This window comes from Trachinotus anak, unplaced genomic scaffold (assembly GCF_046630095.1).
Source record: "Trachinotus anak isolate AG129_WGS33_773 ecotype Australia unplaced genomic scaffold, CSIRO_AGI_Tana_v1 ptg000005l, whole genome shotgun sequence".
NCBI lineage: Eukaryota > Metazoa > Chordata > Actinopteri > Carangiformes > Carangidae > Trachinotus > Trachinotus anak.
Genome location: NW_027273856.1, coordinates 1,889,550 through 1,961,336, shown reverse-complemented (window position 1 = coordinate 1,961,336; position 71,787 = coordinate 1,889,550). Strand labels below are relative to the sequence as shown.

The 71,787-nt window shown below is 40.1% G+C and overlaps 4 protein-coding genes across 10 annotated transcripts in view; 2 read left to right on the top strand and 2 right to left on the bottom strand.

Annotated features, from left to right (window-relative positions):
* etnppl (ethanolamine-phosphate phospho-lyase) overlaps nt 1-939 on the top strand; it is a 10,576-nt gene extending 9,637 nt beyond the window's left edge. The window contains exons 12-13 of the mRNA XM_071477647.1: nt 154-224; nt 437-939. Of these exons, the coding sequence (XP_071333748.1) occupies nt 154-224; nt 437-538 (173 nt within the window). The 3' untranslated portion in view covers nt 539-939. The remainder of the gene's footprint in view (nt 1-153; nt 225-436) is intronic.
* A 2,083-nt stretch (nt 940-3,022) lies between these two features.
* ostc (oligosaccharyltransferase complex subunit) lies at nt 3,023-4,813 on the bottom strand. Its single transcript, XM_071477648.1, has 4 exons — nt 4,586-4,813; nt 4,093-4,186; nt 3,768-3,965; nt 3,023-3,677 (listed from the first exon to the last, which is right to left on the bottom strand). Exons 1-4 carry the CDS (start codon nt 4,722-4,724, stop codon nt 3,659-3,661), a joined length of 450 nt encoding a protein of 149 aa, XP_071333749.1. The 5' UTR covers nt 4,725-4,813; the 3' UTR covers nt 3,023-3,658.
* A 1,738-nt stretch (nt 4,814-6,551) lies between these two features.
* Nucleotides 6,552-9,329, bottom strand: rpl34 (ribosomal protein L34). The gene is made up of 5 exons (XM_071477649.1): nt 9,261-9,329; nt 8,737-8,808; nt 8,514-8,613; nt 6,890-6,993; nt 6,552-6,681 (listed from the first exon to the last, which is right to left on the bottom strand). Exons 2-5 carry the CDS (start codon nt 8,799-8,801, stop codon nt 6,597-6,599), a joined length of 354 nt encoding a protein of 117 aa, XP_071333750.1. The 5' UTR covers nt 8,802-8,808; nt 9,261-9,329; the 3' UTR covers nt 6,552-6,596.
* Nucleotides 9,330-17,685: 8,356 nt separating this feature from the next.
* LOC139621298 (sodium/potassium/calcium exchanger 2-like) lies at nt 17,686-63,365 on the top strand. 7 transcript variants are annotated; one of them, XM_071477641.1, is made up of 12 exons: nt 17,686-18,265; nt 19,072-20,148; nt 37,650-37,688; nt 38,798-38,906; nt 42,707-42,721; nt 47,389-47,439; nt 51,184-51,282; nt 52,589-52,671; nt 58,025-58,159; nt 58,245-58,334; nt 58,688-58,854; nt 59,619-63,365. In XM_071477641.1, the coding sequence occupies exons 2-12, from the start codon at nt 19,246-19,248 to the stop codon at nt 59,866-59,868; spliced, it is 1,941 nt and encodes a 646-aa protein (XP_071333742.1). In that variant the 5' UTR covers nt 17,686-18,265; nt 19,072-19,245; the 3' UTR covers nt 59,869-63,365. The 7 variants fall into 7 exon arrangements, with proteins under 7 accessions (XP_071333742.1, XP_071333741.1, XP_071333745.1 ...); XM_071477640.1 differs by having other exon boundaries at nt 19,069-20,148; XM_071477643.1 differs by lacking the exon at nt 17,686-18,265 and adding an exon at nt 18,302-18,619.
* The last annotated feature ends 8,422 nt before the right edge of the window (nt 63,366-71,787 follow it).

The following is a 71,787-nucleotide window of genomic DNA, read 5'->3' as shown; positions in this document are numbered from 1 at the left end:
TTTTTTTTTTTCTGTGTGGTGTTGTCTAGGCTGGTGCTGCTGAACATTTCGTCATCTTTCTGGCATGTGCATTATTTCAAAAGATTGAGGTGTGTAATCGTAGCCTACTGTAACTGAAAGAGATCTCAGTCATGTTATTGTGTCTGTTTGCAGAACTTGAGGAAGCATTAGGCTTGAAGTTGTCCAACACAGTGAATCCAGAGAATGAATGCAGTAAAAGAAAAGTAAGTGTCGAAACATTCTCTTTCTTTCCTGTCCCAAAGGTTGCCTACGCTTTTTTTTTTCGATCAAAACATCATGTGTTATCACATCTTTGCAGACAGAACATAAGTGGTGTTTTTCTACAAAACATTCAAAGGAGCTCTCAAAATTTTCCACATTTTTCAGCGTCATTGATTTTAATTTCAACTTTATCTGTTCACGATTGTATCTCAAGGTGCCGACTGATGAAAATGGACACCAGTATCACAGTGGTTTAACACACAGCAGAGGAAGCAGTCAAGGAGTTCCTCAACAAACCAAACGCCTCAAGACATAAAGCTTCTTGTGAACTGAACAATTACATAGTTAAAGAACTGATAACAGACATCATAAATTTTGGAGGTAACACAAAAAAGTGCCTTAGCAGTTAATGATGATGATGATGATGATTATAATAATAATAATGTACCGTATGTCTATGAGATTGCAATGTCTCCTCTGGTGTTATTTTTAATTACACAAAGGAATGAAGCCATCTATTGAGCATAGCACGTCTAATATAGTTTTACTTTAGTGCAAAAACCTTAATTGTGGAAATTATCATGCTATGTGACGTGTATTTGTATGTATTTTTATTTTGGTTTTTGCCAACATTCACTTGTCTATGATTATCAGGGAATCGTGATTTTAATAAATCAAAATGTGTATATGTATATAAAACACATGGTGGTGTCTCAATGTGTCTCAACACTGATTGCTGTTTTTAAAAGTCTGGAATCCCTGTATATACATTACACTTTTAGTGGTGAATCAATCTCACTGTATTCAATAAAATACTGTATGTTATACTTCATTGATCCAAAGGGGAGCTTTAACCCTGAGGATCAGCTTGAATCAAGTGCATGTGGAACAAACTTGAAAGTGAAAACTGGCCATTCTGAGTATAGGCCTACGGCATGTCTTATTCTGTCTGCCTCAACCAAACATGGACATTGTTTGACAAGTCTGCGATTATTTACCAAAGTTCCCATGTTCTTTATTAACAGGGATTGGACGTGGGTCCCAAAGCTGAGTTTATTACTTGTATGTTAGTGCTCAGACAGAAACAGGCCCCTTCCCTGCTGCCCAGAGAAAAATAAATGTGATACAGTTCATCTTTAGGGTTCCTAAAAGATGAAGGAGTTCCTCAGTCTCAGGAGACTCAGAGTTGGCTAAAGTCTCAGGCTATTGTCCATGATGTGGAGAGGAGCTGACAAGAGGCACTCAACACATACAGTGGGGAGGAAATGCCACCCCACCATGCGAGCAGGCAGCCCAGAGCAAAGCTGAAAACATCCCAAAACACCCAATATTTTATTTGGATAATTTTGTCTCCCAGGTTATTTTCCTTTTTTTTCATTGAGGGTTTGTTCTTACATGAAAAATAAAGGAAGAATAAAGGAAATGGAATACCCTGGAGACAATCTCAAGAGCCTCTGATAGCAATATGTTGAATTAATGATTATTTTCCACTGCAGAAGAGAAGTGCACCTGTGGCACAGCCTCAGTAATGATGAATAGCAGTAGTATTAGACTTTGTCAAACAAAAATTAAATGTATATGCTATTTCGGCTCCATACAGTCTGTGGATTTAAATGTGTACTTTGAAAGGAATGTTATGGACTTGCATGCATCAATGGACTTAATGTATTTGAGGCCTGCAGATACTACACTTTATAATGGCTTCACTGATGGCTGTGTAATATTTCTTTTTCTATATTACTACATCTATATGATGCTATTCACTCACTTCAATTTCCTGTTAGCTTTCTGCATTGCTTAACCCTCAGTTTTTGTGATAAGTTGTGTTTGTGGCACTCCTGCTGAAAAGTATTTGGGTGTACAGCTATAAACTGCATTTCCCATGTCTACTTGAATGGCAGAACGCAGGTGCACAACCACTGGGATTTCCTTTTTGCTTTAATGAGGGTTTAGTGGCCATATTTGGACGTAAACATACAGACTTATTTTTTCTCATACTGGTCTGTTTGGCCCTCAGGAACCATCGCACTGTCATGAGTGGGAGGAACTTTACAGAAGGAATGAGTAATGTCTTCCTTTCAAGCAGTATGTAAAAGTGCCTTGGATGATTTGTAACATTATCTGGAAACTGACCATAATAATAATTCCCAGAGCCTTATCTTATTATGGTATTGAGCTATTTTATATTGTTTTTTATGTGCATCTCAACACAGCTGGAAAACTAAGACTTATCATTCCCTCCCTCCTTGAGAATGCAGGTTTAAGAGGTGCCATGTCCCATTACCTTTTGTCACCAGATGGTATTTTAGCAGATTTAGTATCTTACATTATATGTAATGGTGTGTACTACATGCAGTACTGAGCTGAACCACTGTTCAGTGGACGATAATTTAAAATCAAATCTGCAGACTAGAAAAGCCAAATAATTTCTAATGTGAACTTTGAACAACCCTAAAATCCCTGGCTCAAACTTAAAACACAATACTCATAAGAACCCACTAACTTTTGTACTCAGGACAGAGAACCATGAATAACTGAGATTCTGAGGCTCTCATTAATATCCAATGTTGTCTTGTTGGTGGACTTGGTGGATCAACGACACCACCTCCTGGACAGCAAAATACATTGCTTGTGTGGAATCCACATTTCCGATATTGCAAATGCAGAGGCCATAGAACAGATTAACTATATCCCCAACAACAGCTGGGGTCGTGGTACTCTTTGCCCAGTTTTGTTCTTGTTACATGTATGACCTGCAGTAGAAATGAATGCTGATAAATATACATATGACTACAAAGAGCTCTGAAAAGGAAGATTTATTTCACAACCTCATACAAAAACTGTGGCAGGTTCAACAGGCTTCTTAACAAAAACATACACCCCCCCCCCCTTACATGATTCACACAGTGCTAATTGTGATATCAAAGTAATGGCTCCATCCCAACAGTGTCCAATAACTTCCTTTCCTTTTTCTTCTCCGGTGTCCAAGACATATCTCACCGGCTGCAAAGTACTTGTAGCTTCTCTCACTGAAGAGAAAATTACATACAAAGTCCAGGTTGAGTATACTGCTAAAAGCTGACTTTTTGCATGGTTTTCCTGGTTTTGTCAAGGAAAAACATGAGAAAATTGGTAATGATGATGTGCCAGTACCAGGGGTCCATGTGCCACGGTCTGCTAAAGAGACAAAGCACCTGTTGCACTAATTTGTTTGGAACACTGGAGAGAAGAGGAGGAAAGATAGTCATTGAATACTAATGGACACAACCAGTTTGAGACTGTCAGTGCAACCGGGTTTAATTTCTTCAAGGCCAGTGCTTTCAGTCATTACTGGTTGTTGATTATAATTTTACCATAATTTTGTATGAAATCCAGATGGGCACCCATATAATCTCATCTGTCCGTCCAATTCTGTTCAAGTGTGCTGTCTGTGTCTTTAGCCCATGAGGTATCCTCTGAAAAGACAGAAGACAAATGTAAACACAGTGACAATTTTCTAAGACAAAGTGGTAACTGAATGACAAAGATTTTATGTTCAGACTTACGGCAGCTTCATGCGCATGAAGACTCTGGCCATGAAGAAGCTGAGGAGGACGCTGACAAAACCGATGAAGAGCAACAGGAAGCGGTTGAGCTTGGGGATGTTTGGTGCGTTAGAGCGGTCCAGGATTATAAAGCCAAGACCTCCCATTGTGAAGAGGAAACTGGAGGCCAGTCCTTCCATAATGTACTGACCATTTACCCTGGAAAACAAATGAGGCTGCATGACCTATGCTTTTCTTGTACATCCCATGTTGCTTTATCACTTCTACAGTTTAAGCATGTTGATATTTTAGCTTGCTTAATCCCATGGTGTCATGATTGTCATACCTGTATGCCAGAAAGGCAACTGGCCGCTGGTGTCCATGCTCATCAGTCATTGAACCAACACTTGGTGGCTCTACAATAACATCGTAGATGATACCTAAAGTGTAAACAAAATAATTAGTGTATGAACAAATAAACTACAACACAACTTCCAACTGCACTCCCCGGGAGTTCACTGAATGAAAATGTTTTAACACAACAGAACTACTAAACCTGCTTAGGGAATTGATCTTAACTAAAACTTATAGACAATATTCACTTTTGCGTATCAAGCAAAGATGATTTCAGTTAGTGTCTGCTACTAGCTTAGCCGAAAAGTTAGCCTCCCCTCTCCTACATTTACGTGCAAGCTCATTTGCAAACACAACCACAATATACAGTATGTGACATTATTTCAACAGCACATAAAAGAGCACTGGCATTAAATGATATACTGCTAAATTTTGCTCATAGACCAGCTAGCCGTCTGACACGTTAGCTTAGCAGATTCATTTACCTCCTGTGATGAGAAAGTAGGACACAATCACGACCGCATACACAGTCATAGCCGACGGCATATGCAGCCATGACGGTTTCTTCAGCTTTATATTTGGACATTCAAGCACAGAAAATGGTATGCTATATAAAGTCTCCATGGTTTGAGGAATCTTTTTCCTATCAACCCCGTACAGCTGCAGCCGCTGGCTGAGATCCGTCTGCGCAGCGACTTCGTTGACGTGTCCCGGAAGTACATGTTTTTGTTTTTTTTTGTTTGTTTTTTTCCCCCCTAACGTACCAGTTCTACAAACGGTTTTATTCAAACATTTTTATTTAAAGATTTTAATTTGGAGTTCCATTTAAAGCAAACTATTTCTCTCATATTTAGCCTAACTTTAAAGTTAATGTTTTAATTTTCAGTTTCGGTCCTGAGACTTGGTATGGTCGAACCTGACGCAATATTAAAGAGACAGTAATCACGACTATTAAGCCTGGATGTATTACATGGATGTATTATAACATGTAATGTATAATAAAAGTAAAAGCTGCTTTTTACATCGCGGACGTTCGCTGAGCGTTCCCGGGGGAACCTTCGCGGAACGTTCCTCAAACGTTCCCGGGGAACCTTCGCTGAACGTTCGCCGCGGAACGTTCCCCAAACGTTCCCTGGGGAACATTCGCGGAACGTTCCCCTAACGTTCGCCGCGGAACGTTCCCCAAACGTTCCCGGGGAACCTTCGCTGAACGTTCGCCGCGGAACGTTCCCCAAACGTTTCCGGGGGAACGTTACCGGGTGGGAACCTTCAGAGTATACCAACGAGAATAATCAGTTGCAGTTTGTGGATTTAAATGAATGCTCTCCATCAAGTTATGTTCACTTCTCAGTTTCAACCAGCGCTTCAAACACTTTAGATGCCACAGAAAAAAAAAAACCTCATGACTATAAATTGTGAACCGTTCTGATTTATCTCAGGGCACAGTTACACATTTGCTCACACTTGCCTTTGCCTTTTATTTCTAAAAATAAAAGTAAAATAAAAATTGGGCTTCTCCAAAAATGTACAATATCTTGTTCTCATCCTGACGACGCTAGCAGTAACCTAGCAACCATCCTCGTTCCCGAGACACAGCACGACCGCGGATAGAGTGACGTCACTCAGAGAAAAAAAAAACTTTTCTGCGCTTTGAAAAACTTTTACAAAGATTAAAACCCCATGGCTTAAAAATAAACATTAGATAGATTGATAATTGATAATTCCCATTCCTCCACCCAGCTCGGCGCAAACCGGTCCTGTACTTTTTGCGTACTGCTGCTGACAAACACACACATGGGTGGAAACATAAACTCCTTCACTGAGATAATTAAGTGACCTCGGTTACCTTGTAACTTCAGTCTTCACTTTCTTTTCATTATGGCACTGCAGTTTTTTATGACCACCACATTGTTATGCTCCCAGTTTTACCCAGTTTCATGAATTTTGACTCAGTCCAGTGTAATGGATGTAAATGTCTCATTTCACTGCAGATAGGCCTATTATTTGTCTGTAAAGTTAAAGCAGCCTCTGATCTTCAGCTGCTTAATGAACATCTGACATTTATAACATTTATCCTGCCTTCATGTTGTGTTCTCCCCAGGCTGCTGAGTTTCAGTGAGTAGTTTATCCTATTGCAAATCACTGCATAAAATTATGTGTTATAGGATGGTGCATCAAAGAACCACACTTTAGAAGTCCCCATTACAAAAAAAAAAGCTAATGGTAGCAATCCTTTATGAATTTAATGCGATTCAAAAGCTATATTGTGTTTGCCCTAATGTACAGCTGAATTCAAAGAGTGAGATGATCATTTTGTTACAAACCTACCTACCAACTTGTAGTTTTGGCATTTGTTCAACATATCTGCAATAATCCCAATTTATGTTGTGCAGGACTTTCTGTCCCTCCCCCAGTCATGTACGCCAAGGCATCACAAATCACAGCAGGAAATGTATTTGTTTGTCATTTTTTATTGTGGCAATACAAATACACATTTTACTTAGATTTCTGGCTCTGTGCCTGTGCCTTGAGCACCTTGACGACGATCTTCTGCTCCTCAATCAAGAAAGCACGCTTGATCCTGAGAATAAAAGCAAAAGACAATTTAGACAAAGTGCATTAGCCATTCAAAACTTGCATCAACATCATCCATGACTCAATTTTATTCCCTCTTCTGTCTTTTTAATTTGAAATTAAAATAACTCTTCTTCTCACTTTCGTCAAGGAAAACATTAGCATTATTTGAATTTCTCAGCGAGGGTCAGGAGATGAAGGGAAATGCTTCTTACCTGTCACGCACACACTTGGCGCACATGGAGCCTCCGTAGGCCCTGCTGACGTGCTTCTTGGTCTTGGAGAGCCTCATCAGAACCTGAGGTCTAACAGCCCTAATCTGTAAATCAAAGAACACAGCCATGATGAGAACAGAGAAATGTTGTTCCACAAATGTTCCCACCAGTCAAGCAATTTGATAGTCTGCTATGCATACTGTAAAAAGACAGAAAAAAAACAAACAAACTTGGATTGCAGGCTCCTCAATATGAAGGAGAACTGACATATTTCTAACATGCTACTCTGTGCTTGTGTGCAGTGATCACATAGTAATAATCTGTGGAAGCATCCTGGAGAATGTAGATTTAAGCATGCTGCCCTGCCACTGAAAGGAGGCAGGCCAAAAATATGCACCAGTTTTTTTTTTATACAACCATGGCAACGATGTAACATCCATATGACATTTCATACAATTAAGGATGTAACTTCCGTTGCACCACACCGATAAACTTATGTTGGTGCATATACACACTGAACATTTTTTTTAAGTGAAAATTTGAAATGTCTTACTTTGGTGGCATTTTTGCGTTCAGGTATAAAAATCTACCGTGCAACTTAGGGTTTTTCAAAATGGACTTTAATTTCTCATTCTCCCTATATTCTGATTGGACAAGGCAAGGCTTATGCACAAATACTACAAGATAATAAAACTTCATTTTGAGGTGTGAGAACTTGTTCATTAGATTAATTAACAGTTCTCCACTAATCTTCAATTCTGGCCTCAGACCTTCCTTTAGAGCAAAGAGTTTTTCATATGCTAGTTTTTGACAAGAGTGCAAAATACCACATCTGGGTTCCTTCAGCCCCTAGATTTACTTTTTGCAATTAATGTTGCATCTCTTGTGTACCTTTAAATACCAATATCCAAACAAATTCCTCTTATATACTCACATTTAGTAGGTATACATAACTTGAGTTTACAAAAACTCTTGACAGTCCTGGCAAAATGACTGTTTCTATCAAGAACATGTGAACTAGCATTACAACTGGCATTATCATCATTCTCTACAATGATAGATCACAAATGGCCACGATATTAGCAAAGCATGAAGTAGCATCTTAAGATTACTTGGGCTGCTTTGAGTCCCATAGCAGCACAAAAAAAAAACTGAAAAGATGCAGTGCAAAGTTCCCCACTGTGGGATTAATAACTATATCTTAATCCTTATCAACAGAGCATCATTAGACACCACACAGAATCCTTCTACACATGTGGAGGCTTTTGTCTTTAATGTCGTTTGGAGGGTTAAACTCATGCAAATAAAAGCTAAATGGCGACGAATCAGGCGCCATGTGAAAAAGACTAACAGCCCTTGTATATTTTTAGTTAATACTGATACATCTATTTTACATTTTGCTGACAATGAATAACATCTTTCCAGATAAATTACAGGGACTGGGTAGAGACTGGAGCAGAAATTCAAGCAGGAGCCAGTGTTTCTTACAGATGCCAATATTTAAACAGAACACAGAAGAGCCACACAGACATCAAAAACATGCACCAACGCTATAGAGGCCTCACATATACACCACACTGGGCAAAGTAAGGGCCCTTCATCAAAACACAACAACTGTACTTACTCCACGCAGTCTTCCTGGGCAGATGCCACATGCTGACTTGGGGGCTTTGCCAACCTTCTTGGTGTACAGGTACACGATACGGTTACCAGGCGTCCGGGACCTGCGGGACAGGGCGGGAAACACCATATAATGTGATGATTACACACCTGGGCGAGACTTAAAACTTGCAGTGATGCTTCCAGCCTGGTGGCAGTATGTCAGTCGCTGAAGAAAGCTCACTTACAGTCTGGTTTTGTTGGAGGCGGTGTTGTAGGACAACCTACGACGGTAAGTCAGGCGCTGCACCATCTTGAAGCTGCAAAAAGACGAAAGACTTTATTAATTTACAACATGATGCTAGGATGCTAACTCTGATAGCCATGCTACCCATGTTGGCGACACTGACTAGCTTCAGTGTAACTAATCAAAACATTGGCCGAATTCAGTTGACAGACCGTCTTTACTTAGGAGAAACATTTTCTACAACTTAACTAAATTGGAAAACACCAACTATCAACGTAGTTGTAAGCTGCGGCCATTTTACCCGTCAGTTCAGCATTTAGACCCCGGCCTTTTAGGGACCAGGGGACGGCATGTAAAAAATGTCCCACAAAACCCACCAACCACTCAAATTATCACATCAGTGGACGTAAATAGTTGTTATTAGTAGTTACTTTGCTTTAAATTTGCCACATTTGCTTTTACAACATAGGATTGTAGTGGATTATTAAACCATAATGTATCGGAGGAAAGCAGGAGCCGCCATACCTGCTGTCGCCGTAACCGGAAGAGGAAGGAGCCAGGCGGATGACAAAGGTTAAAGTTCCTCCATGCCGGCTCCTGCCTACTCTGCCCCTGCTGGTGTTTGGATCTACTACACACCGATGCTGTGGTAAGGACAAGCTATTATCTATGCGGTATGTTATGGTCACATTCATGAAATGCTCTTTAAATCACCAAGGCCATAAACTTCCTTTTATGTTGAACTGAGAATTTCCTTGCCAGGATTTCAACAAATTAAACTAAGACCACTGATTAACAAAAAAATAAAACTGAATAAGATGGCGCATACCTAATCAAGAATTACCATAATCTCTTTGAGAAAAAAATGAAAATATAGTAGCCTAAATATGTCCAACATGAAATGAAACTACTTCAAAATTTTCCAAAATACAATTTCACTTCATTTAAAATGTCGTGTGTTTATTACAGTCAAGATCAAGATCAAGTCAAGGCCCAGTCACATCCACTGTGATTCAACTGTTTTGAAAATGATAAAAAATTAAAATGCCAATTGGACCTTAACCACATGTTACTCTTTTAACCACTCTTTTTTTTTTTCTTAAAGAATAAAAAAAAATCTTTGGTTTTTCTACCACAATCTTCTGGTATTTTTCTCTGTCAGAGATTTATATTTTCATTTATATAAGCAACATCAGTTTCTACAACTTGAGCGTTGGAACAACCAAAAACAAAAAAATAAACTGACCACCTATCGTTGCCTGTGTTTTATACAAACAGGACAAAACATCCACAGGCAGATCATTACAAGTCCTTGATGTCCCATGAATGGCACTTGGTCATTTAACCTCATTTGTATAAATGTACCTTTGAGATGGACACTTTTATGAGATGAATGGATGCCCTATTGAATCTAAAGTTAGACATGATGTATATCCACCAAATGCTGTTTGTCACAGCATTTTTCTGGTGACCCGTCAGTGAAAATCTTAAGAAAAAAAAAAATCTCACCATATCTTATTCAAATAATGAATGCATCCAACTGAGAACTTGATATGTAGCTGTTTATGCAATGATAAATCTATCTAAAGTTCTGGGAGAAACCAGAAGAAAACAGGTGACCAAATAGACACAAGTGCAGTATCCACCAAAGCCAATCACTATTACAAGCTGTGTCTCTTTAAATACAAGGAGTCTCAGAAATTTCCCAAGAGACATCCTAGACTGAGAGCCTGTCTGCAGGAGCATTTAATTTCAGTATAGGCCCCGTTCACAGTGCATTTAGACATGTCCCAGCAGGAAAAGCACAGATGCAATCAGTTATGTTAACAAAGGCCACCTTGCATTTACATTTATAAGTTCCAGGGTTCTGTTGTACTTGCTGTCCTACTGTAATGCCTCGGCAAGACTAAATGGATCAAAGCTATAATTTATATAATTAGTTGCACCTGTGTTTTTCCTGCCTGACAAGTCAAAATATTTGACAGGAAAAAGGCCTGCTGAGAGTTTAAGCCGCCTCGTCCTCAACTGAGTCCCACCCATTTCTACAAGCAAGGACCAGTAGCAGTGACTCCCTACTGAAACATATGCACTTTTAAAACAATAAATAAGTTGTCCAGTAGATGGCAGCAGTGGTGTATTTGTTACTTGTATATCGCTGACAGGCCACAGGTTGGCAAAGTGAGTATGAATTCTGTTATCAACCTTTAGACCACAGCACAAATGTCAAACTAAGTTACATTAAACAGACCTTTAATGCACATGGCCAAATATCTGTAACTGTAAACATAATTCTCTGTCTTTTATTTTAATTTTATTTTTTTAACTTAGAAGAGAGCTTTGAGCTGTCTGGTAGTTACACATGTGCACACACATACATACTTTCAGCTAAATCCCTTTAACTGACATAGTTTGACAAATCTTACATATTACTAATGTGACAATTATGTGAGTTTTTTTGTTTGTTTGTTAGTTTGTTTGTTTCTATACAGGACAAAGGAGTTGTTTTATGTTCCACAAGAAAACTGTCTTGGCTATGGCACAGTCATTTTCAGTGAGGACTGTACTGTAATTCCATTTACTTTGATACGATTCCTTAAACAAAAATCATGGTCAAATGTTAGCAAGTAATCATGTAGATGAGAAATGTAGCGATATTTCCATATTTATGTTTCACCAAATATGATGTAGAACAACAAAAATATTTTTAGCATTTCTCTAAATCCTTCTGAATTATTGCAAAAATGAATGAATTAATAAATTGACTTTTCAATATTTTCATTTTCCAATATCACAGAATCACCCTAGCTGTGCCCCCCCCCCAGAAAATTATCCATAATTTACCAGTAGTCATCTTAAAAGTGTAAAAAAATAATAATAATAATTCCTATGAATCTACATAGAATGCATCTGTTTATATAAAAAAGGTCCATGCTGACAAACAATATCCAGTTACTAGAATCTGCAGCCTACACACTGAATCTCTAAACATGAAAGCGAAATAGCTAAAAATGTCACCCAATCAAAGAGGTGCTGTGTCACAAACAGACATTTGCCAAGCTCAGCCAACAGATGGTGAGCTTGGCATCCTTTTAGATGAAGCATTTGGCAAAGGCAAAGTTCAGTGACAACACAAGGCTCTGTACAGTGTGTTGGCACATTACACATCCGTTTTAATGGCATGAAACTAACTGTCTGGTTTTATGCTTATCTTAGTCAGAAAACCTTATGGGTTGGATTTGGTTTTGCTCTCACAATAAGAAGTTAATTCTTTTTTGCACAGTGTTTTAGAGATTATTCAGGACACCTGAGTGTTGTTTCATATTTAAACTAACAAATGATACCCCTAAATTTATGAAGAAGCCACTTGTAGGGAGTTCCACAGATCATGGTGGTACCTAATGAGTTTCCTCACAAGTCTTCACAAATCATCACCATACCTGCAACCCACCAGTCTTATTTATTGTTTAACATTTCTGGTGTTGACAGCTTAAAGCACTGACATTTTTTTTTTTTTGTGTCAGTTTGTAACTTATAAATACAAACCTGAACAGCCCTTATACCCACTCACACAAAATGTCAATTTTTAATTTTTTTTTGATTGGAAACTCTTCTTTACTGGTGACCTCTACAGGTTGAATCTTGTTCTAGCCTACATGTTAAGGGATTGTTTTGATTAAGTCCAGATGTGACATGGCCTGGGATTAACCCGTTCTTCATGAGAGGTTTCTTACAAAGGGTGCCAAGGAGATTTGCACCAACTCCAAGGGACACTGAGGCACATACACTCACATCCAAATAATTAGTGCAGGCACATCTGCAGGCACTCTGTCTTAATCTTGTCAAAAGTCATTATTAAGATTATTAAGAACACATCTCGATGTAATGGTAAATTTAGATCTTAATCCAACAAATTATCAATAAATTCATGATGGTTTGAATCTGAAGCGACTTTACCCTTTACATTTTGCGGATACCTCTGATGCTCATGTCCCATCCCTCTCACTCAGTCCTGACTAGTCAAAGATGAACCATATCACCTTAAGTGCACTTGATTATGCAAGCCCCCCCCCCCCAACATCTCCTTGGGCCTTCTGTGTAATCTGCTGAGATTTAAACCTGCTGCTCCTGTTTAATAAATCCACTGCGATTAAAATAGGATTACAGCTCTGCTTTCGCCTTCCTAATGACATCAGAGCATGAAACATTTTTCAACTTTTTTTTTTTTTTTTTCAGTTGTCGGGTTTTTGCTCAAGCTCACTCATTCCTCCCTCCTACTTGTCGTAACCAGACAGGCAGTGATGATTTTCAACTTCTTCCCCCGCCAAAAACTCATCCCTGCAGCCCAGCAGGTCAGCCCATCTGTGTGGCTGTTGACAAGGATTAACCTTATAATGCAGCACGCATCCAGTATCAATGCTGTCCTCCGCCACATCAGACTTCTCAATGACAGATAACAAGCAAAGAAAATATGCTGCAGCGTCAGGTTGTTGTTTGCTTGAACCTTGAAACCTTCACACAAAATCAACTACACCAATCAATCCTCTACTCTTACAGTGTACCGGTCTGATCGTTGCTTTGCGGTTGCATCTCATGGATGTAAAGCCATGAAATATTAAACACCATATTCAGCTACCAAAGGTCATGAGGACACACTGCACATGTTGTCCCTCCTGCTTTTAGTCATGTGAAATGAGGTATGGAGCGTACAGATCAATACAACTCTTTTGTCCTGTCTGCCCTTCCGTTGCATTGTCCTGCAATGGTTAAATGCTGTAAGGTCACAAAAGGAAAAGATTGATTGGATTTTTACTTCAGCTAAGCTCATGACCCTAGCAGAGAAATCTATTTAAGATAATGTATTCTGCTTTAATACTCAATGTAGCTTAACAGCTTTCAGCCAAACGTAAAAGGTTGACGTGAAATGTTCTGTTCTGTGGAGTAGGAGAACGCTGTCACACTTGTAATTGAAATGCTCTATCTGCTAACTGCAGCTACCCTAGTTAAACTATAGAAGACATGACAGAGAGATTATGTCTTCTGTAGTTTCTTCTGGGAGGTCAAACATAGTTTTTAGTCATGCCATTAACATGGCTCTGAGGATGGCAGTGTCGGTTGACTGAAAGGTCTCAACAACCACTGGATGCATTGCCATTCAATTTTGTACAGGCACTCATGATCCTTAGAGGATGAACCCAACAAGCTAAACTAAGATTGTGAACGTGGTAAACACCATACCTGCCAAACATCAGCATGTCAGTGTGCTGGTGTTAGTGTTTAAAGCCTCACAAAGCCTCGAGCATGGTTGGAGACTCTTTTTAAAAGACTAGTTAGAAGACTAGAAGAATAGTCTTGTTAGATAGTGTCCTGAAATTTGCCAATTACTACAGGGTTTCTGGGGTGTTTGGACTTAATAGCTGAGTATTTCTGGCTGCACTATATATTTACATGGACCACCAGAGAAAGCAGGGTCTCACTTTCACACTGTGTGCTCATACCCAATCAGCTCCAGCACTTAGTGATCAGTCCTGCCTGTGGATTATCAATTCATTAATCTCTTTAGAGCTGCTACTGCTAAAATGATTATTCCCATCCACCCTCTGTTTTTAGCCGAAACGGCCTCCCCCATGTTACCTTTGAACAGTCTTGCTTTTCTGTTGTAACTGTGAGACAGACTGTTTGTCTTTTGCGATACATTTACTCAGCCTTTTTAAGAGCCTCATTGATTCACTATTTACTATCTGAGCATCCCATTGGTGCCTGTGCCCTGTTTGTTTTGCTGACCACATTTTCCTAAGGGGCAGGTGGTCTGTCCAAGCCTCTTTGTGCAGACTTGTGGTGGTGGGGGGGTTGTTAATATGAGGCTTTGAACATGTAATCCGGAGCGCAAGTCTCTTAGAAAAGTCTCTTATCTTGGGACTCTCCAATTTCACTGCTTTCCTTATCTACAGCACCTAAAACCTTTTGCAGTTTAATACAGTCAAAATTACTTGTTCAATAGAGCTAATTCACTACATTGCTTCAGTCAATTGTCTTTCCCTCTTCACCGGAAAAACTTGCTTGGTTATCATCACCCTGTCTATCCCCCACTGCCCCTGCCCCATTGCTGACAAATCCATACAACTATGTGGGACACAAAGGCTTGGATTTAGCTGCTGGGTCAAAGCGAGGGTGGGCCGGGTGGGGGGCAGGGCCAGCATGGAAATTTCTGTTGTTTTTGTCAGAGCACAGATTTCAGACAAATCAAAACAACTGCCTCCATCACCCCTCCAAACCCCCTTCTTCCACACCACAACCCACATGACCAGTGACCAGTCATCACTTTTATGCAGGAAATGTTGCCAGATCAGGAGCGGCCAGTGCGGCGGTGTGGAGGGGAGGCTTGCGTATGCACCGGGGGCCATTGTTGAAAAAGAGCTGACAATCTGGATTGCATCTCATTTGATAGGCAAAAATATTGACAGATCTAATTTGAAGAGCTGGGGCTTCAGAGTGCACTTCATGATGATGATGTGTACTGATCAGCTGCATGTACTCATGCATGCATTTCAAACAAATGGGTCAGCTATTGCGACAGCCCTTGTGTACTGTACAGTCACCAACTTTTTTGATTTACTATTACATTACAATGCCGGCAGGCTTGTTGCAGAGGTACAAAATACTGAAATTAATCCAAAATATGATTTCATGCAGTCTTTTCCATCACTCAAATAAGACACAAGAATATTTTGTGTTTTTTTTATTTAAGTAAGTACGTCAAAATGTGATTTGCTTAAACTTTAAAATTCAGGTGACTATTGTGTGAGTATACTGCAGCTAGTGTTCAATATCGAAGCAGCAGAAGCTGAAATAACTTCATGCTAGGTCATGCTACAAAAATTCTGGATCCACACACTGCAGCTCAACAGTACCTGTAAGTCCTCTTAAAGCCCCCAGTTTGTGATGAAGGCTTTCAGTTAAACTCATGACATCATCAAGGTTATTTTATCAAACTTCAAAAAGCTCCCTCACTTAATTCTTCAAAATGACAGAAGGGTCAGCGGCCAAACCCCTGTCCCACCTGATCAACACTCGTCATGTGTTCATTCACCAAACCCCAGCTTGACGGTGGCCACAAGTATGTTCTAGTGGAAAAACTTGGGACTGGTTGGCAAGGAAAGCCCAGTGGTGATACCTCCAGTAGAGATTTATGGAAGCAGAGAGGCAATCAAACTCAATCACTTCACAAAAGAATGAATAGTCTTCTGGGCTTGTGGGTATGACAGCACTCTCACTTAGAGGCATTTTGGTCCTTGAGAGGGAAACATGAGTGACATTACATGAAGGAGTTTAAGTCTTAGTGGTTAAACGGATAGTTTGACATTTTGGGGATTATGCTTATTCACTTCTTTGTCAAGAGTTAAATGAGAACATTGATACCACTCTCATCTCTGTCTGGTAAATATGAAGTTGGAGCAAGCAGCCAGTAAGCTGAGCTGGTAGAAGTGACTGCTCCCGGCCTAGACATAGTCTGGTACATAAACCCTCACAAAGCCACAACTTGTCTTTTCAACAAACCACAATTTATATTTTCAACACTTCAGATTGATAGAAACTCTTGAAAATCTTGTACAGACAAAGCTGTTTTCCCCATTTCCAGTGTGTAGGCTAAACTAAGCTAACAGCTGCTGGCTATAGCCTTATATTTAAATGTGAGAGTGGGAACAATCTTGTTATCTAGTAAATAGTAAATACAAAACAGAATATGCTTATTCCCTAAAATGCCAAAAATACTGCTTTATGGATTTTTTTTTTATCTTCATGATAGATTCAGACATACAAGCTGTTATTATTCCTCTCAGTTAATATATGACTAAAAGACAAGTTTTATGGACGAAACCTTGTTACTATGACGTCAGTGGCAAAGACATAGCAACCAAATCAGCTGATTTAGCACAATGGATAGTAGTCACAAAACATCTGACTATTGATAATCTGAAGTAACTCAAGTTAATGCTGTCAGCCTCTTTGTTTTTTAACAAGAGACAGCTTCAGTGGGGAGGAGAGGAGAGCAGAGGGGGAAATCAATGAGGTCAGTGAATCGTGGTTTATTATACAGCACCAGGCCATTTGTGTCACACATACTTTGTCGCAATGTCCGTCTCAGTCTGACAGGGTTTTACCTGTAATGCTAAATTGTTGCGAGCTTTATTTGACATTTGTGGAAACCTTTCGACCTGGGGGCTGTAAGGATGATGACTGTTTCAGGTGAGGGCTTGGTATTGATGGCATATTCAAAACGAAGCAAAGGGATGGCCTTTTAATGTTTACTAATCCATTGGTTCTTTTAAAATACCAAAAATGTAAAGAAATAGATATTAATATTGCATGAATTGTTCAACAAATTGCTTTGTAATAGATATGAAGATATGAAGCCAGCAGCTGGTTAGCTTGGCACTGAGTTTGGAGACCGGGGCAGCAGCTCTGCTTGGCTCTGTCAAAAGATAATAAATTCTGTCTACCAGCACTACTGAAGCTCACTAACGAATTTCTCAATGTGGTAGACTCCACACATGGGAGAAGTTTACCTTCAAGGCTTTCTACCACAAAGCTTTTGCATGTGGTTTTTAACCAAAACCACAATGTGTTCATAAGGTGCCTAATTAGTGAACTTTAGGAATGCTGGTAGTTGGAATTTGTTACCTTTGCTCACAACCTGGCAGCTGCTAAGCTAAGCTTACTGGCTGCAGGCTCCAGCTTCATATCCAACACACAAAACATGAAGATATGATAGTAGTGTGACCCCCCCCCCCCCCCCCCAAAAAAAAAAGAAAAAAATCTTTCATTTCATTACTCTAGCTTACAAGTGTGAAGATGTACTATTTGTGGGCTATGAGAAAATGGTGCACAGTGAGCTGCACATTGCAGTGTTGTCTCTGATCCACCACTTGCATATAACCTTGAAATGACCTAAGGCGCACACACTGATCAGCTGCTGAGCTGAGGCACATCCACCTGTTCCGTCAGCAGAGGACTAACAAAAAAAAAAAATCTGTAGGAATAGTGTCTTTGCTGTGTAACCACGGCAACTCCTCCCTCAAAATGCAACATCACCAAAGCCCCCACCGAGGGAGCTGGGCAGGAGAGGATGCGCTGTCTGCCGCTTACCTGGCTGCATGAATAAAGCACCCAGCCCGGCACCATAGCCCGCTACATTAGCAAGGTGGCAAGGTATTTTCGACCGGGTGATTTTTTTTTTTTTTTTTTTTTTCTTCCTCCTCTCATCCGACACAGGAGGATGCTGCTGCTGCTGCTGCTGTGAGGGAGAGAGGTGAGAGCAGTTGGAAAAGCAGCCCCCCCCACCCCACCTCGCCCCCTCCCCTCCCCTCCTCCTCCTCCTCCTCCTCCTCCTCCTCCTCCAAAGCTCCTCCTCTGTCGTCGGAGAGCGGAGACCGGTCACATTTTGCTCAATGAGAGCAAGAGGGCACCGGAGAGGATTTCCTAATTTCAACCTGCTGCTGTGCTGTGCGGCTGTTTCCTCGCCTCTGTCAAAGGTAAGGCATGACACGGGCTGCAGCCCCCCCCCCCCCAGCCTCGCCGGGGAAACTAATGTTGGGCTGTTTTGGTCGGGGATGATGGGTAGCTGTTTTGTGTGATGATACCGCTGTGAAAGGGCGAAGGCGTTACTGAAGGGCAGACGGAGTTGACAGGGGAGCTGACATCTCAGACAAGCCGTCCAGCTCACAGGCAGCGGGCTGTGCATCGCTGGAAAGTCCGACAGGACGGGATGTGTGTTTCTGTTTGCTTTTACCTGAGAGCAGCGTCATAGCCTTTGCCGTTTTTCCACTGACTGCAGCCAAGTGATGTCCGTGCACCGTCGGCCTTCACATTTCGTGATTATTTCCCAGGTAAAAACAGGAGATTTCACATTCTGGCTGCGAGTTGTCCGTCCAACATGTCAATGGACATGCTCTTTAAAATGGTTGGGCCAGCATCAGTCAGAATCATGTGCCCTTTGTACAAGTTTCTGCTTGTGTCACTCGTGTTTTCAATTTATCGTTAATTGCTTAAAGCTGTATTTCTATTTATGTGGAGCTAATGTGAGTCTGTTAAGACATTATTATGGCTGCACGTCTCACTTAAATTAGATGTAGTCTGAGAGGACGAGGACATCTGTCAGCAGATTTAAGATGTTATAAATTCTTGAATTCAGTTTTCATTTCATATGCTATAGAGATTTAAGGGATGATTTTCTAAATATGCATTTTAAGATGAGTGTAATTGGGAATTACTTTTTTATTAATTGTTTTTTGGTTTGTTTGTTTGTTTTTTTTTCAATTCTTTTGACATTTACCAGCAGAGGCTAATATGAAGACATCATTTGGCAAACCAGACCCTGGAAAGCACCTACAATCTTTTCAACTCATTTGAAACTGAAGACAACACCATGCATTTTCTCCAGTAAAACCTGCTCCCCACTCTCCCCTCTTCCTACCGAGCCATTGAGAGTGAGGACATCACGAGCTGCATAGAGATGGGTTCAGATCAACCCTGCATGGATACAGGAGAGCGACGACCCATATTGGGTCCTGTCTGTAAGCGGCAGGGCCACCGGTGTCTGCGGAAAAAGCTGAGGCCAGTGCGAATCTTAGGGTTCGTCTTCAGTCTGGTGGCCGTTAGTGCTGTCTCCTTCAGTGCCTTGACCTGGAGCTCAGATGGTCTCAGTGAGCCAGTGCTCCCCCAGAAGAGTCTCCATGAGTCAGCCCCCCACAGGACTCTACTTTTCACCCAGCACCATAGGGACCCCAATGTCTCAGCCGACATGCCGATAGCCATGAAATCTACAGCAGATAGCAATGAGAGCCAGGGGGAGTACCCGCCAGACATTTTCAGCCTTGAGGAGAGGCGCCAAGGAGCAGTGGCCCTCCACATGTTTGGCATGATCTACATGTTCATTGCCTTAGCTATAGTGTGTGATGAGTTTTTCGTCCCAGCGCTCACGGTCATCACAGAGAAGCTGACCATTTCGGATGACGTCGCAGGGGCCACCTTCATGGCGGCCGGTGGCTCAGCTCCGGAGCTCTTCACCTCCATCATCGGTGTCTTCATCTCACACAGCAACGTGGGCATCGGGACCATCGTGGGCTCGGCGGTCTTCAATATTCTCTTTGTTATTGGGATGTGTGCCATCTTCTCCAAGGAGATCCTCAACTTAACATGGTGGCCGCTCTTCCGTGACGTCTCCTTCTACATCCTGGATCTGATCATGCTCATCATCTTCTTCCTGGATAACATCATCTCCATGTGGGAAAGTATCACACTGCTCTCAGCCTACGCCGCCTACGTGATCTTCATGAAGTTCAACAGCACAGTGGAGAGCTTCGCCAAAGATTGCATGAACAAGAATCAAGTGGTAGAAGTCGCGGTACAGCCTAAGGTGAGTTGGCTTCTTGAACCGTAATATTTATTTATTTCTCCCACCTCCCTCCACCACCATCTCCTCTTAAGATACAATTCTATATAAAATAACAGACTGGGGAAGTTACAGCACGTGTGCAGTAATGCGTTTTGGTAGTTTGGCTGATAGAAATGACTTTTGCCCTGTGGGATGGGCACACACACTCATCCTTTTACACTTATCATGCAGCTGATTTGACAGTCTAATGAAGTCAGGCTTTCCTTGACACTTGTTTCAGTTGAGCCAAAAATGAAAATGAAACCAGTGTGTGAGTTGAGACATGCTTTTAATTCCACACTTTTTTTTTTATTCTCATCAACCCAGTGACCATTTTCAAATGAAACCAATGGCTCACAGATGTCCTGCCCACTCAGATGATTCAATACGCAGCAACTGATGCCAAACATAATGTTTATGAGACTGTTGTATATGTTCAGTACTTCATGATGAGGCAAATAACAGAAGCTCTTAACTCACTTTCAACAGCTAAACTGACCACTGTACATTAAAATGGTTGAAGCAACGCCGCACAGCGCTGGTATACAGTATTCCACTGTGGGATTAATAAAACGGAGTCAAATGTGTAATTCTGGGTTAAGCTCTACAAATTGTGTCCCGGTCTGACAATCAAATCCCTTGGAAAATCTCAGGAGCTATTTTTTTCCCCAGTTAAAGATTTCCCACATAAATACTGTATTTAGATTGTTGCGTAAACTTGTAAACTACATACAGCTCGGTGAGGTGAAACACATATAGTAAGTAGTTCAGGCACTGCTGCGATCGTCTTGTTGGTCCTCTGTCTTCCTCCATATTTGCTTTCAGAGGATCTTTAAGTCCAGACATTCAGTGCAGTATTTTACTGTTTGCTCACTAGAATAAATAGCAAATACTCAAACAGTAGAAATCATTGCGTTACTTCACATAACATTCGCCCCCTCAATGACACTTAAGGGCAAAAGACACTGCAGTGCAATTTGATACCGGTGTAGAGATTATCCAGACGGATTTAGATTTCTTTGTGACATGAGATGGAAATGAAATTTTGAGAAAGTTGTATTGTAAAGCTTTCATTAAACAGGGATTTATTTTAAGTACATAAAGGATATTTAAACGGCAGGTTACACAATGTTGGGAGAAACTCTCGAGGAAGCCAGCAGTGCCGTTTGCCATACAGTGTGTAAATCACAATGCTAAAAATAACAACTCTCTTCATTTAAAAAGCACAAAAATAGCTGTTGTCTGTTGGTCCTCTCTGCGCTGTGTTACTTTGATGTAGAGCTAACGTGCAAGAGAAGAGTGGGAACTGAGGTGCACAGGCTGAGTGCCAGAGAAGACTCAGGTGACCTTGAGGTGCAATGGATTCTGGATACTTTGGCCAAGAGAGGCATGTACATGTGCGTGCGTGTGTGGGTGTGCGTGTGTTGAAAAACAACTTCTGATGAGGGGAAAAATAGTGCAAGACAGATGAATCGATCAAACCCCGCCATCATGTTTCATCTCCCACATCGCTTACAGCAGATTTAGCTTCTCCTCTCTCTCGCATTGACGGAAACAATCCCATGGCTACACCTCTCTGCAGCCTGCTTTGAACATAGAAGACATCAAATACATTTAATCAATGAATTACAGGTGTACAAAATTAGTCCAAAGCTATTATTTTATTGGGCACGGGCTGCCACTTAACCTCTTTTTAGTTTGCAGTCTGGGTCTACGGGGTTAATAGAACTACAAAGGCACAAATATTATTAGAATATAATCATCTAAACACCCTTTTTCAATCAAGCTTTGACACTTTGGGGACGTGCGTATTTCAAGACACAAGTGTTATTTTGAGATTTAATTGGCAATTAAGCAGGCATGTGTGTGTCATATGAGCAGTGGAAAATAAGACAGGAGGGCAAGGACGAGGATGAGTGCGTTAACTCATAAAATTGTCGTACAAAATTTACGATTTCTGTGTTTGTATTTTTGTTCTGTTTTTAGCTGACATTCACTCCTGTAATAATGATAATAATGACATGCTACAGAGCACCTTTCAATACATAGCTACAAAATGCTTTGCTGTAAAAACAGGGAATGACAGTAATAACTCAAATATGAACATGAATCTAAAACAAGATCAATAATTAAAACAAAAATCACCAGTTAAGAAAAAGCCATGGCATAAAAGTGGGTGAAGAAATTTAATAGAAGACTGTGAGTTTGCCTGTCTTAGATTCTCAGGCTGAGGGGTCACCTTTACTGACAAGTTGAGATTTTGGAGCCATTAGGCCCTGCTGCAGGATCTCAAGCAGCGATTAGGCTCATAGGGAGTTCGTAGATCACAGATGTAGGCAGAAGCCAAAGCATTCAAGGCTTTAAAAAACAGTAAAATGTTCAAATGAATTCTAAAACTCTCAGATATTCAGTGAAGTCATGAGTGAGCACCTAGGTGTCCTTAATCCTCCCTACTGTACTGTTCAGGCGAGTTTTGCATTGTAAGGACAATAGGGTGTCATTTGACACTATCCCCTTGAACCAAACACTTGATTAAATTGAGCTTCCCTGAGATTACTTCATGCATTATGATATTGGGATGTCCTCAACCTTTGTGTGTTGCATTGCTGCCACAGACGGAAGTACAGGGACTCACCCATACAGGAGTGGTGTTGTTGTGTCTATAGGCTGCTGAGTCGGTAATTGGCAGTAGGACAACAACAGTTTATGCCATAAGTACCATGTCAATTATATTTCGAGAGGAACATTAATAGCAGTGTGATGTTTTGCATTTAGAAGACATCAGTCAGTTTTGTACTGTCTGCGAACCCTGCCTTTCATCTCATTACGTAACCGCTGGTACTGTGTTCTCTTTTCTTTTTTTGGCATGAAAAGTTTCTTTTTTGTAACTTGTTTATTCTGCTGCAGGTAACATAAAAATAGATGGCTTTGTTTCTCTTATTTTCTAGAAAGTAATGCCTTAGCTCCCAGGCAGAGCGTTAAGTGGTGAGAGCAGGGCTCGCTTTTCGATCATTTGACGGATCAAAGGTGTCATGGTTTTCTTTTTTCTTTCTTTTTTTTTTTTTTTTTTTACCCCAGGGGTGAGGTGTAACAATCTATGCTGTATCAATACAGCACAAATAGAACTGTCAGATCTCAGTTCTATGCAGCGGATGCTAGGTCTATTTAAAGCCATTGTTTTAACAGCAGTTCAACAGTCAGCCTCATAAAATGTCTTAATCCAGTCACCACAACCATAAATGCTCCATAATGCTATATACACTTTGACTGACTTGGAGTCACAGCAAAGTAAGATAGTAGAGGCATTTGTTTACAACTAATTCAAGACCACACATAGTTTGGGGAGGAAAAGAATGTGGATTTTTTTCTAGCTCTTGCTGTGCTAAAATGTTGGCTGCAGAAATGGAGCCGCAGTTTTGAAATCCTCGTGAAATCTATTGTAACTGTAACTGCTTACAGCTGATAATGACAACTTGACAACCTTAGCTACAGGATGAATGAGTCAGTCAGAGGTGGAAAATGAACTCCGCTTGCACTACTAAAAAAAAAAAAAACAAACAAATAATACAAATCAGAAAAACAATATTTACTGCTAAATGTGACTGCTAACAAATTATACTCACACCAGGCCTTTAGGGGGAAGCAGAAACAAGCTTTAATCACAACACTGAAATATCACATTTGAAGCTGATATGGCTAACATGTTAGCATACAATTAGTGTTCATATGGGGTTGTGTAGCTTGAGAAGTATAAGTCTATTACTCACTGTCCTTATGGCTGATTTTATAACCGCAACATCGTCTGACAAAATCACCAAAGACAAAAATTAATGACAAAGGGCCACTGGCCAGACTTTTACCCATGGCACGTGTTCCACCAGGTGAGCTACCAGGGCGCCCCAAGATGGAATATCTTTCTTATTTTCTCTCTCACACATCTCACAGCCTCTGTCTGGGATATGCAATCGTTTAGCCTTTATTTACTTCCTACTCCAGATCATAACAAACTTTTATTAGAGGCAGGTCTTTATTTCTGACTCCCTGAGTTTGATATGTAGAATTGGCCATACTTTTGGCCAGTAAAAGTTACTGCAGTACATGTAAATACAAACCAAACACCAAAAAGCCCTCCAGCTTCTCAGTGAGCGTAAACTTTCATTGCTGTGCTGCAGTAAGCGTATTGTCTCATTCCCAGTTGCTAGTATGTCTGTTGTTTACATGCTGTTCAAATCTGCTAGTTTATAGTTTAGGTTAAAAAATAGTTTATTTTCCGTAATCCTTCTCCACATCCCTGCAGTTTCCGAGCACCCGGGAGACCAGAGCAGCTCGCTAGATTACCTCTAACAAAAGATGTAACCCTACGCCCCCATTTGGCATCTATTTTCAGTCCAGCCGTGTACCAGGTTTATACCCTGTCTTATTTGAAAAAAAGTCTCAACAGCTAGCGACAATGCGCTAACTTGCCACCACTGCAGGCTGTAAACTCCCCCTAATAGAACGTGTTTGCCCCAGAAACTCCAACTCAGTGACGTGGCATTTGGCTTACCAATAGTGGAAATATGACCACTCAGCCAGTCAGTCAAGGATATTCCATCTTATAGGGCTGGCCCCGCTGTTGTGGCCCAGCTAAATATTGGTAATAGAAGTTTTAACTTTGACAACAATGTACCTCAAAGATTGGGAGAAATCATTAGGTATACAAATGTAATAACTGTTGTAACTGCAAAGGTACATTTAAAATCACAACAACTGACCTAATAGCTCAATAACTCAGATTCACATAATAGAATCATGTAATCCTGCTTCAGAGTATTTAATTCAGTCAATCCTAGTGCGTGATGTGATTTTATCTGTTCATCTTTGACCCAAACAGATGTTGGAAGGAAGTATTTATCTATTAATTCTGGCCTGATTGGTGCCTAATACCTTTGTTTACCTGATGAGTGCTTAGCTGCTGGTTAATCTTAAGTGCACTCTGCTGTAGTCCAGTGAGTTAGGTTGCCAACTCTGCTTTTCTAACTCTTATGAGACGCAACACTGCAGCCTGTGCCTGCGTTTTACCTGCTGTAATCTACTTTTAATATTTCTTCTGTTTTAAATCATAATATGTCTTTTTGGGATGGGCACATTGACAGTTTTTCAAAATTAATTTAAACCCATTTACTAGCCAGAGAGGACACTGAAAAATGCTTTTAGGAGAATCATTATTACTTTACAGTATTGATTTATACGCTGACTTCAGACGATAGGGCTACACAAGAATGCCAGTGGCCTGTCTGGAGAAAAAAAAACAAAACATTAACGCATTGCAGTGTAATATAATCCAATAAGATATCCCTGCAACAAATACCACATTATTGTTTAGCTTTAAATAGTCAATTTTCATTGGGGAATTTCTGAGGCTATAGGCTATACTATTTTTGTTCTGTTTGCTTAAAATGTAGTAATGTAATTAATGTAGTGCGCAACTGTTATTTAGTCACATCTTCCACAAGTCAGCCTCCTCTGCATTCATGCCAAAGGGTGACTAATGTGTCCCACATATTGGCCCTGTCAGCTGCAGTGGTTCATAGGTCAAAGAGGGCGTCACTTTACTGTATCGCTTCCTTTAATTGTTGCACGTTGTGTTACAGTTAAGCTTCTCAGTCTGGTTGTGTGGTCAGTGACTTAACGGGACAGAGCTGACTCGCATCCATGCACAAAGGTTTGATTACCGAACGCTGGGGCACTCGGTATGTGCAGAGGGGCTGAAAGAGGTCACCCAATGCCTGATGCCTGAATGCACACCCACGCACTCTGTGTACTCTGTCTGTACAGTACATCCCTACTGTGCGGACTGTAGAGACACAGTTCAAGGTCACAATAGAGCTAGAGGCTCCTACTTACTCCTCACAAGCTTGAGTGATCATGGCAGCACAAGATGGAGGCGTGTGAATATCAGTAGCACCAACCTAGCTTCAGCGTTTTTTCTCTGGAGTAGCAGAAGATGTTTGTGTACTAGAGTTGGCTTTGCATGCTGACAGTGTCCCACTGAAGCAATCATTTGTCCAACCCTTTTCTTTTCTTTTCTTTGTACAAAAAATGTCAAAAATGATCTTATTTTTCCATTCCAATTTGTATTTTCTTTACTTTTTTTCAAACAGCTATTGGTACAGACTTGCAGAGCAGATTTGTGTATCTTCTAAAGAGGCCAGTCTAGCCCTGAAATGGCATTAAGTCAGATTTATTAGGAACTGCGGTGCAGACATGCTCTGGCTGTACATGGCATTAGAAGAAGGGTCTTCCGTCATCTGCACACCCCCTCCTCAGGACCACCTCACCAGCCTGGCCCTGGCTTATCTTGTTATCTTGTGGCCTCTCTCATTGTTCAGCTGATGGACTGACTGGCTGCTGTTGAAAATGCAGGCTCAGATCAGATTAGCCAGCACTTTGTGCACCGTGGCTTTATGAAAGACAGAGGAGTGACAAGCTCCACTTCTGCGTGTTATGATTGTCGTGACGCAACAAAAGTCAGTGTTTTTTGTTAGTGATGACAGTGAAGTCAAAGTCATTCTGTCATGTTAAAGGAAGAGCATGGTCACATCTGACAGCACATTGAGCAACTGGGAGCTGAGCAGTTATTATCATTGTACAATGCATAATTAAAGGTAAATGTTATCATGCTAGCTCATTACATTAAATTGAGGACTTTCAAGAGAATGTATCAAACGAGGAAAAGGTCTCAAATACTTGTTGAAATGAGAGTCTGCAGGTTGGTATAAGTAAGATTCTACAGCAAACCACAATATTAGATGCCTGCTATCGTCAATGTTGGATAAGCCAGTGTGTATCGAGGCAGATGTTGGTTCTGCTGAGATGGAAGGTGCGACCTCTGATGCATTACCAAGCTATAAATAGCGTCACGGAGGCGAGATCTTCCATCAGGATGCGCTTCAAAGATCGGTTACAAAGCAGGTTCTGTGCAGGGAGCAGAACTGTTTGTGTTTCTTCCCTGTGGATTTGGACATTTGAGCACCAGTTCTGATACTACACACCGTCAGCTCACACATAAGAACCAGTTGCTGCTGGTTTTCCCAGTTTTCATTTTTATCCAGTCCAATTCAAGTGAACTCTGCACAGCATGAACTCTGTCACTAGCTGTTTATTTTGGTCGTGTGTGACGTGCCCATGGGATTATCTTCCATTATGAATGATGTCAAGCTAATTTCCAGTAGAATCCAGATGTGCACTGCTAAACTCCCACCAAATCATAAACTGCATCTGTTTCAGATTTCTTCTTTGGGCTTGAATGGATAATAAAAACAGTTGTCCAGCTAATTTCTAGGAAATCCTCTTGAAATACCAATTTTACCAATTTTAATTACTATAAAAGTAAGGGTTTGTGCAGTATCCAGAAAAATAAACCTGACATTTCAGTGTAGGCATGTAGAGGTTGTGGGCACCTAAGAATGGACTTTTAAAAATGGAATCTCTTTTTGCAGTATCATCTGTATAGCATGTGCCCTTGTCCTTGATATATACTGTGCATTTGTATGAAAGCAGTGAGGTTATTCATGTTTGTTTCCTTTTTAAAGGAGAAGTTGTAGAAGTGGCCTTGGTTTATACTGAACATAAAACAGGTAAAATAATGCTTGTGTGTGTGCAGGTACAAGGTCACTGAGGGGAAAATAAACGTAGAAGCACTCTGCAGCAAATTACAGAAGCACATGACAGAAAGTAGAGGAAATAGGTTTATTGATGCCTAAATTATGAAGCAAAGTTTGATTGCAAAAAAAGCTAAGCTGCGCTGTCTTTGTTTAGTTGTGCTGGCAGTGGTGTAGTTTTAACTTGATATGCACAGACTGTTGCGAACATGTACAGTACATACCTGCCCCCCCCCACACACACAGGGAAACAGAATCATTTCAGTGCTTGAGCTCAGCCAGTGACAACAGAGCCAGAGTCCAATAATTTAAAAATAGAAAGCCTGCGACTTTGATCTCACCATGACGATGAGGAGTCCAAGTTTTATCATCCGTTCCAGCTGTGGCTTCTTGTCTAAGGAGGGGGAGAGGGGAGCGTTGCTGCAGAGCCAGTAATTAGTTTTCCTGTTTTAGAGGTTTTACCTTGTTGTTGGGCTGTTAGACCAGTCAATAGAGATAAAGGTATTGTTCAGAATAAAGTAATGGACCAATCAAAACACAGTGTCGAGTTTTAGAAATCTAGAGCAGAGGGTGGATCGAGCCAGAGCTGCTTCTTTCTCTGTCTCTCTTCTATTGTCTACAATTATTCCGTGAGCTCTCTTGGCAGTGTTGTTGTTCCTCACCGGCGCCCTGCTTTTGTCCAAATGCAATTTAATTATATTCAATGGTAATAGTTGTACAAATGAAGTTCTCATTTGCATCACAGGTGCTGATGGCTGCATTTTATGTTGTCCTCAATTGGTTATTGTACTGTTTGGCTTCCTCCTCCATTCTTATCAGAGTGGACAGTCTGGCTCTTCACTGCCTCCTCAGTGTTGTTAATGGTTTGAAGGTCACCCTGTCACTTATTGCAGTTGCTGTGCAAATATCAAAAGCACGATGTACTCTGTGGAGAAAAAAAAGTAAAATGGTCTTTATTATTTTTGCCCCACAAAAGATCATTATACATTCAAAGTAGATCCATTGTAAGTTGGTCCACTTCAGAGATGTTTACACAACCAAAACAAATGTGTACATGCCACCTGATACCAATGACTCAAAAATGGCCTTAATTTAATCTTTTTCTCATTTTATGGTGTGTACATGTCTTCAAAATTAGTGTCCTGAAATTCCCTAGTCACAACCCCTTAAATGTCTTGTTTTCCTTAGTTTTCTGTGAAAGCAAACTGATATTACCCAGTTTTGGATGTTGGCCGGACAAATTTTGCTATTTGAATGTGTAAACTTGTGCTTTGGAAAACTGTAATGGGCATTCTATTGACCAATAAGCCCAAACGATCAGCTGATTATTATTCAGAGATGGAAATAATCATTAGTTAAAGCTCTGACTGATTATTTAACTTACCGTGGTCATGCGTTACATGCATGTTTGTCAAAATACTGTGGGTGAATTTGAGTTTGGCGCGGATGAGAAAGCTGGTAAGATTTAGTTTGTCTGTAAGGCATTCTCTGCAAGTCGGCCTGTCAGTTTCATTTGACTGTTTGACTTCATTCAGGTGTTGAAGTTTGCAGTGCCTTAGAGCCCAGCTTCAAAAGCTCAGTAAATTAATTAATATGGAATCAGGCTAGCTTGTTTCTGTTCAGCTTCAGTCACACTGAACCCAATCTTTGTCCTTGGTGCAGCACCATGGACAGCACCTCCTCAGTCTCACTGGTCCTCAGCATCTACGGATCTACTTACAGCATCTACTTCCTACTGTGATCTGCTGTAAGTGGATGACCCGTTCACATCCTTGATTTGTTTTTTGTGTTCAGTCTTTGGTAGTGTACATACAACATGATTGGTATACCATTGCGTAGTTGAAGGTCTCAAGAATTGAAATGAAACCCCAAGTGGAGGGTGGCTCCCTGAAATAGATTACGCAGACTGTTGTTCAAAGAGGGTGCCTTCATCTAGCACTGGGGAACTAACAGAGACACTGGATCATTTAGAGCTGCTACTCTTTAAGCTCACGCAGAGCAGTGGATCTCAGTAGGCGCAGTCATGAAATCATTTTCATTTTGATGTGGCCTAGACAGCCTGAACAGCTGTCTCCAGCTTTAACCACTGTCTTCACTAGAGGCCATTTTCTATCTGATTTGTACATTGTTTGGACCTTAGGGTAGTTTTAGATTATCAGATATAATATGAGCTGATGTTGTCTGAGGGTTATGGGTATACTACTTTTACTATTGTCTCAGTGAATTAATAACATGATTAGTTTCACACATAACCCCCCCTCATCTATTTAAATCAGAAGCTCAGACATTACCAGATTGAATTCATGCTGTCTCCTAATGCAAAGAAATTCTTGAAAACTTGAAATGAGAGTGTTTTTTTTTCGTTTTTTTTTTTTTTTTTTTGTTCTGAGGGAGAGCCTGAAGGTTAAATGTTGAGGCTTGCAAGAAACTGAAAGCCTTATCGATCACGGGCTATTTTTGAAAGCTGGGTCGAATTAGCTAATGTAACTGCACTGTAAAAGCATCATGTGAAGGGCACCAAGATCCCTATCTCATGGGTGTATGAAATGACAAACAGCCCAGTAAGCTAGAAACCGTGCATATGGTTGGATGTGGCTGAGGACTGGCGGGCCTTACATACTTAACTCCTTCCTTGGAGGGATTTTTGACCCTGAACATCAGCTTTACTAAGCTGCAGCAGCTGAACATTACATCAGCTCTGAGAGTTGTGGTTCATATAATGCCCGTAATTTGTGAAATCCAGAGCGATGATGTCTGCACATCATCCGGTGTATAGATCTCACAGCTTCAGATAAGACCTGACATCACGCAGATAACCACAGAGAATTTTAGACCAAATTTAAGAGAGTAAACTCTTAAAACGGAAGTGATTGCAATCAGACAGTCTCTAATGAGCTAATTAGAAAACACTCTGGGGCTCAGTGAATCTGCTGAAAGCCTCTCCTCCTCTGTTCTCATCTAAGAGGGTTAGTACTTATGTCCATCACTGGCTGACGAATGATGCATGAAGCTGCCCCCCCAACCTAACCCCATCCCCACTCAAGCCCACCAAGGTCACCTGAAAGGGCTCTGTCAGTATATTACCCTGTCCACACTACATGTAACAGGCCAACCTGACTAGCCAGTAGGAAGCCTCCTCTGCATCCTTCCACCTCCAGCTCCTCTCCAAGATAAGGCTCTTCTGTGTGCACTCTCTGCCTCAGATAGGAGGTGACTTTCTGCTGACAATGAAACGAAGCAAGTCGTTGGTCAGAATTATGTGAGCAAGGTGCCATCAAGTAATAGCTGCTGCCCTGATGGGAAAATTTGGTGATTTGGGCTTTGTTTATTAATATTTAAGTGGGGTTTACTGCAAAATTAGCAGGAGATGGAACTAGCAGCAGTTCAGCAAGGTAGCCATCATGGTAGCGGTGTGGCACTAGTTTTGCCTTTGCTAGTTGGTTGTTCCTCCATGGCTCTCCTGACAGGTGTTACAAATTGGAAGCTATTTGTCTTCTTCAGTCACGGTGAAGAACCTCCATGCTGACAACATGTGGTGTGTGTGTGTGTGTGTGTGTGTGTGTGTGTGTGTGTGTGTGTGTGTGTGTGTGTGTGTCTGTGCTGCTGTGTGCTGCGTGAGTGTAGACTGATCAGCCAGTCACAGGTCATTGTCAGTCAAGCTGAAAGCCAGATGGATCTCTAATAAATTAAAATAGAGCCAAAGGATAAGTCTGTTGATATTCTATATTTTTCACGTTAATGAATATCATGACCAAAACCACGATGAATTGATCCCATCAACTAGTATTGTCTGTGTTGCCATGATGTAGTTTATTCCTCTGTGCCATAGTGCTCCATTGTTGACAAGAAACCATCAAAACACATCCATGAGTCACTGATGTTCCTTCAATATGATGAACCCGGACACAGTTTATTTCAATTCAGTCCCACTTTTACTGTCCTGCTGGCATAATTTGACTAGAGTACCAAATGTGTATTAATCCGCAGCTGAGAATAGTCCTCAACACCTTTTTTGCTCTTGTTTTGGTAGTGTTCACTAAAATCTATATTAATATATATGCTCATTTTTCCAAAGATATACATTGACATGACTGGATGAAAAATGAAAGCTGGAGGGGTCAAGACCTGAATGACTCACTGGTCAGCAGTTGATCACCCACTGTCATTAACCTTTTATCTCGACTCCTTTCTTACATTATCATATTTATGTTTTTAAATTATTTTATGTCTATATTTGTGATGCCTCAGATAACACATAATAAAAAGATAACTAGGTATCGTGTTATGGATCTCAAGGTGAACTTAATGCAGCGGTACCATATCTTACTTTCAGTTTATTGATGTGCAACTGGAATACAAATTCTTCCAGATGCTTCTACCATTCAGTTTCTGGTCGCTCTGATTTTGTTGTCCCAGCTGGGACTCTACTATTTCTGACTTTGTCTGTTTATATAGAGATGGAGTTTCACAACATTATATAAATGTGAATTTCTTCTTAATGTCCCCTGTGCATAATGCATTAACAATGAGAAGTCATGGTAGCTAGAGTAATACAGAGAGAGAAAGAGAAATCTATCGATTCATGTTGAAAAACGTCATCATTGGATGGCAGACAGGCTGCTGCAGCAATACTGAGAAAGTTGGAAAGTACTGTGGTGTAATACTATGTCATAGATATGTTTTCCCTATGACCAATACCTGGAAAAAGGCAGGGCTGCCCAATTGCCTCAGGGCAACTAGATTTGGACCACTGTCAAGGATCAGTTTGGTCTGGTTCCCACTATTGAGAAACCCCTTCTCTCAGTATCAGGAAATGAAAATACAACAGGCCCAGCACTGATACATCTAAACCTAAACCAAAGGCAATAAATAACTTTATGAAAAACTCTCAGGACATGCAGCTAAGTTAAAAAAAAATCTAGGGCAGAGCATGCTGCAGCGGGAGCACAGTGGACACACTGCAGACTTTTTGAAGAAACTTTTCCTCACTGTTTGCTACAATCTCTAAAACAAAAAACCTGCCTCAGCCATATCTGCAGATCAAAACCATCTTGGATCTGACAGGAATGACTAACTCCAGATTGGATCGGGCTTGCAGGAGGTCATTATTGCACCTCTTGTATTTATTTAGCTAAAGCATTACTTGAGTGAGTATTAATATAACTTGTTGTATACTTATTATGACAAATTTTTATCAACTCAACATTCATTAACACAAGAAAACCACTGTAATACAATATAGTACTGACAGGGAAATGACAAAAAGTACCAGGTGCTTGTTCAAACTCAGCTGTGGGTGATTACATTCACTTGCAAAAATGACACAGCAGTTTTTGTTCCCCTATTTGTCTCCCAAAAGCCCAAGTCTGATTGGTTCATTGGAGGGGGGAGTAAGAGGAAGCAATTTTGGCTTAGTCCTGATGAGCACTGCCTTGTGGGAAATCAGTGTCGTGGCAGCTCCTGTAATTAGTTCTGCTTGTTAGAAAAATGAAGGGGTTACTAATTAGCAAGTGGATGGCTTCTTGACTTGTTGTGCATCTTTTCCCTCCTTTCCTTGAAGATCATCATTATCGTCTCTGGGCAAAACGGGAATAAGAGCGAGAGAGAGAGAGAAAGAGGGAGAGATGCTGCTCAGTCTTCCTGCTCAACAGTTTAGCTCTAACACGATGAATCTAGATGGACAAATCTCGAAGGGTGCTCTGTCATGCTCTGACAGACAAGCTGCCTACTGCAAGCACGTGTAGGAAAATGCCTGGAGCTGTGAAGGATTTCACTTTTCACGTTTGCTTAACAAGCCAGGCAGTCTGGTTTTCACAGATCTTTACATACACAGGCTAACTAAAGCTTTATTTATAGTATATCCACATTTACTACAGTTTCAATATGCTAGGATTTATTATGCATGAAATATCAGATTTATTGTATAATGTAGCTCTTGTCTCAACAAGCCTGTCTACCTGGCTTAATTTCTGGCTTGTGTACTTTGTGCTTCTCCACATGAACTTGTGGCAACCATTAAAAAGTATTGTAAGGCCCTGTTTGGGCCTGTTTGTCATTAATAGTTGAAGAAATTGTAATTTGATTTCACTGTTTGACTTGCACATTTCAAATTTTAAAAAGTGCGATTATTATAAATTTACCCCCACTCTAAATGTAAAAGAGTGAGTCAAAGCTTGATTTAATCACTAAGTCTGCACCACATTGTAAATATTAATTGGCTTAAAATAAAGACTGGAGGAAGGGAGAAATGCCTACAGTTCAAACCTACCTGCACCTATAAAATACAGTTGTTTAATCTGCACAAAACCCAAAATGTAGAAATGACAATTTGCCATTGTTACAAGTTATTTGGAAAATGATAATAGTTTGGAAATAAACTTAAAAACATGCGGTCTGCTGGTCTGTGTAGCTATAGCACTGAAATTGACTTCTGACTTTACTGTATTCATGGGCTAATTCAGTCAGTGCAATAACTGTAAAAATCCAAAAACATTAACGTGATGCTATTGGAGTTTTGGAGGCTTAATTAATGATGTGCATTGTAAAGTCTGTTCTGTTTCAGTTAGAAGCAGCATCCTCAATGATGGACCCTGCTTTCAATGTGGATTTTGAAATTGGACTCCCTGCAAAACCGAATAGCAGTGAGAAAGGAATTGGGTGGAAGTGATAAGGAAAATGGCTCATTAGATTTATAAAATATAATGCTGGTTGCTGGTACCATATTTTATTTATATCTCAGGGTATATTAAGGAGTAAATTAAGGATTTGATGGATCAAGCACAGCTATGACGGATTTAATCAAACTCCACCATTGGCAAACTAGAAAGTGTGTTTAATAAAAAAAAAAAGAAGGTTATTCTCTTTAGTAATTTGGCTTGGATGTCGAAACATAAAAGGAAATGCAAATCAAATTCCTCTGGAAACAGACTCCTTTTGTGCTCTCCGATTGCATATGAGAAGATTTATAATCCGCCACTGATGTTCGAAAGTCAGGACTTCCAGCTCTGCTTTCAGCGTTTAACCAATGTGCTCAGATTCCTGCAAAAGCCCCCCCCCCCCCTTTAAGCTGTGGGCAATTTGAGTGGTGAAAGCGGACGTATTTTTGCCTGATGTCACACTCGTCGTCGATAATTCTCCGTAACATGTCGTTACATGCATGCGGCTGCAGAGGAACATTTATCTTCATCAGCTGATCCGCTTCCAAGAATGATCCTGATGTGACATTATGTAAGAACTGAAAGGCAGAGCTGCTGGTATTAGAGAACGCCCAAACTCCAGAGAACATACTAATCTCCCTATGTGATTATTAGTCATAATATTTAACGCTGGCTTAATGATCGACCTGTGGCGTAATCTCTATCTGGCACATTCACCTGTTCTCCCGTAACCCTCACTAACTTGCCTTTGAGGATGGCGATAGGAAGTGAAATAGAGTAATTATACCTCGAGTGTGTGGGGACTTACCCTGAAGATATGAAATAGGGGGAAAAAAGAGGTTCTAGTTAAATAGCTGTGTAGAAAATCTCAGGATTAGCTCAACTTCTGTTCAGTATTTGGCAAATGTTTGATTTCAGCTCCAACATTTCTGTAATTATTGTGTAGCTATGCAGAGGCATAACCTAATATATGGTAAATTATGAGTTGTTAAACTGAAACAGTGGGACACAGTGGGTGCTAACATTCCCAATGACTGCAGTGGTGGATTTTTCTCAAAATGAAATCAGCGCCTAAATAAAAGTTCATTCAAGTTAAGATGAATCTTGTTTGATTTGATGAGATGAACTTACCAACCAAATCAAATAAAACACGTTGATATAATCAACAAACCAGTTCAATTTTCTTTTTTTTTTTTTAATAAAGAGATCTATTGGGAAGATTGTTAGCACCCACATAAGCTTTCACCTCATGAATTAGAGTTAGCATCACACGCCTCCTTCCTGCACAGTTATCAAGAGATTTGATATTCAGTGCAATGCAGCATCAATTAGCATGAATCACTACATGACAAGCCTGAAGGCTGTATCTTAAAATTTTTATATTTGTGCTGCATTGTTAAACATTCACAAGATCGTTTTCTGCATTTCATTTGGTGTTGTGCACTTTATCCCTGAACATCAGTGCCTCCACGTTCTACACATTTCTGTGTGAAACCTGTGTAGGCTGTGAAACAAAGCCTTGATATGCTAAGATCTGAACAAGAGCTTTGTGTTTGTTCCCTTGTAGTTGAAAACATAGGCCTTAAGCGACTGTTATTTCACACACTTGCACACATGTTTTTGAAGATGAAGTGAGCGCAGGTCAGTCAGGCACTTGGTGAAAGACTTTTGTGTCAAAAATAGATTTGGTTACAGTCCTGCACCTGGCAAAAAAAAAAAAAAAAAAAAAAAAAAAAAGGCCCGCCGAGAACAATGGCAGAGAACTGAGTGATTGTTAAAAGATTGGAGCGTGATGCGGCACAAACCCCCTCTCAGAGGCAAAATTATCATATTAAGACCCAACAGCATTGAGCCTGAAGGGCTTTAGAGTATTCACTCCCCTTGGGTCAAGACAAAGCATTTCAGAGATTTTAGAAATTACACTCATTCTTGTCATTACAGTAAATATGAAGCTGAACCATGAGCCAGTAGCTGGTAAGTTTAGCTTAGCATAAAAACTGGGAACGAGCGGAAAACGCTGCTCTTTCCAAAGATTAAAAAACCTATATACCATCACCTTTAAATCTCAAAAATTATCATCTCATGTTTTGTTGTTTAATCTATAGAAGAAAGTTTAACAATGATATGATTTTACAAATGGCCCTTGGCTGTGTACTTTAGTTTTCATACAAATCGTGTCTCAGGCTAGCTGTTTGTACAGGCTAGTTTCCCCTGGACCCTCTTGGTTTGGCTCTATATATATACCCATATATCAGTGAGGAATCTTCTATAAGGTGCTAGGCTAATTTTGCAGGTATTGCCATTCAGAAATATGAGCAACTGGTTCAAAAGTTTCTGTCAATGACATTAAAGATGGAAAGGGTAGTTTTGATGAAACTGAAATGGTTGCTCCATGATATGAAAAGGTTTTTTGGAAAAGCTTATTCTTTCTTTCATTAGATGAGAGGACTGATATGCCCTCAATATGAAACTACAGCCAGCAGGTGGCTAGCTTAATTTTTCAGGATAACTTGTCTTGTTTACATGTCGGTTGTTGTACAGATTAAACAAACAGTATATGAATTGTTAATTATTGTGCATTAGATGTAAACAGAGCCAGGCTAGCTTCCCCAGTTTCCAGCCCTAACTAAGCTTTATGGCTGCTAATTGCTGCTTTGTATATCCTATACATACTTCATCTTGGCAAGTGAATAAGTGTATTTCATATAGTGTCAAACTGTAGAATATTATTTTCCAATTTTTTACAGCTGCAATGAAAATTGTATTTCTATTTGAAAAGTTTTATCATTTTTTTGCCTCTTCACCATTACTTTACTTTTACAGTGTGGAGCAACTAAGATATGCCAGGAACTCTGATATGAGCTGACATCCTTGAGTCAAATGAGAGTAATTGAAATGACATTTTTGAATGAATTTCAAGGAAATTCAAGTAGACACAGTCTAATCTTGCTCAGCTTGTGACTGACACAGTAGGCAGGCACAGCGGTGGGGAAGAATATGTCTCTCAAGTCTTGTCCACTTACATCACAGTCAGTCATCACCATCACTGTAACTCTGTCTCTTTATCATCTCCTCATCTTGTCTGTGTGGTTGTGTGCGGCATGCTTCACATCTATGTCCTGTTTTCTCTTTCTCTCCCTCTCCCCCCCTTTTACTTCTTCTTCTCTTTGTATTGGATGAGAAGGCAAGTCCTGGGGCGCCAGAGGATGACGGCAAGTTGTCGGTAGGTCCTGTCTGATTGACACTCTTCCTGTCTGCTTCAGTGTTTGTCCCCGTTTCTGTGTAGATGTAGTAGCGTAACTTGTCTTTCTCCCACCATATTTTGTGCAAGACATGTACACTGTTATCTCTAACCTTCAGCCTCACTGTGTGCAGAGAGTAGCTCTGTTTCCTCAAGCCTTTTTTTTGTGACAGTTACATTTTGTACAGAGCATGCAAGAAAACAATCGAGGAAGTAGCATGTGCTTAAGACTCTTCGAATGCCTCCATAACTCCAAAAAGTACAAAAGACTGTTTAGTTTTCATTTGATTGGAAAGGAAGCAAACAAAGAGAGCAGCAGAAGGAGAATCGCCAGGGTCACACCGAGAAGCCACATCTCTGAGATCTTACACAAGCCCTGCCAGTCTACATGTCTCCCTTGCCTCCCGCTCTCACCCATATGGACCTGTGAATTAGCACCTGACACCTCCTGTGCCTATGCATCACCTGTGGGCAGCCAAAAGCGGACGCCCTCCAACACATCTGCCGCCTGCAACGGTGCCTAATTTCCCACAGTTCTCAAGTTCAGCTTGAACAGCTGAAGTGACCTTGGCGAGGGTGCTTTGGGGAAAAAGGACTCAAATGCCACTTAAACTGTGAATGCCTGTCTCAACACATGGGGCTTATATTTTTAAGAAGCTCGGGTACTTTATGATACTGTAGCTTTACTGGGCTGCAGGTTCCGCTTAGGGGTTTTATGCAAAAGAGGATTAGAAAATCACATTCCTACCGGTAGCATAACAGAAGGTGGTGGAGCATCGTAAATGCATGAAAAATTGTTGCAGTAAATTGTTGCACAAGAATCAAGCACAAGTAACTAAAATGATTATTCTTTATAATGTAAAATGAAATAAACTTGGAACACAGTATAGTTTCTTGTACCTAGTTAAATAAGCTTTGATAAGAAAGAGATTTTTATAAGCGCTTACATTAGATTAGACTGATGTATTTGCTTTATGACAAAAATAAGAACCAGTTACTGGACTTTGACCAGGAGAAAGCATGTCGTACTAACAGAGTCCCATCTCAGGCGGCTGGATGCTTGACTCACACCTTGTTTCTCCATCTCACAGGCCAGGCCTCGGCTGCAGAGGGGGGGCAGTTCCGCCTCCCTGCACAACAGCTTGATGAGGAACAGCATTTTCCAGCTGATGATTCACACATTAGACCCTTTAAGTGAAGGTAAGAAAGTCAGACAGCACAACTCTTCAGGTCTGTAACAGTCCAGAATACACAGCAAAGATGCTCTTGTTTACTGTCAACAGATTTCCTCTATTTCCAGGTTGATCTTATCTAGAACTTTTCATCTTTTTTCTCTTTCTCTCTTGAAATGACCAAAATCATGTTTTCAGATGTATTGGAAATGTAAACAAGGAATTCAAGACACAACCTTGACTGGAAGCAGCTGTGTTATTAGCACAGTCCAAAGAAAAATAATGGCTTTTATCCATTTGCAATTACCCCACGTATTCCCCCATGTACCCCTTAAAATACAGTCTCCATCATCAACATTTAGAAATACTTGTTTAGCCCCCATGCTGTATGCCTAGACTGAATTGATCCATTTTTAAAAATAGTCCATACGAGACAAGGCAAGCTGCAGTGCTGTGTCAGAGCACAGCTGAGGTGGAAGATCATTTTCCTTTAATCCAAGATGAAGGCCTATTAGCTTAGCAAAAGGAAACGTAAAACGGCAGTGTCAGTGCTCGGCGCAGGGGATGAATATGTTAATACAGCAAGGGAGGTGCAGTGTCATCCCATTTTGAACCAACTCTAAAAAAAAAGATGAAGGAAAAGGAAAAAAAGTTATGTTAATGATGACAAAACAGGCGACAGGGGTTTAAGGAGGGTTTGAAGTATTAGATTGTCTTCGTTTTTAGCTTTGATGAAAGGTCTTTGAATTGGATGTGGAAGGAGTATCTCATGACATGATGAATCCTAATCCTTAGAAATTAATATTAATGTTAAATACTAATACCATCTCACTAGCTCATGTTGCTTTTTCCCTCCTTTTTCCTTTAGTTTTCATAGATGTGTATGTTGTTTGAAAGCATCAGTATCAGTACTACAAGACAACAAAATACTACACAGGACAAGGTCCAAAAACATTTATAAGCAGGAAACAATGTCAGATCAGACTAAATATTTTGCCTTTGGATGGAAGTGATTGCATTAGCGGACATGAGCAGGCGTTTCAGCTTTCTCCAAAATGACTCTCCATTCCTTGAAAGCCAAACCTCGAATGAGTCAGCTCAGGAAAGATTAATAAGTTGTGCCAAGACAGGTTTTAAAGTGCCCATTAACATGCATTGACTCATTGTCTTACACTGAATCTAAGGCGTCCCATTGCAGTGTATGTATCCTTCCATCTCAGTGATCAAAATGTAAATCATAGCCTGCTGGGAAATGGAAGTCGTTATGTTCAGTTGTAAATGCACAACAGAGGGTAATACATACTCCACCCTGCCAGTCCTCATAGCTTTTTGTCAGTTGGTCTTTGAACATGCACTGATGACAGTAGGCTGAAATATTTACTGCTGGTTTGACATCAAAAAGTTAATAGACTGGATTATGCATGCCAAAGACTGAAGCCTTCCCTTTTTTGTTTGTGGTCTGGTCTTAGTCAATAGCACAATGCATCTAATAATTCATGTCCAAATGTGTGTTACTAAATATGTTGTTTCTTAAAAGTGGAGTTAAAGTGGCCAAACAGGCAAATGTTGCTTCAGTATGAAAACAGTAGAAATATAAAGTGATAAAAACTTTATTGATTGTGTTACCGTAAAGGTCAGATAAAGGTAGACCCATTCAGAGATGAGCGGCTGCATTCTACGCACATTACTGATAACATTAATGCAAAGCAGCATTTTGTTGGTGAGCTCACAGCGTGGACAGAGATGAACAGGTGCATCCATCAAAGACAGAGGCTGTGCTGCTTGTCCTTGCGTGCTCTTAGCCTTTAAATGTAGCTGTTCAGGGCCACGGGGAGCTGGCAGTACTCCGTCCATACATTTTTCATGGACATTTCTCAAAATAAAGTCTTCTGCGCTTCTGAGCCGAGCAAAAGTCTCAGGCTGTTTTGCTAGTGCTGGGGCCTGGTTATCTTTCACTTGTTAGACTAGAGTGGGGATAATTAAAGGTTTAGCCGTGTGTGTGGTGTGTGCACATACGCGTGTATGGACGCGTGTGGGTTTGTGTGCGTGTGTTCTACTTTTACTATGTCGGTGTGTTTTTCGGGTTTTCCTGGCTTCATTCCTCCCTTCCTCCTGCAGCATTTGATCTGTATTGTGACCAACCAAACAAACTTAAATTTGCCTTGTTAATGGCCAGCTGTAATTCGAGTACAGTGGAAACAGCTTATAGTGATCACAGTCACAGTGATCTACTGATAATATGAATCAAAAAGCTCGGGACAGAATCATTCTTATTCAAATGGCTTTAAATAGTTAGTTATATTAATCAAGTATTCTGCTTACAGTCTTAATTTTGGGTCTTTTCACACATGACAACATATGGGGGGAAAAAAAAAATCTAAAACGCAGTAGCCTACTGCTGCAATAACTGGTAAAATCAGTCCTCTCCCAACACAAGTTCTGGGTATGTTTGTGTGTGTGTGTTTGTGTGTGTGTGTGTGTGTGTGTGCCTGCTGTGCACACTCACACGACATGTGATATCTTCACCGCCGTGGCTCAGTGCATTATTTTGCCCTCCTATTCCTGCTCTGGTCGTGTTTTGGGACTTTTACGTGATTATCGTCCCCACTCTCTCACAGCAGCAGGTATGTAACATGAGTGTAATCCTTTCACCCTGACCATTCAGATTAGGTTTGGAGTAGGAGAGGAAGCACAGTTTACTCTATATGCATGTAATAAATATACAATTAGATGGTAATCTGCATGAGAAATAAAGAAAAAAAGAAAATAATCAATTTTAATATTGATCCCCTCATATTGATCAGTTCAAACCAGTTCAGACGTGATCACTGTAAGCTGTTTCCACTGTATTATCATGTGAAGTTGTCTCCACCACAGGCTGTGACACAAGTAGGTTCGGTTATTGCAAACATGGCCAGATTTTGGTAGGGCAGCATTAAATGTGGGCAATGTTTTAAACACTATATACTGGAAAAAACCCTGGTTAATGTTTGTGGATGTCTGAGAGTGTGTGTGTGGGCATGCATCTGTGTCTCTCTTTAAATAATAGTTTGACAGTTTGGGGAATATGATCATTCGCTTTCTTGCAGAGAGTTAGCTGAGAAGATTGATACGAATCTCATGTGTATCTGTTAAATAAGAAGCTAGGGCTGGGACACAGTTATCTTAGCTTAGCATAAAGACTGGAAACAACTAGCCTGGTTCTGACTGAAGGTGAGAACATCCGCCTTCCAGCACCTCTAAAACTCTCAGGTTAATAAGTTTCATCCTATTTGTTTATTGACAAACACCAACGTGTTGAAGTGACAAGTGGTGGTTTTTCATGGGGGGTATATGATTTCCTCAGCTTTTCTGATCGCAGCTTAATTTTTACCCTGGTTGTTGTAACATTTAAAAATGTCTTATAATGTGACATAATGTTCTAATTAGTGAGATTAAGAGGTGCTGGTAGATTTTTTTTATTTTACCTTTGGTCAGAGTCACTTTTGCTGTATTGCCTTGTCTACAATCTTTATGCTAAGCTAAGATACCTGTCTCTTTGCCCAAACTTGAGACAAGAGACATGAGAGTGATATCCATCTTTTCATCTAACTCTGGACAAGAAAGTTAATATTTCCCAAAATGTCCCCAAAGTTAAAAAATATATTTAATTTACCATCATACTAAAATGGGCTGTTGACTCTTCTAATGTCAAATTTAACACACGTTTCTCAGCTTGAAATGATACCTATCAATGATTAAATGTACCCTATCAAATTAAATATCACCTGGATTTATCTTTTCTCTGTTTCTGTCTTCCTATCTCTCTTTCCTCTACTGTCCCCTCAGAATTTGCTGACTCTGGTGAGTTACTCCTCTAATTTCTGTACCCCACCTCCTCAATAAAAACCAAAAAATCTGTTTGTTCTCATTCCCACAGCCTGGAGGCAATTCTCTTGCCCGACGTGTCTCATATGTATACATTTCCCAAGCGCCGCTGTGCTGTATGTCAACTCTGTACCGTCCATCCCTGCAGACTCCTTCAAATATCTCATTCTCTTCTGTGGATGTATTCTCCCTGGAAACCCTCTGTGACCATTTCTGCATTGTTTTCCCCATTATTCCTAATCCTCTCTCTCCTCTTATGAACTGCTTGTACTTCTAGCTTTGTGTTACTGCTCTCTGTGAGACAGGTAGAGGCCCAAAATGAGTAGTTTGGGCTTTCCTGGTAAGATTGTCCATCAGCCCCATGTTTGTGAGGATTCTGGAGGGTATTTTACACTGCAGATATTGAGCTAGGAAGGGGATGGAGGATTGTGTCCTCATTCTCCCAACTTGCGAACTTTGTGCTTAGGTCATGAATTCGTGTACCAGGAAGATGGAGGAAAGTTGTCAGCTGTTTCCCCAGCCTGCTTCACGTGCCCTTTGTTAGGACATAAAGTCAATAAAAGCTTGACAGACCAATTAATGACAGTGGAGTAAAATTGAATTAAGTATTCATGTACTCCTTGAGAGATGCAGCAGATGTTTATTCATGATCCAAATTTTGGCCTGTTCTCGTTAAAGTGAATGTTCTTCAGTTTAATGACAGACCTTTAATCCTGCATGTATTTCATCGAAGAGAACATTGTAACGGTCTGGTACAGTTAGTTCCAGGTACAAGTGCTGCATCTCTTTTTCCATCAGTGTGCAGCTACAAACAATATCGCTTAGGAGTGGCATCAAATATTGAACTACAAAGAGAGATGGGGAGGGAGAGGGGCAGAGTGGTTCTCACTCTTCTGTCTGAGCCCTCAATGGATGACTGAAACAAGCCTCCCAAAACAGCACTCAGAGCTCAGGCTGCCTGCATGCCTGCGTGCCTGAATGCCTGTGTATGACCACAAAACTAAATAAATTATTATTAGTAAGTAAGTTTTTTTTTATCAACATCGAATTAATTACTTGGGCTTGTTATTTATTGCAAATACCTGACAGTCTCCTCTTGTTTGTACATAACGTCGCTTCTGTGTGATGATGTAGTGCAGCACTATAAATATCGTGACACAGACCAGCTATCTCATCAGATGCTTTCCTGCAGATCATTATCTCCCTCAGATATACTGGAAAGATCACTCACAGTGCCAATGTGGTCTTGCACGTCTTTGTTGATGTCAGGGCATTTTTATTGAGCAGACATACGCAAGTCCTCTACGAGCTGGACAGAGAGAGAGGACAAGGTCATACCCATGTGGGATTACAGTATGCTTATTGGGTGAACTGGTGAGGTAATAGTGGGTGTGGCCCACTGTTTCATTGGACGTCTTTGATGCAGATACAGTAGGAAATACCCCAAGGGTAGATAAGGGGTTTGTTAGTGAACATCATTTTGTGAGATCTTCTCAAACAGTATAAAAAACCAAAGGAGGAAACAAAAAAGGTAAAGTCAGCCTATATTATGTTAGGATTTCAGCTTTCTGTCCTGTGAGTTTCCAATATTTGTATAGTGCGAGAAGTAAATATCCCATACTGTTGCTGCCCCCCTGCCAGCAGTACTGTCCGTGTGGTGACCCAGGGTCCCATTGATCACATGGTTCAATAATACACTCACTGTCACTGACCTTCCACCCATTGTGCAATGGAAATATAATTTCCATCTATGTGTGTGTGTATGTATGTATGTATGTATGTATGTATGTGTGTGTGTGTATATATATATATATATATATATATATATATATATATATATATATATATATATATATATATATATATATATATATATATATATATATATATATATATAGTTAGCCAAGAGTTAGATGCAAAGATCAATATCACTCTTGTTACTGTACTCTAAATATGAAGCTACAACCAGCAGCTTATCTTAACACAAAAACTGGGAACAAGGAAACGGCTAGCTTGGCTCTGTTCAAGGGTAACAAAATCCAAATCTTTATGCTAAGCTAAGATATGTGGCTGCTGGTTGCAACTTTATATTAATTCATGAAAGTGGTATCACTCTTCTCATTTAACTCTTGACACTGAAGCAGATGAGTGTATATCTGAAAATCTCCAAATATGCCTTTAATATATTTGAATATATTTGAACAGATATTGCCTTAAAACCATGCTCCCCTTCATTTTGTTTTGATAGATAATTTGATAGATAATTACACCTCCAGTATGTTATGTAACTGTGACCAGCCAACAACACTCATTAACCCATCATCCCTCCAACCATACTCATACACGCACACACACGCACACACACGCACACACACACACACACACACACACACACACACGTCACACCCCCTCCCGCGCCCTCTGAGCCACCCTGTGCAGGGTGGGTGAAAGAATCAATGTTAAAAGCCTTTTTGCCTCAGCACAGACTGTGAATTTCCCTGACACCCCTACCCCCAGCAGACAGAACGGGCATGCACACACACTCTTGCACGCGGCTCACCAGAGGTTTAGAGGTCACAGCACAAGGACAAGAGGGGCCCTGGTAAACAACAACAACCCTCCCTCTCTCTCTGGTTGCAGAGGGTGAACAGACGACGACTGTGCGAGTGGTGATTGTGTTGAGGGTTAATTGCCCTCGGAGTAGCCTGAGTTAGAGGTCGGCCTCACAGTGATAGTGCACTTCAAATCCAAATCGCCTAATCATATGGGATTGAGGCACTTGTCTGGGAGAGCAGCAGATGAGCAAGACACTCTGCAATGGGATGTGTTTTCATCTCATTAGATTGTGTTTTCAGGGCTGCCAAGTCTCGCATTTGGCATGAGCTTCGCACCATAATCCTCTCACATGTGAGTGGAGTGGTCGTCCACTGTTGCGCAGAGTTGGGTTTTAGTGTGAGAGCATGCAGGCTTGTGGGTGCGGGCATATAGAGGACTTACTGTATTGTACACCTACTACATGTACAAATCTAGAAATCTCTTGCTTGAGAAAGGAAATATTTTATTTGCTTAACCCTTATTGAATCAGGTAGAGAGCAGAGAGAACGGGCATAACTTACGAGTTTTTGGTGTCGTACAGTAAAATGAGAGCTGGGAGACAGAGAGAAGAGAGCTTGATTTAAAAGTTAATGTTTCATGACATGGGTTCTAAATATGGTGTTTGGTATGAAGGCAGTGTTAAAATTAAGTTTGTCTTACAGTTTTACCAAGTTCAGAACAGCCTCCTAGAGCTCCATCATCAAGATTGTCCACATTGAAGAATTGTTGTGATGTGTGTTTGAAGCTGGAGAGAGCATTTTATGAAGGTAAACAGGAAGTTTACCAAGAATGGATTTTAAGATGAAAAGGTTTTTATTATTCCGCCTCCATGTTGTTGGTGAGGTCCATCCACTTAGCACAAATTACACTGATGAGTTCGTGACATGTGTGTGGTTTTACCACCCAGCCCATTAAAGCTTAGGGATCTTGCTGTAATACACAGAATATTCTGTCAGCCATTTTTATAGGGACTACTTCTTTGGTCAAAAAGTGGTTCCAAAGAAAACAGTGAGGTCTGTGGGGGCACTTTGTCTTAAAAGACATTTTTGAGCACCACAAATAAAATTTCCATCACCTCCATTGTTTTGAAGTAGAGACAGAAGTCTCAGAGGCAGATATCTGAAAACCTGGACAAATAAGGTGAGGTGAAAAATCTGCTTGGATGAACTGTCCTTTTAAATTGGGTGCTGTGCACCTGTAAAATATTAATGATAATGGACAAATGAGACTTCACTTCACCACTATCTGACCAAAAACTAACTGGTTAAGAAAACTGGACAGAGCAATGCTAAAAGCAGAGTTCTCCTGTCAAAACAGGCAGAAACAGGCTCAGAGCTGTGGGCTACTTTTCCACGACAAAGTGCAGTGTGGGAGGTGGAGTCTTGTGGTCTGGCATCTTCTGTTCTGCTGCTTCACGTTCAGCTGTTGCTGCAGGTTTGAATTCCCGGCTAATTCATCATGCAGATGTGCTGACTTTCTATTTACTGTAGCAAGAAGAACTGCTACAGTCAGGGAATCAAACTAATTGTTGGGGTTTCATTGTGGAAATAAAAAGCTGAATCATCAAGCCTTTGAATAAGCTTGCGTGCAGAGGAGAGGAGGACTCATCTTTTTGTTGCATGTTGACCCAGTAAATATTCTTCTGACTTTCCTGTTCTGTTTGTTTTTTAATATATCATTGTATGAACTTTTGATTCTTTTTTTTTTTATAGTAGTGTATTGACCGCCCCTCCCCCCTCCCTTTTCTTGCAAATCTTCTCTAATAGCCATACAGCCTGTGCCACTGGCAGACTCTTTGTCAGACTGAATTACTGTAAGCCTATAATGTATTTTTATTTGTAATTCAATCCTTGCTGCTTTGTTTTGCACTTATGCAGTGATGACTCTGAGAGACTTTGTCTTTCTGTATGTCACCTTGTGCCTGTGTGAGTGTTTGTACAGTATGTGATATAGAACCAGCAGACCTGTCTTTGTTCTGTCATGTTCACTCTTTTCCTTTTCTCTGTGTGTTCGTTGCCTTACCCTTGTCTTTTGCTGTGATGTTGTAGAGCTTGGGACTTATGGGAAACTAAAATATTATCACTCAATGACTGAGGAAGGTAAGCCTGAAAGTTTTCACTACTTGATTCTTGAGTCAGCTTCTGTCATCCCTCTTGGTTTTTCTCCATTTCGGTCATGAAACCACAGCCCTAGCCCCGTTTTCTCTTTTTTTGTTTTTTGTTGTTTTTTTTTTTTTCTTGTGACATACAGTTTGCACAATTTTGCTTTTCAGTTTGATTACCTCTCTGAGATTTCACTGACGTAAGTGCAAATCATGGTAGCCATGCCATTTTTCTTTTTTAATTTATGTTTTACATTTTTGGGTTTTTTTGTTTTTTTGTTTTTTTTTTATTTCAGCCCAGATATTACGTACATACATATTGTGTGTTACTGTGTGTAGTGTTTTTTATGGATTTTTATTGAATTTATTGACAAGATATTTTAAAGAAACCGTGCTGATGTTTGATTCTGTGAGAAAACCACTACTGCTTCTTTGCATTCTTGGTCAAATTTTAAGACATCCGCTCTCATGCAGGCTGGTAAACCACACACAAACACATACAAACGCAAAGCATACGACCCCTTCCCTCACACTCTCACACTGAGAATACACAAGGCACAAGGTTTCCTTCTTTCTTTTTCTCTGTCTTTCTTTGGCCCTGTTACCCATCTACGTCTGCGAAATACATCATTCATGCCTCAGCGCTCGCTTGGAGGTTCCACTTGCACCAGCAGCGGGTGCACACACGTAAGACTTGCGTTGCTGAATTTGGCAAACTGGAGTGACTCATCCACCCAGTGGTTGTGTAACAGTCAGAGCGGACAAGGAAAATGAGCGGCTGTGTAAGATGGTGAGGGAAAGGCTGGACTTAAAGACTCAGCAATTGCTTCATCATTATGCAAATTGCGTGGTTTTGACAATGTGTGCACCTTAAATGGACCTCCCGGGAATTCTTTTTTTCCATGCTGCACAGACTCAACACAGCCATTTAATCAAGAAAAACTTGGTCTTAATTGGTTTTTAATGTTAAAGCTTTTATTTGAACAGAAGCATTTGGACCTTTTTTTTTCTTTGTGCTCACTTTGATAAATGCACCTGAGGGAGCTGTGAGGTTGTGATGAGCTTTTTTCTTTTTTGTTTGCCCTTACAACTAAATCATATTGACATTTCACACCATATCCTACAAAGGCAAAACGCAGTTGGCTAGAGCTACATATTTAAAAAAGTTAAAAATGAGTTGATCTATCTGTAAATTTAAAATTATTATGCCATAGAAATGTATAATTTCTGTAAAAATGTAGGCCTGTATGTGGTGAGATTGCCATGGCTAGACTTAGCTAAAGCTACAACTTGTTGATTTTTGATTACCTAGATTAGTTTGCTTGTTGTAAATGAAGAAAAAAAAAAAAAAAAAAAAAAAAAATTCGATAAATTTAAATTTGGGTCATTTAGCTTATTATTCCATATTACCAAATGAGGCAGTTACTATTAAATCAAGGCACAATTACACTAATTAGCTTAGCAGATCTCAGCAGCTGTCATCTCAGCATTTGACTCTGGTGAAATCCACCTGATTTGGTGTAATTACATTAACCTTTAAAACACATATCTAAATGTATTAAATTGCAAATTAATTTATTGTATTGATTAATTTAAGCTTTGGCTTGTAAATAATCAAAATAAGGATTTAATATTGAACAAGAAAGCTGAAAAAACATATTTTCTTCATTTCCAAAAGCAGAATTCAAGATCTGTATTTGGCCCAAACAGACATTAAAAAATCTGATGTGCAGTTTTCTGGCCAGCTGGAAAACTTTAAACCAATTTTTTTGGTCAGTTTCACTGCTTCTGCTTAATGCGTTCTGCCTTTGTGGGTCTCTGTAGAAAACCAGTACTGAAATCTCATGCCAGAGTGGGTTTCTTCAACATTAAAGAATTTCCTATAGCAGAAAGCCCAACCCTGCTACCAAGCAGAGACAATGGTGTCACACCCAGATAAGGATCAATGAACATATGCGTATGTTCATTGATCCTTATGTGGGTGTATTTTTAAATACCAATCTAATACACACTCACTACTATACACAACCAAATGTCAAATGATGGCCTCAGGTGAGTGATGTCAATGCAGTGGAATGTGTGATGACATCTTTTGAAAATGTACAGTATATGTGTGTGTGTGTGTGTGTGTGTGTGTGTGTGTGTGTGTGTGTGTGTGTGTGTGTGTGTGTGTGTCTTTGTGTGCACGTGTGTGTCTAAAAAAGAGAGGGAGGTGTGGTAGGGCTGTGTGTTGCCAAACAACAAAAAGACAAAGTGAGAGAAAGACAGCGTTTGCCTAAGATAGATGAGTGAGAAAAACCCAAGCGATGAAGAGATGTAGAGTGAGACAGAGGAGCCGGGAGGAAGGCCCACAGTGACTTGGACTGGTTAATGATTTTGCCAGAAGGTCACAGACAGTTCTGACATGACTGGGTGGAGTACGTATTGATGCGTCACTGTGTCAAGCACTGACAAATCAGCCATGCCCCCTAAAAATGAAAAAAAAAAAAAATCTTTCAGATTGATTGCAGTTGGCTGATTGGGACTAGGCAGGACACGCATACAAAGGCTGACATGCACAGGAAGTCAGTGAAATTAAATATGGATACAGCAATAGGGGTAATAATGTGTAAGGGGTTTTACACCAAGAGAACATGATAGATGAGTCAGGATTTCTTTGGACACAGTTGCGTGTCAAATGAAAACGCTCTTAAAAGTTTCAGCTGCTGAATATGTGTGGCCTGCGCAGTCATCAAATCTTAAAATCACATAGGGATCCTGAAAACCTGCAATACATGACTTTAGTACATTTTGAATCATAGTTATTCTTGTCTCAGTTCTGTATTGTTATTTGTGTGTGTGTTGTTGGGGGATTTCAGGCCGTGGGGATTTCGCGGAAAGTCATTGTTCCACAAGCCAGCAGCCAGTCATCGCTCGTCACTGCAACATGTACAGAATTGCCTTGCCTGAGCCGTTATTTAAAATGTCAGAAGGGCACGCTGCTTATGTAAACAACAAAGTCATGTTGTCCAATTGATGACTGGTTTCAATTCAGTCTATTGCATCACAGCATTATCTTTCCTGTATGACTGACGTTATGGGAAAAATTAACATCATCAGGAAACACATTTGATCTGTTCAAATTTCTCCAGCCAGCAGATGTGTCTTACACACTACAGTGTTTTTGTGTTCCTGATGCTTTGCACACAGTTACAAACGGTACCTGAAAACAGCAAGAGTCCCTTTTTAAATGAAGCTAAAAAAAAGTGACAAGCTATAATGATTAAATATATGAATACAGGTATCATTTAACTGTATTAATTTGTGTATATTTTTATATGTTGTCCCCAGCTAAACCACTGAGCGCTTTTAGTTGTTGTTGTAGCTGTTAGCTAGCCTCTGACATCTCTTGTGAGTTTTTGATCTGAGAACTGAACAAGAACAGGAGTGCATCTGACCTCCAGAAGGCAGATCTCTTCACAAGAGAGTCTCTCCCTGCTGGCTTTGCGTCCACCAAGGACCAGGACATTGCAGGATCATCAATATATGATATGCTATGTCATATTGACTGTTGATTTTGTTTGAATGGCAGTTTTGTGCATAGCCACTGCCCTGCCTGTACTGTGCTTCTGAAATGTGACCTCTTTGGGGTCAAAGGTGACAGCGGAGGAGCTCTGACTGGGACGAGGCTGAGAGGCTTTGAAGATGCTATGGTATTCAGCGCTGTGTTCCCTGTTTGACCACTGTGGACTTTCTTTTGCAGGTAAATTTCGAGAGAAAGCATCCATCCTTCACAAGATCGCTAAAAAGAAATGCCAAGTGGAGGATAGTGAAAAGGCCAATGGAGTAGCAAGCCGTTCAGGTAAAAAGGTCTTAGCTACATTTATTTTCCTTAGATGTTAAAACAATAGTTAATAATAACAATATTCCTCATATTAGTTGTTAGGATTGTCCACTGAAATAGTTAATGAGTATAACATCCAATGTTAAACAAGCATGGCATTATCAAGAACTGCCAAATTGATTGCAAGTGTTGTCTTCAAGCAGTATTTAAATCAATCACAGTCACTGGCAAGTGTTATTTATGTGTGTTTTTCACTTCAAAGAGCACTGGACCAAAGGATACACAGGAGGCCAGAGGAAGCGCTTTCATGGCCACAGTGTAGTCAGAGCAGCAGAATCAAAGCGAGACATAGATGTTTATCAACAAGGCAAAATTATGCTAACGGAGCCGCATTAACATATTACCATCTTAATCAAAATGCACGACTGGTCTTTCAGGCCTCACATATCTTAAATTTAGTCTGTGGTGTCTGTAGGACAAGAAGATTTACTGTCAGAATAGTTTAGCGTACTATGCATGTGATTAGATTCATATCCCATTTTATCTGTATTGTGACACCATCCAAGCAAAGGAGTGAGGTCATGTGTTGGATGATAGTTGTATCAAGTCACATTATCTATCTGTGAATCTTTCTAATTGTGTGACAACCACACTCGGATTAAAGCAATTTCCACGGCAATTATAGTTTTATCACCTGATTACATGGCTTTCGGCTCTTTGTATTTTAATAAGGGATGTTAACTAAGTCTGGCCTCAAATGAAATGAAGTCATTTGAGCCACCGGGAAATGATGAGGGATAGGGATGATAGTAACAGCCTCAGACATGCATGTACACATTCATACACAGAAGCAACAAACAGTACTTTCTGATCATCACATTCAACATTTAAATGAGTCTCCAAACATGGCTTTGATTCTTATAACTATGTTTTTTGCACCTTAATACAAATGTTAATGGAACAGACTACTGTACATATTGTATTCATATATGTATATTGACCTGAATGCTGCCATTAACAGTCACTGAGATTAGCCAGATCATAATGACACACACCAAATAAGATTTTTGTGAAAACAGCCAGTATATTGTTGCTGAAACAATTCATCAATTAAAAAATAAAATATTTTAGTGATTTTACTTATTATCTTGAGACAGTTTGGGCCCAGAGGCTAGAAAAGGGTTAACTACCTAACAGTGCTGAGATGCTGTCTCCAACCTCACTGCACGTCATAACAACTAACACTCTCATGTCTATTTGGAGCAGTGACAGCTTTTGTTCCTCTAAATGCTTTTCACTTTAATAGTCTTCAAATGCCCCACAGATAAGAACCTTCCTAACAGCTCCAGTGTGGAAGTGGAAGTGACACCACCCATGAATGGAACGGCGGGGCAAGAGGGGGAGACGGTAAGAAATCCCTGGACACTTACATGTACACACACAACAACAGAGAAATAAACTGCAGTGTGATACCAAACTCAATTGCTTTTTTTCCACCCCAAAATATCCCCAAGCCAACAAACTGGGTGGTGTTATGAAAAGGCAACAAAAGTGAGAGACTGATATCCAAGGCAGAGAGACATTTATGAATATTTTATGCTTCTCATCTGTGTCTGTGTTTCACCTTGAGTTTGATTGATGCAAAGGTTGCGCTGACTATGGCACAGGTCACTACTGCTGATAATTTCCCAGCATGCACTTGGGCAAGTTCCTCCATCTTCAGCCAGACCTGCCAAAGACCCACCTACTCCCACTGAGTTCTGTAATCACACTCCTCACTCACCTGCTGCTCCCCACCGCTGGGCGCTCGAAACAAACACACTCGCCCACATGCGCCAGCACAAGCACACACAGCCTTTGACGTACGGCCAGGCACACGGAGTCTCAGAACGGCACCTACAGCAGTTGTGCTGGCATGAGCGATGAGGGTGGGACGCGGCGACCCGCCGGGCCAGCAGACGGTCCTGCGGCAAGAGGGCAGCGATTCAAAGTGACACACTGAGAAGGAAACAGGCAAACGAGACAGGCGTGTTGGTCATTCTCACTCGTTACATTGCCATGACCAAAAGTGACCCCAAGACAAACTGAACCCTGCTGCTCTTTTTGACCAGAGCTAAAAGTTTTTTTTTTTTTTGGGTAGTCCATAATGAAGTGATTGGATTTCAAAGGTCAAAGGTCACAATGACCTCACAAAGCACAGTTTTGGCTTTGTTATTGCAATAATTTCAGGGGAATCCCTTCAAATTTGGCACAAATGTCTAATTGGACAAAAGGAAGGACTGATGATTTTGTTGGTCAAAAGTCAAGGTCGCTGTGACCTCACAAAACTCAAGAATTTATACACTAATTATGTCACAATTTAACACAAATGTCTAACAGGATAAAATGAGGTAGTGATGGCATCTCATATCCAAATGGTCAAAGGTCAACTTCGCTGTAACATAATGTTCTGCAAAAACATCCGTGATTATTAACAAACTCAGGAAGCGGAGATTGTGACCATATTTCCTGCAAGTTGGCTGGTTGGCAGAGGCATACAAGTTTAAGTAAAATATCTGGTTTTATCAGGCAACACCTGTGGTTACTTGTGGAAATGCTAAAAACATCTTAGCCCCAGAATTCAATTGGAAATTACACAATGCAGTCAGTCACTAAGGGCAGAACATGTGCTTTGACCAGCTTCTCTGTCAACAAACAACAGAAGAAGACAAGTAACACATGTGACTAGCTGCTGTAGCTGTACTTGTGCCAACACAATGGGGGTGCATGATTCAATTCTATGTGAATTTGAAACCATTTGAATCTAGTGTGTGAATCTTAGATTTTGCCACTGAGAGTGCAAACTACTATATAAACTAAAGTATATAAATACATAAATACATGGTTATAGCACAATAAATGCCAGCCATAAATAGTATCAAAATTGGTTTCAGTTGAATAGTTGGGATGCACAAATCCTGCCTCATTTTTCTTATAAATCTATTCCTCAGTATTTGAAATGATTTTTGTTTGACATAATAGTTTCCAGCTCTTAGTTATAGGCACCCGCATTTCCCCAATAATTTTCTCAAGGCCCCAAAACTACTTTCATAGGCTGTTCTTTGGGTTAATCTGAGGCAGTTTTCTTCGATTCAAGCTACTAACTTACTATATTGTTATTCTGTTTTTCTTTCAAATGATCTTGTGTTGCAGGAATTTGTAAAGGCTTTGCAAATAAACTGTAATGTGGCCAGTCGCTTTTCATACAAAGTCCTCCACAATACTATAGGGACAGGTTTTAATCTTGCACGATCGGTCTTTGAATCAAAGCCCAGGCTTTGAATAACACTGTGTAGTTGGAACCAAATATTCTTCAAAGAATATGATCTTTTTGCACTTAAGATACTGTAGATACTGTAGCACTTTGACATACAGCATTCCTCCTGAGTAAGATAGCAGTCTATAGACACAGTGGTTTATAAATACAAACGTGTGTGGATGCATATAGGAGGATTTCAGAATAGGCTGCACAAGAAACAGCCAAAGATGAGCCCTGACTCGCAACATGGCCATGTGTGTATTGATCTACTCCACTGCACAAAGTTGTTTTCAGATTGATCTCACACTCTTGGGTTAATAATAGTCTTTTCTGATAAAACTGTCATCACTCCCCTGAAGCTGAAAATATTTGTGTCTGTAAAAACAAAGTGGGCAATGCAGACAATTTTTAGATGTCATTTCAAAGGGTGAAGGTGGAAAACCTGACAGATGGAAAATAGAAACACCTTTTTCAGGTGGTGATTCACAGAATTTGGAAGAGCTGAATGCTTATTGGCATGCCAAATTCTCACTTGCTGCTATTTTTAGAGGTCTGTCCCACAGTGCACCTGTCTGTGTCAGCCAGGAAGTAGCTGGAAACAGCTCACACCTTCATATGCCGCCAGAGGCCCCGTCATACTAATTGTTCAATTCCTCCTGGATGCCTTGGCAACCAAGATTGGGGAATAAGGGGGTAGTTAAGGTCAAATTAAAATCTTCAGCAGACTTCCAGCACAATTTTCCAGCTCCCTTTTTTGTTGTTAAAAGCATTGAGAGCTGTGCTGACAGAACTGATCATATATTATCATATTTCCCAAAACAGCAGAAATTAAAGGGTTTATTTTTAATAAAAGTGAATGATGAGCACAGTCTATGACTCACAACAAATTGCTTTTCTGTAAAAACATGTTGAGGATTTTGTACTTTCAGCACACATTTTGAATATTTATGAGAGCGTAAAGCTCCTGTAATCATTTCTTAAAATAACATACTAAGGGAAATTGTAACCGACGGGATCGTATGACTCATCCTACCTACTCTATCACAACTAAAAGGATTTGAAAAAACATGTGCATCATGTTTATCCTTCTTTTATCTGTTTGCTTTTCTTTTGCTAAATGGTTTGAGAATTTGAATCCAGTTGGAGCCTCCATGTAAAAAAAAAAAAAAAGAATAAAATAAAAAGATAAAACTGTCATGTGAAAAATGTGACACTGCTACCAGAACAAAAGCCAAACTATGAAAAGAAATTAGTCTAGTTTGTGAAGAAAGCATCAAAACCAGGGACATGGTGGATCGTGAAGTGAATTTTATTTTATTTATTTTTTTACAAAACACACACTTTTAACAGTGCGCATCCTGGAGCACTACTTTCTATTGGTACTACTTTTCTACTCACACCTGTGTGTGATTAGCATAGGCATATTCAGAAGGAGTATTGGACAAGAAGAAGAAAAGATGAAGTGATTTCAGACAGACACCTACTTTTGTCCATTTCATGCCATTAAAACCTGCATCAGCAAAGTAATGTATGCTATGATGCCTCTTTTTTTTAACCATTTTTTTAACCATTTGTACCACTTTTCGTTTTGTTGCCTCACACCATGTGCCAGTGCAAACACTTTCCTCTGTGAAGAAGAAAAAAAAAGCAAATGTCATGCCTCCCCTTGCAGGTCTGTGGCGCCTGGTAAAAGTCAGTGCCTTTAAGCTCGGAGTTGGCAGTGTTGCCAACTGAGGCACCACAGGGCAGGATGGGCCCCCAAGGGGCTGGCATTTGGGAGCCAAGTCAGAGGAGTGAGCACCAGCTCTATGGGGTACTTCAGCATAGAAAACAAGTAAAGCAAACCATAAATAGACAAATGACTGACTGGTGGAGTGTCAGCCACAAACACCTGGATTCAGCTGCATGCAGTCAACATGAAAGAGCTGCAGGGCAAACTACAATGTAATGCAGCTTTTCCTGCTAGAACATAAGAAGCTTTTATTGCTATTATATATCTGGCAAACACTGCAGTCATTACATAGTAACACTAATGAAAACCTCTCACATCTTTACATCTCTGAAAAGCAATGGATTCGGTTCAGAATCGACCTTCACAAAGCCTCAGGTTTTTGGTTTTAGGCCTCTTAGCAGACAACAATGCAGCCATCTGGATATGGAGAGGAGGAGAAATCAGGATGCTGAACGTAAGTGATGCAAGCTCTGCCTTTTGTTTGGCAGCTCTGATTACCAAGGTTACCAGGCAATACTCAACAGCAGTAGCTGCCACAGCAGGATAAGCTCCATATGATTCATGATTCGTGCAGTAGCCATCTTAAAAGATTTCTGCTTCACTCTCTCAGTGCGCTTAGCTGACACGATTAAAGCTGTTAAGACTTAAATTACTTTCTTGAGAAAATATGTTGTGTTATCAACATATGTCCTACTTTTTGTTTTTCCTCCTACTGTATGTTTTTTGCATTGGTTTGCTGCTTGTTTTTTTTTTTTTGTTTTTTTTTTTTTAACACTGTGCTAACGTCACTCTCAAAAGGACAAGAGACGGATTCTAGGTCATCGGTGTGTTCTGCTGAGATCTGCATGTGCGGACCTGTTCTCCGCAGGTCCCCATGGCTCCTTAGCATCTTGTATAATTGGATACAAAGGGACCAGAGACATCTTTCCACTCTCAGTGGGCTTTGTTGTTGTACATTTAAGTTTACAAGAACCAGAATGTTTGTTTGAGAGTCTGCTTTTGCATAAGTAGGCACAAAAGCCGAACAGGTCAATGGAAAGATAATTTAGCTTTCTGTCTTTCTGCCTTTCCCTGTTAGACTGACAGCTTTTTGTTGCTGATCCACAGAGAGGTGACAGTCTTTGGCTCACTTGGCATTCCAGTGGCGGGTCCAATCAGACCCTGTGGGTCTGCCGGTGCAGCCAGAATCAGCAGTCAGTAGTGATGAGGCCCTGATGACTGGAGAGGCACAGCCGTTCAGGCTCAGTGCAATCTCCCAAATCACAGTCATCAGACTCCTCTGTCTTAAGGTCACAGCAGAGCAAAGGCACGTGCACAACTAGGCCTTGCCATCAATATCTGCAGACCTCTGTGTTGCTTCTCTTTCTCTTGAAGTGCTTGTGTTGCAGTACTGCCTGACTCTGTGGATAGCTGCTATGGAGAGGTGTATCCCAGTGGGACAAGTTATCAAGCTAAATAGACACTTGCATTCTAATGAATTTTTCAGACACTCCTGTAGGTACATGCAAAAAGCATGACTCAGCTCAGTGGTGCTCAGTGCTTTGCCTCATATTACCTGATATTTATTCACTTATGATAAATTACCTTAAATTATGTGGACACCCAAACATGACACCCAGGCCAAAGATAAACAAAAATGCATGTTTTAAAAGGTATTGCCCATTTTGATGAATGTTTTTAAACCTTTATTTCCTTTCCTTCTTTTTTTTTTCTTCGCTGTCCCCTCTCAGGCTGAGGATGAGGAGGAAGAGGACCAGCCTTTGAGCCTGTCCTGGCCAGAATCTAACCGCAAGCGCTTCACCTACCTCTTCATCATGCCTGTCGTCCTCCCCCTGTGGCTCACGCTGCCTGACGTCAGGAAACCGGTGCGTGTGGTGTGTCATCAGTTTTATCTGCATGAGTGTGCGTTGGCTGCCAAATTGACTCACTTTTTTTTTCCTCGTCTTTCAGTCATCAAAGAAGTTCTTCCCCGTCACTTTCCTAGGAGCCATCTGCTGGATTGCAGGCTTCTCATACCTAATGGTGTGGTGGGCTCACCAGGTAGAATATTCTCAAAGGCCTGTTTACATAAATGTTGTGTGATCAGGACAGCAGTCCAACAACAGTAATAATGTTCTGATATGATCATGATCATTGTCAAAAACAAAGGCAAGATGCAGCTGTCTTTTCTCCCAATTTCCTCTCCTTGACAACTAAACTGAAACCATATTCTATAATCCACCCACTCATCAATAATTATAACTGTCTTATTCAAAACAGAGAGATTGTCGGATAAAGTTTTGCCACCTCCATCAGCTCTCAAGCATCACAAGAAAATTAAAAATAGCTAGAACAAAAGATTAGGTTTTATTTACCCCAAAGCTTAGTTTCCTTTTTTTTTTTCTTTTTTGCAGGTTGGAGAGACCATTGGGATTACAGAGGAGATTATGGGCCTGACTATATTAGCAGCTGGAACCTCCATCCCTGACCTCATCACCAGTGTTATTGTGGCACGCAAGGGGCTGGGTGATATGGCTGTATCGAGCTCAGTAGGCTCAAACATCTTCGACATTACTGTTGGGTACGCCATCTGAGCATGATTTGAGTCTGGTTACTGGTGTTAAGGCAAAATTTCTGATTTGTAGCCATCCTTTTTGCTGGGTCTATACTCTGGAACAAACCCAGCATCAAGTGTACAGGTATAATTGTTGTAGATCAACAGTGCAAGATGTATTTTGTAAATTATGATCATGAATCCTAGGAAATTTGTGTTTTCTTAGATGGATAAATGTATTATACATGATCTGGCTATACAGTGCTTTAAATTTATACCCTATAGTAACATTATTTACATAATTTCTTTTGATTTTTGATGCACATGCAGAGGCTCCAAAGCCACAGTGTAACCCACACTACTAAAAATCCTGCTTTATTAATGCAGCAAGGTGAGAAATCAAACAGGATTCACAGCTGCTGCCAGGTTTCTTTTCCATTTGCTTTTGTCTGAGTTACAGATTTCCTGTTGTCACATTGTGTGTCATAATAGCCGCATATTACGTTATGCTCTGGTGGGTGTGAGCAACTTCAAAGAATTCACCAGAAAAAGCCTGTCAAAAATATGTTGCCTCGTTTGAGAAGGTTTGACCCCATAACATTTGTAATAAGAGAGAAAACGTTGGCAAGTGACAAGAATGTTGCTTAATGTCTGGGTAATGTAAGTTAGAAATGGACAGATGTGCTTTAAAGGGTCAGTTAACCCAAAAGCTCATCTTGTGGGTGTGTAAAAAAAAAAGTCCCACTGTAACTGTCAAGAACAGCATGTAACACGTGTTTGTGTATTTGCAGACTGCCATTCCCCTGGCTCCTCTGGTCCTTCTTCAACGGCCTGAAACCGGTGCAAGTCAGCTCCAACGGCCTCTTCTGCGCCATCGTGCTCCTCTTCCTCATGCTCCTTTTCGTCATCATCTCCATCGCTGCGTGCAAGTGGCGCATGAGCAAGCTGCTCGGCTTCATCATGTTCATGCTGTATTTTGTCTTCCTAGTGGTCAGCGTCATGCTGGAGGACAGGGTCATTACCTGCCCGGTGTCCGTCTGAGGACCTTTTAGGACCCACTTCCTCTCCCTCGTCACCACCAACACCAACACCAACACCACCACCACCACCACCACCACCGCTACAACCATCCTTATTATCTGCCATCACTCTCATCTGACCTTTGTGATCCTTTACCCCAGGAATAAAAGAAGAACTGGATGACAGAATAATAAAAATACGGGGGGAAAAAAAGGGAATCTACTGATATTTTCAGTAAGCAGGTGGTGGCGGGGAGCAGTTAAACCAACAAGGGCACAAGACTTTGGCTTGGCTGGTTAAGCATGGGCCGAACCTGAGTGGATTTTTATTTATGATTATTATTTAACTGGCAGGGGAGGGGAGTTATAGGTGTATCAGCCAAATATAAAAACATTATGCATGCCATTAGTGTCACTAGATGAGCTGAAGTCAAGACTACACCTGGTAGGTTGAGGACAATGACCCCCTGTGAACTTTGGGGGGAAAAAAAAATAACAAAAGATACACTGAAAGAAACTCTTAATAATAAATGCAGTGACTGAGCTGAAATCGCGAGCATATTTGAACTAGTTCAACAGACTGCGATGCTGTCACCAAGAGGGAAGAGGAATTTGTGGATGGGGAAATGGCAGACTGTGCGGATGAAGATTTTGTTCCCAACATGTTTCCTGTCTGATGGTATTGAGCGAAAAGATTCTCCTGTTGGCTTTGCACCTGAGCAACAAGGGATTGCTGTTTTTGAAAGACTATTGCTGGGCAGACAAAATTCTTTGGTGTTATTTCTTTTTTTTTTTTTCTTTTTTTCTTTTTTTCTGTAAATTCATCTGTGCCCAGTCTGTTTGACGGGTTTTAGCTTCCCCTCTCCCCTGCCAGTTTTTTCACCACTGAATGTTTCTTCAGAGGATTCTTCTTTTTTTTTTATTTTTGGATTCATTTTCATTAAATATTTAGAAGTAGCATTAGATGTACTGTAGCAGTATTAGTTGGTGTAGAGTCCTCTTGACAATCTGCTCCTCATTTTTTTTCTTTTGCCACTGAACACACGTTCTAATTGTACAGACGTTTTCATGCCTCACATGCACCGACTGATAAAGGCAAGAAAAAAAAAGCCTCACTGAAGTTTAGCCTCTCAAAATATATGCTAGCCTTCAATATCTTTCACTGGTTGGGAAAAAAAGCATGAGTAATTTAGGCTCATTAAAGTTTCATAATGAAGTCAATGTCAAAATAATACATTTCAAAAGAACTTAGCAGTGTTTAAGCGTCATGGTTGATTTAGATTAGTCAATGTGTAGTGCTTTGTTCACAGTAGAACTGGGCTCAACTCACCGGCTAGTCAAGCTCCTGGGGTAGTAGTTTCAAGGAGTCAACTGCATGTTAAAAAAAAACAAACAAAAAAAAAAAAAGATAGATACTTGGAGGTGAATAATACCAATCAACATTTAAGAAGTTGTATACCAAAATGTTTTCAAACATATTTCATAACTTCTTAATGCAAACCAGTGCTCAGTCTCTATGTAGAAAATGTCAACATGTATGGTCAATGATATCTATCAAACTTGTGCAATTTCTTTTCGAATCAAAGGTGCTTTCGTGTGCATGTGTGCAAACTGCATTGAAGTCATCACACAATGACCATTCCTTAAATTTATCTATGAATAGAGGTTATACTACCAGTATTTTGCAACTAACTGCAAAAGAAAATATTCACCAATGTGTGTTTTATACTGGAAATAGAAATCATAATCACAATCTCTCTTTCAGCTACATAGAATGTGGAAACCACAGATTTAACAGCAATATACCGTGTGTCACCGTTGAGAATTGCACCCCCCCAGCCGCCCGTGCGTCTGTCCCCCCGCTGTCCTTCGTGTCCAACGTAGTCCTAAACCCCCACAAGAAAAAAAACATGGGGGACTATTTCTCCTAATACTGACCTACAACCCCCTCCTGTTAGAGCTGGCCAGAAACACCCGCTTTACCTCAACACGACCACTGTACAGCAGCTTAGTAGGAATTTACTGTAAAATAATAGTAAATAGATTCTCTGAATGTGTGAGGAAAAATGCATGCAAGGAATTTGGGCTGGTTACCCACTGACTGTACAGCTGAGCTTATCCAACTATATATGTTCACTTTTATGCATCAATTCAGAGAGCAACACCAAGAACTCACTGGTTTTACTTTGTAAATATATAAGTCCTGTTTTTGCAATAATCAAAAGGTTCACACATTTCATTCACTCGGATTTATTTTCTTTTTCTTTTTGCAATAGTGGATGAAACAGTCATTGGTACTGTATACTGGTGGCCCCTTGTATCATGATATTACAGAGCAAAACAGGGGCATTTATTTTTGGACTACTCAACATCTGATTAGCATACGTTAAGCTAAAAACATGCTCGCTCAGTTTCTGGTAAGAAAACAAAGGCTAAAAATACCATATTGCCTCCTTGGATTTAACAAATGTGGGATTCAGTGATTTGCCACAGTGGTTTCTGACATTTGGTGCTGGTTGCAAATGCACAGGAAAAACAAACAACTATGATACCTGCATAAACCAAACTCATATGTTAAACTGCTGCATGTAGTGTGCTTTCATATTGTACATTTCCACCACCAAGATTCAAAGATTCAAGATTCAGGCCTCTATGATGACTCATGTGCTTTGTGAAATTCTCCTGTGCACATTTGTCATGAAACACTTCCCTCAGAGTGCCCACACACTCTCCTGAACCTGATCACATCTCACCTCAAGTTTCTACTCATCCCTCTCTTGTTCACTTATTAACTTTCTCGCCAAAGGCTTGGTGAGAAGATGCCACGCTCATGCACAGTAAATATGAAGCTAGCTGGTTAGCTTAGCTTAGCTCAAAAAGTGGAAACAGGAGGGAACAGCTTGCCTGGCTGTGTTGAAGCGAACTAAATTTGCTTAACAAAATCTCTGAAACTAACAAATCAACTTGTTTAAGTATAAAAGCAACAAGTGTGGTTCTACCAGGGGTTATGTGTGAGCCAAGAAAGCCAAGCTACCTGTTTCCCTGTTTACAGTCATTCTGCTAAGCTAACCATTTGTTAGCGGTAGCTTCATATTCACCATGCAGACCAGTGGTTTCAACCTGTCATCTAAGTCTTGTAAAGAAAGTGAATAAGCACATTTCCCTAAATGTCCGTCTATTGTGTTCAGAGGTTAAGAGGTTTTTGAAGATTTGCTTAAGTTTGGTTGACCTACCACTACAGTCACATGTGCATATACCTATGCACTACCATTCTTAAAACCCCTCCAGTCATGACAAAAAAATATCGATTTTTCTTTTCCATAGTCACCATGATGTTTTGTGTGAGAGCCTGAATGGTAAGAATTAAAAAAAAAAAAACAAAAAAAACAAAGAGAACTGGTTTGGCAAGCAAGCTTGGCATCGATTGTGGTTTCCTGGGTAAGCCACGGTGAAAGTTGACCACTAATGAACATTCTTGCACTGTAAATGTTTTATTTTCTTGGTGTTAATGTAAGATTTATTTAAGGTGTACATATATACAGATACAAATTAACCATATAATCTATATGTGTAAAAGAAATATGTCTCTTTATGTAAAAACACAAAGTATATAATAAAACAAATAAAGATGATAATTCAAATATGCAACAACGTGTTTACTGGTTTTACATCACTGTCACTACTCATACATTTGTACGTATCTTTTGAAATTTGTGGCATCTTTAAACCCACCTTTTTAGTATTTCTCGTAATGAGTTGTTTTGAACAGTTGCCAGCAAATGTGTTTTAAGTGTTCATTATATATTATTCATATGTTATTCACTATATATGTATATCATTAGATATAACTACAACCAAGATAAATGTGTATGTATAAAAATTCTCACACTTGAAATGAAGCTCCACATGTGAAAAATGTGTATGAGCAATTATAGTTGATAGATCCATTAATAAATACTGAAAAGTCTTGTTATATATAATTATGCCATATCTGTGGACAAATATATTGCAAAACCTTATAAACCATCTATCAAGGGTAAATAGCCTACTCAGAAATGCTGAATGGATGTTGCACTCTAATTTTTGTCTATTGAGTTTCCTGTAATGTAGCATTTCATTGTTGCTAATGCTTAATTGCAGCTTATTCTTAAAACCAGTAAAGATTCATTCCTACAATGCCCAGATCCATACACATAGTACATTACCTCACCTTGGATAATCTTTTAAATACATTAAAAAAAAATCAGTGTCGTGCAAGTCATGCAAAAATGTGTCACAGGACACACCTGGCCAAAAACACGACTTTCAGCATCATTTCAGAAAGGATGTGGCTTCAATGATAATAGAATAGAATAGGAGGAAAACAGCCTCCATATTGTGTTTTAGCTCTGTGCAAGAGCAGTGATTTGCTTCAGCATGCACTTCCTTCCTTTATGGATGAAGACAAATAGTGGAATAGGGCGCCCTCTTGAGATCAAACAGTGACTAAGCACAATAATGACGCAATCATCACTATGATGCAGTCCTGATAGCCCACCCACTTACATTTGACCTCCAGCTGTTTGAAGATTTCCGCTTTTGACTTTCCATAGAATTGTGTCTCATGGTTTTCCGTGTGCCTCTATGTTTATATAATCTTATTTTCATAAAAATTAACTGGAACTATTTACAACATGAGTCAAGCACCCCCATGTCGACTTTGGACATCAAGTTTTGTTTTGTTTTCACAAAATGTCATATGGAAGATTAAGTTTGTGAGGGGGTTTCCCAGGGGAGAACAGGTACCAGAAACCTACTGTATTTTCGATATCAGGCTTTGCAACAACAGTTTGTCATCATTTGGACCACTGACTCTCAAAGGGCAGTTATCTGGAGGCAAAAATTAAATGACATAAAAATCAGGGAATTCCAGTGAAGGTCACTGGTAAAATATCGGTGGAGGGGCAATTTAACACTGAAACCCAAAGGGGCGAGTAGCAAGTGGGTAATATTTGCATGGGGTTGGATTTCTTAACATGACAAGACATGCATGAAATTCCGTACAGCGGGGTTAATAAAAGTTTGATGGTGGTATCAATGCCAAAACATTGCTTGTGGTGTTTGTGGTAAAAACTCCTGCAGAGGCACAGAAATCCACAGAATTTACATGCTAACTCGACCTTAATCTTTCTTTGTGTTCCCCACAACTTGATTCCCAGCAGTTATTTCATGCACGCTGTCATCAATGCAAGTTCCTCAGAAATCAAGTGGGACTAATAATAGTTTATATCTCCCTCACAAACTATAGATTCACTTTCCTAGATTAACCTTTTTATCTGCATGCTCTTTCAGTACTTTCCAGACTTATCTATCGCTGATCTTTCCCTAGAAGTGTGTTTCATCCTTCCAGGTATTCCCAGATTTGTCATGGTAACCCTGATGACTGCTTCCCTGTGCCTTTCGCTGGAAACTGATTCTGCATGTCTCCATCCCCTGCTAACACTGAGTCAACCTGAATCATCAAGGGGTGTTAATTCAAACTGATATTATACACTGAAACAACATCCAGTCTGAGTGTGTGGAGAGGTAAAGGTCAGAGGTGCTTTACTGATAGCACTGTGCTGACTTCAAACTCCTGGATAATTTTCCCCTTTTTTCCTGGATAGACATGATATTTTGGTTTGGAAGACATGATAATATGGTAAGTCTGATGTAATCATGAGAAACTTTTCCTTATCATGGCATGACAGTAAATAATGCAGTATTGTTGTGATCACATATCCATGTACACGTCACAAACAGGACCCAATACAAATAATGAAAGTAAAATAAATTTGCCAAATGAAGGATTTTTCAGTGAAATTGTTAAGAGATCATAAAAGGAAATAGCATAATATGTATTTACAATTTTAAACCAGAACAATAGCTTAGTCCCTTGACTTAAGATGGAAATAAGCACATGGTTATGAATCATGTGTTCCTGCAGACATTAGCAACGCCCTTACAGTGAATGAGAGAATCAAGCTAAATGTCAAAAGATCGTAAAAATGACCAGCACCTAATTCAAATGAATGAATGCTTTGTTTCTGAAGTTTCTGCTGCTAAAGCTAAGTCTCACACTCTGCTGCCATGACAATTCAGAAAAAAAGTGTTTTCTAAATAGATCACAGTGTGATTTTTATTTCATTTATATTAGATAAAATTGCAGTTGTTAATAAATAGCGGCTTAATTGCATTATTTGTAAAGTATCTCTCATCATTTCAGAATCCTTACTCTTGCTGCTGCTATAAATAATTTGTGGATGCTGCTGACAGTGTGATCGACTTTCATTTCTTGTCTCATTTAGTGTCTTATTTAAAGCCTTCTTCTGATATCATTTGATCCCATTATGATTTGTTGGTTCACAAGTAAACCCTAAAGTCGTTTTTCACAGCAGCCATTTTGACTTGTGATACACTGCAGACATTAACAATGGCCTAAATGTCCCAGTAAGCCATGGAAGGACGATATTGAGGCAGCATGCACCACAGCAGGACCTTAAACTAGAGCAGCTAAAAGGAAGTCAGCCATCATTAATTTCATTATTAAACCCTGTGTTTTTCCCACTGTGTCATGTTAACATGTTTTCTTTCTGGGGTGGAATCAGTTTTAGTTTAGTCGTCAGTGTAGCTTTGGTTTTTGGCTTTTGTTCTGTTTGCACTGTTTTTGGTGTTAGTGGTTAACTTTAAAGAAAAATGCTGAAGTAATAGTCAGGCAGAATAATATAACAGTCGCAGTCACAGGCATAGATGCTGGTCATAGCTGTAGTGGTCATAGCAAATGTACTTTAGTGAAATATTTCGACTTCATGTTATTGTGGACACTTACATCAGTACATTTCTGAGGGAAAATTTTACTTTTTATTTCACTGCATTGTTGTGACAGCGATGGTAACCAGTTACTCTGCTGATTATGATTTTATATTAAATGTATATACTGTATATATACTGTATGTGTGTGTGTGTGTGTGTGTTTGCCTGTGTTTGTGTGTGTGTGTGTGTGTGTGTGTGTGTGTGTGTGTGTGTGTGTGTAAGAACTGTCGAGCTAAAAAAAAAAATAAAACAGTAATTTGACATTATATATATATAATATAACACTATGAAAGGGGACATTCTGCACAGTGGACACTGTTACTTCTCATACTTTAAATACATTTTGCTCATACTTCTTTACTTACTTGTAACCAGATATTTATAGACTGTGGTTTTACTTCTTTTACCTAACATATCTGAGTACTTCTTTCACCACCGATTGTACATGATTTTACCTTTAGTACCTTCACTGACCTCTGATGACCTTCCACCTCTAATAGTCGCTCGTGCTTCTCTTCTATCCTTACAGGAACTTATATAAGATGTGTGATATTCACATGTTATATTCACTGACCTTGTAGACTATATGGTATTTTTGTCTTCTGACATTTTGGTTCTTTCAGTAGTTATAACTGTACATTTATCTGCTCTTGACAGATGAATCCCAAACATGAAAATATATTTATAATTGGTCTGAACTATAACTAGACTTTGGCATTTCATTTAAAATACTGTTTTGTATGAGAAGCATAAATAACAGTTGTAATGTTCACTGAATGGAAAAAAACCCCAAACATTTCATACACATTTTCATTTCTATTTTAGACAGAAGTGTTTAAATACGTCATTTTCATGGTAGTTAAATAACATGATAATAATAATGAGAATAATGACTTTATTTATACATAACTTTTCTAAAGAAAGTTACAAAGTGCTTTACAAGAACAAAAGTAAAACCAGATAAAAGTCCAAAGTGCCTAAGCATAGTAAATAAATAGTAAATGATATAGATAATAAATAATAAATAATTGTATATTTTATATTTCCTTCCCTTTAAATTAGGATGATTTTAGAAGAAGATCCCTCTTTATTTTTCCTCTGAATGCTGCAGCCATGTGTCCTTGCAATAGGGGTTTCCAACTTCAATAGGAGTTATCTGGTAAAAAAAAAAAAAAAAAGTCAATAATAATGTTAATGTCTTTTCATACTTTGCCCCCCAGAATAACACTGAATTGTAGAGTATGCACATAGAGTGCATTTGTTCAATACAAGAGAAACTTGCAGTTTGAGAGGTCAGTTCAGGTGAATTTAGGAAGAGGGGGAGTCATTTTCAGGGAAGCTAAAGGCCAGATTTCTTTTGTTTTGATGTACTTGATACATTTTGTTACATTGTATTATGTAAATGTGCCTGCCAATTAAAGCATATTGTGAAATTGAAGAACTGCTGGGAAGTCAAATCACTTCTAATAGTCGGGGGATTTGATGCATTCTGATTCACCAAGTTGACTGCAAAAAAAAAAAAAGAAAAAAAAAAGAAAGAAATGTTCTTTTTAGATTTGTGAGTCAGTGTCAGTGTCAGAGACTGTGGGGATTTTCCCTCTTCCAGCTCACATTTTACAACAGACCGACTCACTTTCTAACTCATTTGGCCAGCAGTTCATAAACTCCACATGGTTCTGAGGGCACAGTTAGTAGCACGGAGGGTGGCTTGTTCAGCAAGTCAGCTTACTATCGGCCAGACTTTGCTCTGTGACTTCATTGCTCACTGTTACAGGGTGTGCTTGCATTTGACTCAGCAAAAAACATCTCAGAGGAGGCTCCCAGCCAAATCCTGCACACTCACTCAATCCTGTTAGAAGCGTGGCGGCAGAGGAGCTTGTCTGAGGCAGACTTTGGCTACAGCGTGAGAGGATAGTTTCAAAAAATATCACAGACACTGGCGAGTCATCACCAAAACTGCCCTGTTTAGCTGTTTTTGGAGGATTCATGTGGGGAGTTATTTTCATGACTCTTCAAAAAAAAGGGGCCTCGGTGGACCTGAGACCATATGATGACTCATAAGAGGGTCTGTGTTGATCTGAGGTGTAACTGCTGCACATGTGGCTGCAGTGATTCAGCTGGAGAAGTGTCTGAGAGAGGGGTTTTGGTTTGCAGCACAGAGAAAATGATGTACAATAATAGCCATGCAAGTTGACAAGCAATAATATGTCATTGTGACAATTTAGCTTCTGAGTCAGAAACAGTGGAATAAAACCAAATAAGGAGAAAGTACAGCCGTCTGTCTCAGCCTTTCTGAACACGTCTTTTGGACAATGTTTCTGCATTTATCATTATCACCTGATTTTGTCTGGTGTGGCTGCAGTGGACACTGATCAACAAAAGTAATAGCAATGGCCTCATCTTAGGTTAAATGGTTACTAAAGGTCAGTAAAGGCAAAATGATGCATAATGACAGTCATACACTCTGACACGCTTTAGGCTGTGACATTTTAAACAGAGTCAGAACCTGTGAAATAAAACTAAGTACAGAAAAAATGAGCTTTTTGTCCAAAAAGCTTGTCCTTAGCCAAAAGACCTGTAAAATGTACCTTGTGTAGTATCAAACTTGTTAATGTTTTGAAACTAGAAATAAAATCTGATCGGTGGATCAGTATGTAATCAAACTAGATTTTGACTGGGATCCTTTTAGTGCAACCTGTTTTGTGTGTATTTCCATGTGGATTTGGACAAACGCCAGTATAGGAATGGGCAGTGCAAACGAGCGTAGTGTACACAGTTGTGGTAAGTGGCAGTGGCGTATACTTGTCCCCATAAGCATGAGATATAAAAAGTGAACACATTATGATGATTATAGGTCATAGGTCATCTTTTAAATTAGCATAAAAAGCAGTTCACATGTATCATACCTTTGACACCCACACAACCAGGCACACCTTTACACTCACCCCATGGCAAAGTCACTAGCACCTGAATACAAAGGATTCCTTCAGGAGTTTACAGTATATGTCTCCTGTGTGTGTTGGGTCCATCGATTGTTGCTTCCACTTTGGAAAGCTCTGCCTTTTATGCCTTTTCATACCAACTTCAGGCTGATTTTGTAAATCTTTCTTTTCTTTTCCTGAAGGAGTTTAGACAGCTTGTTGTATTATTAGGCCAAGTGTTGCAGTGACAAGACTGAAAAATGCAGCTACACTGTGCTGTGTGGCACAAGAAGCACACAATTCCATGTAAGAGCCTTTAGATCTGTGGCAGCATGCTGAGCTGAGTGTCTTTTCATTGATGGCATAAGTCCTATATCTTGGTTTTAGAGATTTAATAGATAGGTGTTGTTTTCTTTGAATGTCAGTATGCCTGTCAGTATGTCATTAAACTGCAGTTTCCGACTTCCCTGCAACTGCTCAGAGAAAGGAGTGTCCTGGGTGAAATGGGCCTACCTGTTTGAATGAAGTTAAACTTCTTCACATTGATTACAACCCCTTATTTTCTGTTTACAGTGTGGTTACCATGATAAACAAATACTTACTGTACGTAATGGAAACATTAACCCTGTCAGGTCCTGTAATTGTTTTTCTGCTTTAACGTATTTGCTCTGTGGGAGTTGACAGGTGTGGCCAGAGTCTACACCTTAGGAAGTGAGTCATCAGTGCCAAATGTGCTGGAGTCAACTTTAGGATTGTCAAATTGTAAAAAAAAAAAAAAAAGTCTCGACCATTAGCTTAAATTCACACACCGAATGGCTGTGCTACATCCATTTGACATGTGTACATCTTCATATCAATGCAGTGTTTTTAAAACGGGGCTTCCTTGTGTCTTGTCAGCATCTGTAAGTGGTAGTGATGGAAGATGGATACTAACCTCAGTACAGAAGCATTAGCAGCAAAACGTAGCTTCAGTATCTCAAGTAAAACTAGTTCTGTGGAAAACACGGCCCCTCTGACTGGTATATTATCACACATGACATTATTAAATGCATGAGTAGCGTTTATCCGAAGAAGCTGGTCAACGTGGAGTTTTAACCACTTCATATTTAGTTAGTTTAACCCAGCGGTTTCCAATCTGCAGACTGTGCCCTCATCTAAGGGTCATGGCATACTTCTTGGAAGGGGTGGGGGCTTTTTTAAATTGCTTTTTTGTTAATTGCCCAATAAATTTAATCAGCTTAACGTTGGATACATTTACCTCTTTGAACCTCACATTGTGATTTAAATGAATCAATATGAGAGGTTTAGGGGCAAATGTGGAGCTGGTAGACATCTGAAAAATGAGTTTGGTTTTTTTCCTCTTTTTTTTTTTTTTTTGTTTAATCTGGAAAATAACAACTAACTAAAGCTGCCAGATAAATGGATGAGAGTAGAAAGGGCCAAATCTCTCTCTCTGAAGGGTGATTTTGTTTTCTGCGTCTGGTGGAAGGACTCGTGTTCTTTCTCTTGACCGTCGTGAATCAGTGATACACAACAGCTGGAATCCACAAGGAGGGGGGGGGGGGTATCAGAGGCAGTGAGGGGCGCTGAACATCTACATACTGTTTGCATGGAGGAGCTCCTCACAATTAAGGGTCATAAAGACTTCTCCCACAGAGCGGTGTTTCCTGTCCCGGATCGCCACCACTCTCTGGTCTAGACGGGTTTTGAATCACTCTGTGTGACTCACTAATGAACCAGATCCTGAAGTCATGGTTTCATTTGTGTGTGGACCAGCAAGTCAGAGTTCTGGTAAACTGCGGCTTCACGATTTGGCTCCATGGACGTCACCTAGTCAGCCGAACTGCGTGTGAGCGATTATGGGATTAAAAAAAAAAAAAACGCAGAAGATGGTGTAACAATATATATTTTTTTAATATGATTTTCAATTTCATGTTCAAAGTTGTACCTGATTTTTTTTTTTTTTCAATCCATCACTCTTCCTCCTGGGGAGGGTGCCCCACTTTTAAGTCAGGCCAATGGGATTCCCCGTCAGGGAAAGGTGCAGGAAACCAAACCCCGAAACACACCTCCTGCGCTGTGAAGCGCGATAGTCATCCACTGACACTGCAAGCACAGAAGTGGGCGGTGGAAGGCAGACTTATCTCCTCCACCCTCAGCCTACTTTTATTCTGCTGACGCCTGATGCC

Bases quoted from the DNA above. Each gene is read 5' to 3' on its own strand.
- ostc (XM_071477648.1), bottom strand. From the start codon at position 4,724: ATGGAGACTTTATATAGCATACCATTTTCTGTGCTTGAATGTCCAAAT. The intron at 4,187-4,585 runs GTAAATGAATCT...TTTACACTTTAG, and splicing joins CTACTTTCTCATCACAGGAG to GTATCATCTACGATGTTATT. The intron at 3,966-4,092 runs GTATGACAATCA...TTTGTTTTCCAG, and splicing joins GTTGCCTTTCTGGCATACAG to GGTAAATGGTCAGTACATTA.
- rpl34 (XM_071477649.1), bottom strand. From the start codon at position 8,801: ATGGTGCAGCGCCTGACTTACCGTCGTAGGTTGTCCTACAACACCGCC. The intron at 8,614-8,736 runs GTAAGTGAGCTT...CCTGTCCCGCAG, and splicing joins GCCTCCAACAAAACCAGACT to GTCCCGGACGCCTGGTAACC. The intron at 6,994-8,513 runs GTAAGTACAGTT...TTTGATTTACAG, and splicing joins GCCCAGGAAGACTGCGTGGA to ATTAGGGCTGTTAGACCTCA.
- LOC139621298 (XM_071477641.1), top strand. From the start codon at position 19,246: ATGGGTTCAGATCAACCCTGCATGGATACAGGAGAGCGACGACCCATA. The intron at 51,283-52,588 runs GTAAAAAGGTCT...AATGCCCCACAG, and splicing joins TGGAGTAGCAAGCCGTTCAG to ATAAGAACCTTCCTAACAGC. The intron at 58,855-59,618 runs GTACGCCATCTG...GTGTATTTGCAG, and splicing joins ATCTTCGACATTACTGTTGG to ACTGCCATTCCCCTGGCTCC.